General features: G+C 38.9%; 1 protein-coding gene across 1 annotated transcript; it reads left to right on the forward strand.

The window, feature by feature from the left end:
- Positions 1 to 40709: 40709 nt before the first annotated feature.
- On the forward strand, positions 40710 to 42951 carry LOC147465614 (uncharacterized). Its single transcript, XM_086511940.1, has 2 exons — positions 40710 to 41976; positions 42078 to 42951. Exons 1-2 carry the CDS (start codon positions 41565 to 41567, stop codon positions 42722 to 42724), a joined length of 1059 nt encoding a protein of 352 aa, XP_086368066.1. The 5' UTR covers positions 40710 to 41564; the 3' UTR covers positions 42725 to 42951.
- Positions 42952 to 68792: the final 25841 nt, after the last annotated feature.

A 68792-nucleotide genomic window follows, 5' to 3' on the forward strand; every position in this document is an offset into this window, starting at 1 on the left:
GAAATCTATGGGCAATATGGCAAAGTTAAAACACCATGTTAAAAGGTGTTGTTGTTTCAATCAATGTTTTGTACGTTACTTGGTATGCCCATAAAGTTGAATGCAGATTTTGGTTTCAATTGGCTCTTGATTCACTTATTATCTTTGTGGGCACCCTGCATAAGATTTTTTTGTGCTCTCAACTTGTCCATTAGCTTGAAGGTTGATAAGGTGATCATTTGCAATGAGCTACCATGAATTCATTGAGCAATAATTCTATCGCTTTATTTATGAAGTGAGACCCTCTGTTGCTAACTATCTTGATTGGTAGCCCATATCTTGTAAAGATATTCTCATACAAGAATTCCATTGTCATCTTTGCATCGTTCTTTTGTGTCAACATTGCTTCTACCCATTTTTCCAAATAGTATGTGGCCACTATGATGTACTAAGCATGTGTACGATATGGTGGCAGTAATATAGCCCCCCTACAAAATATATGCCCCATTTGGAAAATTCTCTTGCCTTCATCATAGGTCGTAGAGGCATTTTGTCTGTCCGCATAAATACTTTTGTTTATTGGCATTTGTCACATCTCTTCATGTAAGCTTCATCATGTAACATTTAATGGCCTAAAAACTTGTGTGTAGCGGAAATTAGCATGAACATAGTGGGCATTTCATTAGAATAGATTCCTAATGAGAATTACAAGAGTGCTTGGGTGGAGAGAGCAACAAAAAGCATAACACCTAGTTAGATAGCATGAAAAATACTTTCAAAAGAGAGAGAAATTAAGTTATTGACAACAGTTGAGGACCGGATTTACATGGAGCCGGTCCCCCCCCAAAAAAGGCTTTGTATTATGGTTTCTCCCATCAAGAGAGACATTGTACAATACAATTCTTTATGTTCCTTCAAGACTAGCTAGTGCAATGAAGATGAAAGCTTCATGCACTAAGCGAAACACTTATCAAACACAACATCAATTGTCTCTGGTCTCAGACCCAAGACCTCACACACCTTGGAAGATGGTGAGAGCTAGCGAGGTATGAGAGTAGATTGAGAGGAAGAAGGAGTAGTCTTACGAGAAAGATGTACATCTCCTCACATAATCACTCATATTACCATAGCTTAGCTTAGTAATTAGCATGGTAGAGGAGATGAGCATGCATTGAAGCTTGGCTCTTGGTTGGATTTGCATCACAAAGCCAAGAGTTGTTGGTGTAGGCCTCCCTTCTCACAAGCTTGGAGTAGGTGATAAGCTTTCCATTAAAGCTTGAGAAGGAGAGAGAGTCTTCTTTACTTCACACATATTGTGTGAGTGTGTGTGTCAATAATTCCTTGCAAAAATCAGCCCCCTCTCTCTCTTGGTCGACCCCTCTTGCTATTTGCTCAGCTGCTGTCTCATTGGACCTCCCCAGGGCTAGCCAATGACAATTAAGCACCATAAGTGATAGCCTTCTGACATGTGTCTCCCTTTCTCCTTTTGTGAGAGCTTTAGGTAATTTAATAATTCAACTAAACTCTCATTGGACCCCTTTGCCTCCTAGCCAATAGGAATCAGGCAAGCCATTGGGCTGCTGAATGCTCATTGGACCCCTTGGGAGACTGTCCAATAGTCTTCTAGAGAGCTTAATTCTCATTGGTTCTTTTATTATGTGTTTTTAAATTAATTAAACTAGATTTACTCTAGCCTAATCCTCATTGGTCCACCTCCAAGGCCATCCAATAGAATTTGGGTACACCTTGTGGGCATCTGGGCTAGGGAGCTGTCATGTGTCCCTCATTCCCTTTGTGTAAAGGGAGCTTGTGTGTGTGTGTGTGTGTGTGTGTGTGTGTGTGTGTGTGTGTGTGTGTGAGTTTCTCTCTCATCCCATACTCCCGAGGCTCGCCCCCTCCTATGTAGGGATTGATAAAGACTTTTGGGTCACACACAAAGCATCCAATTCCCCCCATGGTTGACCTTTGGACACAACCTTTGAATTTTGGAACCTTAGCATTTTGGAAGTCTTAATGGGCTGAACCTTAGGGTCTTTTTAGCCCATTGTTGCGCATGGCTCTTTTGCAGATGGCCCCCCCTTTGGATCCCTACCTATTTTCCCTCCTTTGGATCCCTACTGAGGCCAGTCTGCTAGCTTAACCAATATTCTAGCTTTTTCTCCCCTGGCACTTCCCCATATATTAAATGATCAGTTTAACATGAGAAAATCATTTAGGAGAATTAGATATTGATTATTATGACACATCATCCATGAGCAAGGTAGGCCACCAAATTCCTGCAATAACAAGAATTATTTTACAGTTTTGTTAGCAAAAAAAAGTGCTCCTAATTTTCCAAGCATGAGTGTTTTGGTTTTCTCAATGATGAATGGCTATGTTTCAATATGTAATGATTCAATGGTGAGAAAAGGTATAACATGTTTACTCCATCTTGGTACCATTTCAATGTTAAAAAGGTAAGAATCAGGCAAGTCATCATCAACCCCGGCGGGTGCTTCCCTAATGAGTCAGTCTCAACAAATGGTCAACCCTCTCATGTGTCGTTCCTTTTTTCACCACAATTGTGTAATCAAAATTAAGCAATATAATTAACCATCTAGAAATACACCTTACATTGCAAGATTTTTTCATCAAGTACAATAATGCTCGATGATCCACAAAGAATATAAATTTGTTTGTAAGAAGGTAGTATCTGAACTTCTTCACCTCATAAATCATTGCTAATTCTTCTCTTTCTATATTCGTGTAATTCTTCTCTCTCAAAGGGGTAAGGAGGACACTTGTCCAAACTACCCTTGTTGCTTGATATGCACTAAGTATGTGATTGGCTAGGCTTGTAGGAGTCCAATCAAATTCAATCATGAGCTACAAGGAGGGGTCGACCAAGGCAAGTTGGGGGTATACTCCCTCTTACACACACTCACATGCTCTCATTCTCACTTTGTGAAAGTGCAAGAACTTCATCTCCTTCTCCAAGGTTGAGAGGTTGAGAGCCTATGCCAACACTCTTGGCTATGGAATGCAAATCCAACCAAGAGCCATGCTTCAATGCTATGCTTTCCATCTTCTTCATCTCCATTACTGTGCTACTATGCTATACTAAGCTCTATGAGTAATGGTATGAGAGGATACTACTTATTTCTTGTAAGAACACTTCTTCTTCCTCTTCCCTACCGTCATTCCCTGCTGGCTCTCTCCACCTTTGAAGGTGTTTGAGGTCTTCGGACTGATAAGTTAATGCTTTCATTAGATTAAGCTACGGGGAGAGGACATCACAAATCTTATCCTGCTTGGAAAAGGTCCCACAAGCTTAAGAAGTTCAAAGAGGGAGGAAATATTATCTCTTTTCTCACCTATGATGGCACCTTTGGTTCTACTAACAAAGTATTTGCCTTCATCCATAAATTTGATGCGGCCTTTGGAGACGAGGGCTTCACTGAGCTACGTCGTGTAGCTATGCACTTTCAAAAATCTAATCGTCAATGGTGCGCTAGCCTTCATGGCAACGACAAAGCTCCAATGACATGGAAAACTCTACAAGTTTCCATCATGAGGAAATTTCTTGCAAGCGATGCCAAAGATAAAGTGCTCACCAAATGGCGGAGTTTGAAGTTACTTTCCAATGAGTCTATCCACAAATATATACACAAGTTTTGGGATTTATATCTCAAAGCTATAGTCTTTCAGAAGATAGACTTCGTTGAGGAAAGCAGCAATTTTGTGCGAGATTACCTGAAGAAATGGTCGAGTATGTCAACTCCCAATGGCCTGGTTCTATCACCGAAGTCATCCACCACACTATGGTTGCATCTTGTATCAATTTTCAACAAGCGGATAAAAGGAATGCCAAGCCCATGGAAAACAAAGATCAAAATGATGAAAAGGGGAAGAACAATGCTCACTGGTTCTTCCCAAGGCAATTCCAACAACAACAACAAGACCAAGGAGAAAGGAATTTACAAAGGTAAAATCAAACTCTCTCCTGAAGAGCTAGAGGCTTTTTGCAAAGATCACAAATGATTTAAGTGTGGGGAGCAAGGACATGGTATCATTCTTGCCCCAAAAGAAAGGCCCGCAATAAGACTCCTAGAGCTTCCATGATCTGAGCTCCAAAAGAGGATGCTCATTGCAAAGGATCGTCCCTTTCATATGCTTGGGGGAAGGTGAGGGAGCATGATGCCTTCATCCTATTTGATCTTGGTTCTAATTACAATTTCATATCAACGGAGTTGGTCACAAAGCTGGGAACACAAGCTTTTTAGATGGGAGATACTGTAATAGCCACTGGGGCTTTCAAGGGACAAAAAGCCTCCGTAACTCCCTTGATTGGGAAGTTGAGGCTTCATGTCCAAAGCTACATCGACAAAGAAAACTTTTTCATCTCTTGTCTCCAACATGAGGACATTATCCTAGGGGCACCATGGTTCACCCGCATGGCTGCCAACATGAAGTTCCCTGAAAGAAGAATCTACTTCACCTACAGGGAAAAGATCATGTATATAGATGCTAATGAGTCCGGTCGTACTATACCACTTGTAAATTCACCTGCTTTTGATAAGTCAATGAAAAGCTTGATTTCCTGGTACATGATTTTTGTCAAAGAGTCTTAAAATGATACTAATGTTTTAACAAAACAAAGTGGTAGGAATCAAGAGAAATAGACTTGTCTAATTTTCTAAATAGATTCCAAGATGTATTTATCGATGACATCCCTATGGAGTTACCTCCAAAACGAGGGGATGATGACCATAGGATAGAGCTTCTACCTGGGAGCTCACCGCCTAATAAACCTCCTTATAGAGTTTCTCAAGCTCAACAAGAGGAGATTATGAGGCAAGTGCATGAGCTGTAGACAAGGGGATGGTGAGGCCTAGATCCTCTCCCTTTTGTTCACTAGTCCTTTTTAGTGCAAAAGAAAGATTTCACATACCACATGTGTTTGGACTATCAAGCACTAAATCATATCACTATCAAAAATAGATTTCTTGTACTACGAGTAGAAGATTTGTCTGATAAGCTACAAGGTTTGACCTACTTTAGTAGGATTGACCTTAAAAGTGGCTATCATCAAATAAGGATAGTGAATGACGATATCGTAAAAACCATGTTCCACACAACGTTTGGTCTTTGTGAATATCTTGTCATGCCTTTTGGTTTGACAAATGCTCTAGCCACGTTCAACCGCCTAATGGAGAAAAACTTTAGACCCTACATTAAGTTTAATGGAGTGTTGACGACATTATCATCTACTTCAAATCTTTGGAGGAGAATAAGCAACATCTCCAGGTAGTTTTTCAAGCTATGAGGGAGAATAAATATTTCATTAACCAAAAGAAAAGTGAATTTTCCCTCCAAGGGATTCAATACTTAGGTCATATTATCTCTCAAGATGGTATCCGTATGGATCCGACCAAGCTTGAGGTAATAAAAGGATGGCCTAACCCAAGGAATCTACATGAGCTACGAAGCTTTATTGGTATGTGTGCATACTATAGATGCTTCATAGCTAAATTCTCCCAAATAGCAGGACCAGTACATGACTTGACAAGGAAAAATGTTAAGTACATATGGACTGCTAAAGAGAAAAGTGATTTTGAAAAGCTTACCTCTCAAACCGTGCATACAACACCGGATCTCTCAAAACCATTGAGGTCCAATGTGATGCTTGTGGAGATTGCCTTGGAGCAGTTTTGCTTCAAAAAGGGCATGCCATAGCATATGAGAGTCAAAGACTCAATTCCAACGGGCGAGTATTGGGCATCTACGAGAAGGAGCTACTAGCTATCCTACGTGCCCTCGACACATGAAAGCAATATCTTTTGGGGACTCCATTCATCCTACTCATGGATCACCAAAGTCTTAAGTACTTCATGACGCAAACCAAGCTCTTCGACAAACAAATGAGGTGGAAAAATTTTCTTTCGCAATTCAATTTTCATATTGCTCACCTTGCTGGCAAGCACAATCAAGTAGCCGATGCACTATCACGACCGCCAAGAGCCAATGTGGTGTCCATAGCAACTCACAATGATTTATCTTCTATGATAGATGAGTATGCTACTGACCCCAATTTTAAAGATGTAATTTTCAGCCCTTGCCTTTGGGAAGAAAGAAGAACCATTCACCTTGCAGGATGGTTATCTTCTCCATGGCAATAGGCTATGTGTTACTCACTCTCTTCATGAGAAAGTGATGTATGAATCCCACGCTCCTCTCTATGCAGGGTATTGAGGGATTCAACCTACCCTTCGTGGAGTAGAGATGTATTTCTACTGGCCTACCATGAAGACGAACATACAAGACTGTGTGTCAAAATGTGTGGTATGCCAAAAGAAAAAGTATGATAGGGGGAAGCAACCCGTATTTCTCCAGCCTTTGCCAATTCCTAATTTACCATGGGAGAGCATATCCATGGATTTTATCTTTGGATTGCCCAAGTCCAACCATCCATGGGAATACGAGAATTTGGTCAATAGTAGAAAGGTTTGGTAAACAAGCACATTTTATACCTGTCAAAAAGACTATTAAGGCACACCAAATGGAAACCCTCTTCATATCCCAAATTTTTAAACACCATGGCTTGACAACATCAATAGTGGATAGAGATCCTCAAATGACCAATAATTTTTGGAAGGGTCTCTTTGAGAATCTAGGTACTAGGCTTAATTTTTGTTCGGCCTATCACCCATAAATGGATGGCCAAAGTGAAATAGCCAACCTAACAATTCTAGATCTACTTAAGACCTATGTTACCAAAGTAGATCAACGTTCCCAATCGAAAAAGTACCTACCTCTTCTAGAGTATGCATACAATAACAATGTCCATACCACTACGGGGAAGGCACCTATTGAAATCATTGAAGTAAGACCTAAAAGTCCCTTGCTACTTAAGGTACATGGGAAGATATTCACTGCTAATGAGTATAGCCGAGACCTACAAGAATATTTCCAAAAAATTAAGGAGGATATATCCATCTCGCAACAAAGACAAAAGGCTACTGCTACAAGCACAAAAAGGCCTTAGGTTTCAAGGAAAATGATTGGGTCCTACTCCCAAGGCTCTATTGAGGCAGACTACGGGCAAAAATCCTACGGGCCACCAAAAGTATTATGCTAAACTAGCAAAAAGATACCATGGTCCTTTTCAAATCCTAAAACCAATTAATGAGATGGCTATCAACTCAAGTTACCCAACCATTTGCTCATTCACAATGCTTTTTATGTGAGCCTACTTAAGCCTTACAAAGGAGATCCACCACAAGAACCAATCATTGAGGACCCGTCCAAGATCGAAGATCAAGAAGAGGTGCTCAAATCAATTCTTTGACATGAAGACAAGGTACTAAGACATGGTAAGATTATCCGACGGTATCTTATTAAGTTCAAAAATTGTCCTTTTGAAGATGCTAGATGGATGTAAGGAACACAGCTTAAGGACAGTATGAACCTTAGTTCACTCTAACACCGTAGACACCGAGAGTTTAGTTGGTTGAGTTTCAAAGGGTAGAGCAGTAGCCTACATTATAGTTTGTACAGTTCTTCGCTTCGAGGAGCCATAGTTGCCTACATATAAGAATCAATCTGCCCACATTCTATCTCAAGTCAATTCTTACAATGCTACATTAGAGTAAGAAAATGTAAATACTTTTTCAATGAAAAATGCTTCTGTATTATAAGACCAGTTCTCTTTTTATTGTGCACAAATTTAAGTAGTATGCATGCTTAGAATCACATATGTGATGACGACGTCTCTCAAACACCAAAGAGAATTTGTCACTCTACTTTGGGAGTATGATATGGACTCAAGAGTAGACATGCTTGTGGAAGCTAAGTCTCCCAAGCCCCAAATGGATTAGTTGTCCATTTTAGACGTAGGGTGATCCTCTACCTGCTAAGAAACATAGACTAATGACTAAGGCTTTATCTCCTCTACCTCATAGTTGAGGACGACTATGATTTCAAGAGTCATAAAATCTAATATCTAACTAACCCAAATTATTTTCTCATATTAAGCGGATCATTTAATGTGGGAGAATAAACGAGAACAAGTGTTAGAATAGAGACATGTGATTTCAGATTTATCTCAATTCGGGACCAAAGGCAATGGGTCCAAATGGGAGATGGTCTAACAAAAAGAGCAATGCTAGTTAATGGAGCCTAAAAGAACTTAGGTTTAACATCATTAAATACCTCCAAAGGTTAGTGTTAAAAGTCCTTAGACCTAGGACCTTAGGCAAGCTAGGGCCTTGAGCTTGAGGTGGGAACCTGGCCCAAGCTTGAGGTGCTTGTCATGCTTGCTGACTAAGGTGCTTGTCGTGCTTACTAACTAAGGTGCTTGTCATGCTTATGGAACAAGGTTCTTGAGAAGCTTGAATTCAAACCAAGGCCTACAATGAGGGGGGCGAGCCCTACAAGTAGGGGATGTGAGAGACTACCACTTGCACCCTCTCAATGGACACCCCTTCAACAGGAGGCACATGTCAAGCTCCTCCTAATGTTTCCCTCATGGTGTGCTTGAATCCTACTGGCTAGGCTTTAAAGGGGTCCAATGAGCATTTAGTTTAATTAAATAATTACATAGGCATTATCAAGCCCTCTCTCTCAAAGGGGTAAGGAGGACACTTGTCCGAATGCTACCCTTGTTGCTTGATATGCACTAAGCATGTGATTGGCTAGGCTTGTAGGGGTCCAATCAAATTTAATCATGAGCTACAAGGAGGGGTCAACCAAGGCAAGTTGGGGGTGTGCTTGGGGGTATACTCCCTCTCACACACACTCACATGCTCTCATTTTCACTTGAAAGTGCAAGAACTTCATCTCCTTCTCCAAGCTTGAGAAGTTAAGAGCCTACACCAACACTCTTGGATATGGAATGCAAATCCAACCAAGAGCCATGCTTCAATGCTATGCTTGCCATCTTCTTCATCTCCATTACTATGCTACTATGTTATACTAAGCTCTATGAGTAATGGTATGAGAGGATGCTACTTCTTTCTCGTAAGAATACTTCTTCTTCCTCTTCCCTACCCTTGTTTCTTGGTAGCTCTCTCCACCTTTGAGGGTGTTTGAGGTCTTGGAACTAAGGGTGGGGACAAGTTAATGCTTTCATTAGATTAAGTTACGGACATAATTGTGGTGCATGAAGCTCTCTATCTTCATTGCACCATCAAGGTATCAAGAAACAAAAAGTTTGTATTGTACCAAGTCTCTCTTTATGGGAGAAGCTATAATACAAAAGCCTTTTGGAGTGGGACCGGCTCCACATAAATCCGGTCCTCAACTGTTGTCAAGTTCTTTAGTTCTCTCTCTTGCAAAGTATTGTTCATGCCAAGATGATTAAGTATAATGGTTATTTTGCTACCTCTAATCAAGTTCTCTTTGTATTTTTTCAAAGTATTCTCATAAAAATGCTCACTATAGTTCTCTAAATTCTGCTATTCTCAATGTTCATAGTCCAATTCCATTATACTTAGCTTCTTGTTTTTCTTAGAGACTACCACAATCGGTGAAACCCAATATGTGTCCTCAATCTCATAGACAAAATTTGCCTCTTTAAGTTTGTCGGTTTCATTATATGTATAGGGATTCCTGTGGGGTTTTTCAACACTCTTAAGGGGTATTGGGTGTTAATAGATGTTTGGATCTACACCCTTAAGATCTTTGTATGACCATGAAAACACATCTCTATGCTCTTTGAGTGTGGCTATCAAAAGTTGCTTCTCCTCCTCCATGAGGTTAGTGGCAATGTATGAGCCAGCTTAGTTCCTCTCATGGTTCATCTAGGTCTACGTGCTTGGCTTTTTTAGTACCATTGTAAGATGTCCCTGGTTCTCTAAGTTCTCACATTGGTTATTGAACTACGATTTTTTGATCTTGTATAGTGTATCTTTTGTAGTGAGAGGGTAAATTTTATCAATCTCTGTGTGAGCCCTCTTCACTCTCCATCTTAGTCATCCAAACTTCTTTCAACCTTTGTTTCAATCTCTAATATTCCCATTTTTGCTCAGTTTTTTTCATTTTAGATGACATCTCTGTTCTGTCTGTGGTTTTGGTTTGCTTTGTTTCTTAGGATTTGGCATCTTGGTTGAAGCAAATTTCGTAGTGTGATCTTGTCTTTGACACAATTTTTTGCTCCTACAAGCATCAAATATTGTGTTTTATTCCTCATAAGAGGCATAGGTTTTCCTCTCATTTTTCTTTTTCTTTCTCACTCGTTGGACATGGTACCTTTCTTGTCTTCTAGATTTCTAGTTAGGAACACTGTAGAAGATCAAATCTTTCTCTGTTGGTTTTGTTTTGTTTTCAGAACTACTCGATAGGTCATCCTCTGCATCTTTCACTAGAAGTTCATTATCATGTGAATCTTGGAATTCTTCCTCTATTTCATCGCTCAAGTTCCTAATGGAATTCTCATCAAATATACATTTGCATTCAACAATTTCCAATGTATTTAGGTCCTCGGTCTTAGACCTTGATTCTAAGAGTATAACACTCACCATTTAGAAGGGTGTTATAACATAGCCCTCTTTGTCTCACAAAATCTCGTTGGAGTTACCTCGTTCATGCATACGTCTAGAGTCGCCAGTATTTGATTCCAACCAAAAGGCTCAAACAATTCCTCAAGAAATGGTTCAAGAATATAATCTTTGTCTTCTAATAGTTTCTCTAGGATATAATCTTCTCTTGCCAGGCTCTCACACGCGAAAGCCCCACACATCTAAAGATGTGCTTTAGTCTATAAGCATTCAGGTATCTCTTGCTCATTGACCATTGTTGAGTCAAATTACTCTACAGAAGTTCGACTAACATCTCTATAACTATGGTTTTTTGCACTGATTCTCATCGTAATCTCTATGTGCCTCAAGTAGATGTGGTCATATCCCCAATCTTGTACCATTTTAAGTTGAAGCATAAATGGTCTTCCTAAAATGACATCAAAGTTGTTGCTCTTGCCAAAATCCACTATTGCAAAGGTATATTTGTACTCTATTCCACAAGAGGTTACTATAATCTGTTTCAACATACCCACTGATCTCTCAACATAACCATCCGCAAGTTGTAATTTCATTCTAGTTATCCTGAGAGTTGGTCTTTCCCATTTCTCCCATATCTCTTTGGTAGAAATGGCCACGCCAACACCGCTATTAAGTATAACAATTGTTTTACCCCTTTATGTTCCATTGGCAAGGTGGTATTCCCTTCACAGTAATCACCCACCTTCTTTATAGGTACAGGTTTCGTCTTTGGTTTATCTGTGTCAGTCTACCCATTTGTTCATCTAAGGGGATGTCTTGATGAGGAATTTTTAATCCCATCTTCTGCAAGTTTTGCTCACCTCTCCCGTAGATGTGGTCTAATATGTAACAACTCAGAGAGAGTTATTGTGTATTGTATAGGAGTTGACAAGAGTTTGTGTAGGCTTTTAGTGTCCATCATCTTTGGAATTGGCTTCCATTGTGAAGGCACTAGCCGCCTGACCTTTGATTTTGTTTTGTGTGTTCTCTTATAAGAGACGGCAAAGTTTTCAAAGTTTCAAGCTTACTCTCCCTTCATGCTTCTGTTCTTGCATCACCATATAGAGATTGTATATCTCCTGGGTAAAATTTGTGATCCGTGTTGATCTCTGTGATAGGTGCAAACTTAAATGTTGCACTATCTTCCTTTTTGTTTCTTATTGTTTTCCATAAGGCTTGTGGCCATGGCTCTTCCACTTTAGGAATTGGCATCATCACTTGCGACTTTGAGTCATCGGTGGTGTTAGCCACTACCCTATTTTCCAATGGTGTTTCCATCTCTGGTCTCATTTGTTCATTCATTTCACTTCCCTTGTGCTCAAATTTCCCATCCCTTTTGTGGATTAATACTTCTAGCTTAGGGATGTTTTGTTTCTTGGGCTCCATTAAAGCTTTAGCTGTCTCTATGAGCCTCTTGTACATTTCAAGTCTCTGTTTCTCAATTTCAGGATGCGGATATGTCAACCATCTCTGTTCCACTATTTGATTGATTCTCAGTCTAGCCTTGTAAGCTTGTAGTAGAGACTCTAGAGGCTCTATAAATTTATCCACCAGGACTGAATCTCTCGACGATGTTAGGGATGACACCACTCCTTCTATTTGATTCTTGTTCTCCTTTTCATATTTTAGTTTTTCTTTGTCTTGTTGCAATTTCGTTTCTACGACAGCTTTCTATTTTAGCATTTTTGCTTTATTTTGTCTCGTTTTGCATGATTTTCTTTGAGTCCTCACTGATAAGATCTCAAATTCCATCGAATAAGCATTTTGTGTTCGTCCTTGACATGTGTGTTTTTGGCAGCTTCTTGAGCTTGAGCTCTAGTTATCGCATTTACTGGAGTTGTAGGCTCAATTTTTGATCCACTCATGCACGGCATAAATCCCGATGATATTCATCATTGTTTTCCCTTTGTTATCAAGATTTTTGGGACAATAAAAAAGAACACGAGTGATTGCACATTCATCATAGAATCCAAAAAATAAAATAAAAATATTCACCCTTGTGTGGACACCTCCTTGTCCAATGATCACCTCCACATTCATAGAACTGACTTGTTTGTTGGGATGCGTATGGAGCACTCATTGGTTGTCCTAACCTAGGAGGATAACCTCTAGGTTCATAATTCTAATTCGCTATGAACATGAGCGTGTATCTGTCCATCGTATTATGATTTTTTGTTGGTTGTGTAACATATGATGGTTGTGCAACATCATCCATACCAATCCAAGAGGGTTGACCTTCATCAACATAAGCATTACTCTTGGGTTCTCTCTCGTAAGTCCCAATTGGCTCTTTGTAGTATGGAGTTGGTGGCAACATTCTTTGACTTGCAAGTGTTTCTACATGTTGTGTGTATCTTACAATTGCTAAGTTCTCTTGAGGTAAAGGAGGTTGTTGGCCCAACACTAGTTGTGGTTTTTCTTCCCCTTGGGCTATGCTATTTGTGCCTATTTGGTATCTCAATGGTGATGGCAATGGTTGCACCTTTGAAGGTATGTATGGCCTTTTCCTCACATAATTCTTGTTATATAAAGACACTTAGTTATCTCATGGTTGGTCTATTATTTCTCAATAGCACACCACTTCAAAATGTGTTGTGGATTTACTGCTACTGGTCTCAGCCGAGTGTTACACCATGGGGTGGGATGATTCCCTCCACAAGTGTCACATCTCCTCATTGTTTTTGTATAATCAAATTCTATCTATAGAATGGGTGCATACTCCTAGTCACTTCATCGACCAATTGATCAATGTTCGGCATGGTAAGAGTTTGAACACTCCACTTCGTGGTGGATTCACTTTTTGTAGAAGAGGCACTACTAGACACGTTGTCTGCATCTTTCGTCACCTCTCGGTAGGCCTTACAATTGTTGACTAGATATAAAGATTTTCTAGTGACTTGCTCAAATGGTGTGCATGCTTTCAAATGCAAGACCTTTTTGAGAGTTTCATTTCTCAAGTCCTCTATAAAGAGAACTAACCTCGTCTTGTGGTAACTCTCTCAAAGAACACCTCTCTATGTATACTATTTGAAGCGAAGTGAAACTTTCTTTACTTTCTCATTCTCTTTTTGCTTGAAAGCATAGAATTGGGACACATTATTATGCTTGATTCCCCTTTTAGGAAATTCCTCAATAATTTTTCACAAAAGTTGCTCTATGTTTGTTTATAGGTTAAAACCACGTCAAAGTTTGCTCCTTCCAATGTCAACCCAAAGGGCCTTCATACTTGGTGTGGAAATTTGCAATTTTCTCGGTTCTCAAAACTTGTTTGAAGAGTGAGACATGAGCATATGGATCTCCTGATCCATTGTACTTTTTGGACACACACTTAGCTGCATGAGATGGTCGCATTTGTGTGTTGCTCCTATTTTGTTTGCTAGGACATATCTAGCCTCATAACTCACACTAGGAACTCTAATTGGAGTTCTTTTTGTGGCTCTCCCCTCGAGAAGCACATCTCTCGCTCCTATCAAGGTATCTAGAACTCTTGTCATATAGATCATGTTAGGAGCTTCACTACCCCTATGGGTAGTCATTGGAACCCTTGAACCCAAAGATCTCATCGCTCTAAGCACTAAAAACTGATGTTGGCTCATTGAGTCAATAATTCTCAATCTCTTTGGACTCAATCTTCTAGTCTCTAGTCTGGTCTCCGATAGAGAAGGCCTAAAAGTGCTTGGAGTGAGATAATATTGATGGAGTGGATTCCAAAATATATATATCTCTCAAGTTCTCTATGGTCTCCAACTCTCTGCTTTGACAACTCTCCAATGTAGGGCTCATCACATTTGTAATAGTGCATTTGATCACCATTATCATGCTTGTACAACCCTAGGTGAGTCTTTTTTGTATCGAATCATTTTGCTTCATTCAAACTCCTTAGTTTGGCATTTGAGTTGTCCAACTTCAGTGGCTCATCTTCTGACTCTACGCCAACTTTGTCTTTTGTACCTATCATTCCCCATTTGTCCACAATATAGGGATTTTGCACAACTAGATACATAATTCCCTCGTCATCAAAGTATTGATCACCACTATATCAACAGGCACTAGGTCCTTGAACCCACTAGATCTTTCCTCCAATTTCCCATAGTAGCAATCCATACCATTCTTGTAGATTTTTACATCTTCATCGTTTTTGAATTGATATTTCAAGTGCAACAATTTCATTTTGGGTGTTGATTGGGATGGTCCCGCTCCCATGTTTGGTGCCTCCTTAAAGCTCACCTTATTGAATCCCTCAGCCATGTAGGTATATGATCTCTTTGATGATGTATCTTACAGACTTTCCTCAATGATCAGCTCTAAGGGAGCCAATGGTCCCTAATTCACACTCTCTTCAATGAAAATATTGCTCACTTGGTCTCCTTTGGTCGGGTTTATAATCAAGTAAAATCTACTTGATCTCAAATAAATCAAGAAACAATCACTCTTGAAAAACCATGGGCTGTTACCTCTTTGATAACTTCAAAATCTCCAACTCAAAATCACCTCTAGCTGCAATGTTGCAACCCTTGCAATTTACACAAATAACACTCAATGACTACGAGCTTACAACCACTCTATTAGTCAAAATTCATGAATTAATAAAAAAAAATCGTGCTTTTTGCACTTAATCTATCTTAACTTGCAAAATCCCTCATGATATCCAAATTCAATTTTGAAAAGACCTCTATACTTATGATGACTATATCTACCTGGGTATCACTTTGTTTTCAATTTGTGATAGGGAGACATGGATCATGATCCATGTACCTCAATGGAAGAATGTGATGAAACTTTACTCACAGCTTGGTACCGTGATATCAGCTATATGCTTTTATGTGATTTGGACTGGTTTAGCTCAGCTGAAATTCAAACCCTAGGTCTGCCTTTGCGATTTTTCACCTTGAACTATTTTTGCGCCTTTTGGTGTACTTCTTGGATTTTTTTTGCAAATTTGTTATGAAAATTATGTTTTTATAGGTCTTTGCTATAAAGTGGATAGGTCTCCAAAAAATCTCAGATGAGGAACATGGATTGCAATCCATGTTCCATCACTTTTGGACATGAAATTTGGTCATCTCGTAGACTGATGTTTGGAGCCTATTCTTGCGAAGGCCATGCTAAGGATTGCCGATTACACCATCTCCAAATGGATACATCAATACTCCTGACATCCCTCCTGCTTGAGACCAACACCAAGATAGGACTCCTCCTACTCTCTGATGCCAACTCAAGGGGGATGATAACATTCCATTTTCCCTACATGGATCCCTTAAACCCAAGAAATACTTCCTTATCAACTCAACTATTCAATTCAAAGTCATCAGACTAAGTTGAACTCAAACTTTCCAGGGTCAAGTGGTGATGGTTCTCTAATTCACCATTGGTTTAAGGTCATTGACACTTTTTCTCCAGATAGGACAAAGCACAACCATCAATGTGTTCCCTTGAGGGCTATTATCAACTACTTATATCCCATGTTCCCAACTTTGATCCCTCCTCTGTAAATCAAAATCCTTTCCCTGTTCTTAACTTAACATATGACACTGTTAGCAACGGCTAACACATGTTACATCGGTTATGCATCAAGCGAGAGATATGCTATGGTCATGCATAATATTTCCAACTCACTTTGTATATGTCTTCGGCTCATTGGGAGTTCCAAAGTTATATATGCTAGTTCGAGGGCTCAAACTTAAACCCATAGTAGAAGGGATTGTGGTGAAAGCCTTTTAAAGGAATCTTTTATGCAAGGAGGATTCATTCTTGAGTGTCCACTCTTAAGGATCCACTTTTGAGCTCTCTCTCTCTCTTGAATGTTCACTCTATGGATGGCCTAGCCTTGAGCTTAATGCCCATGCTTAAGAGGCTAGTGCTAATCCATTGTAATTAGAGAAGCTTTCTTAATCTAATCTCTACTTTCTCATAAGTCTCAATTCTTCTATTCCATTATGTCATGAAGTAGTTTCACATTTCTCATTATTTTAGATTTGAGTGTGTGTGATAAATTCTTTCTATTAACCACTCTTATCCTTCTATAAGCATTCAATTTGCGATATTTAGCATCACTAATTAGGTTGATTAAGTTGGTTCTTAATCTTGTAATTAGTGTGTGTGCCCTATTGTTTGCTTGTGTGTGGATAGGTTTTATGAAACTCTAGCACCATTCACCTTGTGTATATAGCTTTTGATGAAGGGCCTTGATTGGCATGTGGTGATTGGAAAGGCCAACACCAATGCAATCAGTGTGTGCGTATCATTAGTGTGCTTTGGGTTTCTAGTCTATGGTAAGTCAGACTTCGGTGGGCTTAATGTGTGTAGGTGATGCTTGATTAATGATGTGATTAGAGTTAGTGATTTAATGACTAACCTCTATTGCATTGGATAAGCATATTCATGAATCCTCTTATTCTATTCATCCGATGCTCGTGCTTCCATGTCCTAGCCAAGTTTCCGATCCACGAATTGATAATTTTGTGTAGGTTACGATTAGGCCATTGCTAGAACGCCTCCCAACATTTGGCACCGTTGTCGGGGATCGATAACTTAAGCTAGTGAGTATAGGATGTTTAGAATAGAGTAATTTCCCTAATAATTTCATTGGTTTTTGAGTGTGTGTAACTCAATTTTGGTTTGATTTGATGATGTTGTGCAAGAAATTGAAACTAATTATTGAGTTATGAATACCCCAAACCCCCAATTTCACTAATTTCATACTAACCCTTACTAATTTCGCTTCATTTCCATGCTTATTGTACTAATTCCATGCTAATTTTCACTAACTTTTGACTAAATTTGCTAACCTAACCGCTAACATTTGAAGTGTAATGTATGTTTTAATCCCTTTACAAGAGGTGGAATCATCACTCTAATCAAGTTAATTGTGCTAATTTATGCCTAATTTGATGATTTGAGTATTTGATTTTTGGCCTACAATGGTCAATTTTGGAGCCGATTTGATGGTGCACACACTTGTGTGTGCAATGATGCGTCTTCACGTGGAGCGAAGGAATAGCTTGAAGTGTGATTACGATGTAAGTGCACTCACTTGCTCATGTCAATTCTTGATTGATTAATGTGGTTCAATGTTGCTAAATATTTGCTAAAATTAGGTGTGTAGATCAATTGACCTACACTTTGTACCTAATTTGATTCACTTGGAATGAAATTAATGGTCAAATTTTGACTAATGAACTTTGTGTGTATCAAGATGATGCTTAATTCTCATCAAGAATTCATGTGTATACATAAAAATCATTGTGTGTGTAATGCACCAAAGAGGGAAAAAACTGTCAAAAATTTCAAGTGTGTGTGCACCTAATCTTGAGTGTGTGCATGCATAGAGATTGATAAAATTGATGATACATGAGTATGCAATCATGTAATTGATGTGTATGCTAAGCTAATTCAATCATTGGATAAGCCTAAATGCCAAAAAATTGGGCAAAATTTGAGTGTGTGTGCCCATTCAAGACCTCTTGAATTTCAATGATTGATGGTCAATTAGGGCGCCCCAAATGATTTTTGATTGTGAAATGTGCATGAAAAGTGTGTGCAATCATTAGGTATAAGCCTAAATTCATTGCCAATTGAGCCAAATCTGAACTTTTGTGCTTAATTTTTGAGTGTGTGCATTGCTTGACTTGGTCAAATGAGTGCTAAGTTTTTAGAAATTGAGCATGCATGCATTCACTTATGCTTGGTCAAGTGTGAAATTTGAGCATTGCAAGTGGAATTGATGTATTTTTTGCGTACAATTTTGGTCTAAATTTAGGTGTGTGTGTGTGTGTACTCAATGGCACTTGATATCCAAATTGGGGATGAATAATTGGGAGCAATTACCAATTATGATGATTGAAAGGCCTAAAAGATTGGTTTATGTATGATAAAGTGATTTATGATTATTCAATTGATACTCAATTTGAAAATGATTTGATAAGAATGACCAATGTCGTGTATGCCAATTTTATGGAAATGGGTAAAAATTTCATTGAATTATGCCTTTGCAAATGCTATAATCAATTGTGTGCAGCCGTACAAACCTAAATGACAATGCCAACTGGGTTTGGAAAATTGGAAATGAGAAATTGATTTTGCGATTATTGTTAAGCGGGTTCAAAATGGCCAATGATATGCAATGCAATAGATGTGTTTGCAATGTCCAATAGGTGGGTTTGACCAACCTTCTCCAAGGATTGTTATGGATACAAAGAAATGATTGCGTGCGTGTATGCACTATCGATTGCATTAAGAAAAATTGGATGCCAAGAAAGTGTACTAAGTGGATTTTTTATTACAATTGATGTCTAATTGAATCTCAATTAAATCAATTCCAAAACAAATATGGTAATTGACATTTTTTGAAATGAATGTGGCAATAATAAGCATGATCATCTGTTAAAAAAAAGGGGGGTTTAACTCGCCCAAGAAAGGACACCATCATTGCATTATTTGAGGCTCATTTCAACTCTTTTCTCTCGAATGGCCTTATATGCCCTTGTCCAAGAGAACATACTCTAAGCAAGAATTTTTTTAAAATTTTTTTTTTTGCAAACTCACACACACACACACACACACACACGTAACATCCTACTCCTACATGCCTGCAACATGTGCCCACTCGATACTTTTTGAATGAGGACAAACTGGCCCCTTCTGCTCTAGTAATTGCCTCTCTTCTCAGGCACTTGCCAGCCCATTTACGGTTGCCAATTATGGCGCATCCCCACACACACATACTTTTTCTGAAAATGCCAATCTGCCTCTCAGCACACACAACCCCATGATCCCATCAATGCGCGCATATGCTCCAGCTGCCTTTGCCAACTTGCTGCAGACCCGATGCCCACCATTTGATTTCCTACTGTCTGCCTTCAAGGCGCATCAAGCGCGTGGCCTCTCCTACAGCTTGCCGATCATGGCGCACCAAGTCACGGACACACACATGTTGCTGGCTACAAAATCGGAGATGCACATGCTCCATAATCATAGGCTTGTAGCCCCCCCTTCTTACCTATCCTATCGACCTGCCCTGTCATTGGTGCTCCTTGCAAGAACTCGACCCCCCACACACACACACGCACACATACAATGCCTTGCTAGCCTGTGTTAGCTGCGTGCTCTGCTCCATAACTCCCCTCTCTCTGGTAGCTTGTTGTAGCCCATTGAGCTGGCTTGTGATGCCTTCTCTTTATCCTCGCTTGGCCTGCATGCGTGCTCAATTCTCATCGCCTGTGCAATCAATGCTTGATTCAGTGCCATATGGTGCTCCTGAGCCGTGCTCTGTAGAGTCTGCGTGCAGTGTGCCATCAATCCCTTGCTACTTTGCTCGTCTGCCTTGCGCCTCTACAACACACACACACACACACACACACACACACACACTTTCCCTCATCATTCACCTCATGGTTTTTTCTTGCAGACACAGATTGTCGCAGACTCGCTGCCATCAACAAAAATAAATATATAATTAAAAAAACATTGGAGTCTCCTTTTAGAGGGCATTCCCACCTTTCTCTCCATCAAAAGAAAGGCCGAGAATCTACCATCAGCTTGCAAAGTTTAGATCTTTGAAAAGGAGCACTTGTTTTAACCTAAAGAGTTGTGTTTCATGAATTTTTTTGGTAGCACATTGTCGAATGCTTACTATGTGCTTGTTGAGTTTTAAATTGTAAAAGACAAGCTTGCAAAAATGAAAAAATTTCTTAACGATGGATAGTCTTTTCCCCTCACCTTCTTTAATAAAATATGCTCATGAAATGAGGAAAGATCAAATTTGTACATTTCATGGCTAAAATTTGTAACATTTTTTCATAAAATGTGCTAACAAGGTAAGATTTGTGATAGCCATGATTGTTTTAGTGTTTGGGTTATATCAAGAACTTTTAGCACTAAAAAATGAACATGAGTTTGAAGGTTACACAAGCCATCGAAGGGGATAAGTAATAAATAATTTGCAAATTTGGCTATCAAGAGCCATGCATTACGAGTTGCAAACATCTTGAGTGCGTTATTTTTTACTCTAGTTTGCTATGTATGAGTAACATATGAGCATCATTGTGTGATGATTGTGTGAGCATTTCATTGCCTAAACGAACTTCATTGTACATGTGTCTTTGGCTTATGCACTCTTCTAATGCTTGATTTGATTTACAGTTTCATTAACCTCAAAGACAAATTCTTTGTGATATACATATGGCTTTCACTTTTTAGAGCAACCATTGACGAGTGCATTGATCCTTGGTTAAGGCACTCTCAGCTTGCGCTCGGAATTGGTTGTGCAGTTTAAGTGCTTGCTTTAAATGCAAAACCTCTACATAGCACTAACTTTGAGATTCTTTGAAAGACCATGGGAGAGCAGTAAAACATCGAGCTTGTTTGGGTGACCATGAGGTAGCATGAAACTTTTGGGTTTGTAATTGATTGTGAATTCCTTGAGTGCTTGTATTGGATGTTCAAATGCTTAAAAGCACTAATGATTTGAATTGTTTTGAAGGGTTGTGGGCAACAAGAACTTTTATTGATCCAAGAAGGGGTCATCATTGCAATGTAATGCAAAATGTGGCTATTTAGAGCCATTCCAATTATTTGGATTGAAAGATGTATACATGCTAGCTCATAGCTTGGTCTAAAATGAAAATGTTTTCATTTGAGCTAGTGTTTAGCCAACTTTTTTGAAAGCTTTCAAGTACAAAATTGGCTATTGAGAGCCATTCATTTTCCATTCCATTAAAAGTTGAAGTCATCTCTAGCTCATAGATTGCTCTTAAATTGAAAATTTCATGTGAGCTAGTTGTTATAGCAAAATTTTTGGAAAGCTTTAAAAATGTAAACTTTGGCTTTCAAGAGCCACTTCATTTCATCAAAGTTGCATTATTTTCAGGCTCTTAAATTCCATACTTCAAGTGAGCTAGAAATTAAGCTACTTTGAATCATGCATGAAGATTGAAAAAATTACAAAATGTGCTTATGTAGAAGCATTTTATCTCTCATTTTTGTTGTGTATGCATACATTTGCTACAAAGAGCATCATGTGCATAACCAAAGGCATTTTTTTCCCTTGGGTTTTTCCCCTTTGGCAAATTTGGGTATGCAAGATCCTAGCTTTAGGTTTTCATTAATGTTTTTTGTGTGCTTTTGGATTTCAATAACGGCCTTTGGAGCTTGTGTTTACACTTAGCTTCAATCAGCTTGGATTGTAATAAAAAGATCAAGAGACTTCTCTACCAAATGGATGCTTGCTCAAGGATGCTCAAAAGAGCATAAATAGATGTAATCCTTCCATGATTTTTCTCTTTCATCTCTCCGTTCTCTATGCTTGGCTTAAGTAATTTTGCTTCTGAGCTATGGTTCTTTCATGTTCAAAAGCTAAGCATACTAAAGTTTCAACAATTTGCTTTGTGAATATTAACTCATCAAAAAATTAGGTTTTATGTGTGCTAATCATAGGTAATTGGCCTTGACCTTAGGTTAATGTAGGTTCATTGCTCATTATTCCTAGACTCTTAGTGATAGTCTTAATACTCCATTCATTTTTAACATGACCTACGGCTATGATTAGGCTTTAGTCCTTTAGTCCATTTGCCATTAGCATCTCATGTGGGAAGAAATAAAAAAGTGCTAAAAAATAAAACGATGAAGCAAACAAGTGTCAAGAAAAAATAGCAAAAATGCTACTAGACACTTGAAAAGAAAATTTCTATGTTATGTTGTTGTCTTTGTGAGACCTTGGCTCGCTTGATCAAGGCCCTAAACTGATGCCTTGGGCTGATAGGGGTTAGCCATCGCCTTGGTAGGCTAGTAGGCTTTTGGGACACCTTCTTGAGGGTTCAAGGAGCCGAGAGTCGCACCTAGACTTGCCTTGGGGTGGTAGCCTTGTGTTGTGATTTACTTTTTCCTATGAATGGAAAAAACAAAACTTCCATGAGCTTCAAAAAGTTGTGACAATGTACTAATATATTAAGAGCTTTTTTATAGCACATAGACATGATAGACTCGAATGATTTATCAAGAGTGTCACATAGTTTTTAGGCTAGTAGGGTTATGAACTTGCATTAGCTTAGGGTCATAACTGATTGCTTATGTTTCATGCATAAAACTGAAATTTCAAGTGGTTTAATTCTCATGATAGTTTGAGTGTTTTTTTTTTGCTTTATATTGTTTATTCTTTTACTATGATTCACCCATCTTTTAGAAGCAAAAAAATCACTTTGCATGATTGTTCATAGTACTTTATGTTTTGTATCCTTGTTGGCCTTTGATACTCATTACTTGTTCTTATGATTTGCAGCTAAACATTTCTTCCATGGACTTGCTTTCTACCATGTCACCGTGTTTTGCTTCACCGCACACGAGGACGTGCGTCAAATTAGGAAGGGCGGAATGTTAGCAGCGGTTAACACAGGTTACACCGGTTATGCATCAAGCGGGAGATATGATATGGTTGTGCATAATATTTCCAACTTGCTTTGTATATGTCTTGGGCTCATTGGGAGTTCCAAAGTTGTATATGCTAGCTAGAGGGCTCAACCTTAAACCCATAGTAAAAGGGATTGTGGCGAAAGCCTTTAAAAGGAAGCTTTTATGCAAGGAGGCTTCATTCTTGAGTATCCACTCATGAGGATCCACTTTTGAGAGCTCTCTCTCTCTCTCTCTCTCTCTCTCTCTCTCTCTCTCTCTCGTGTTCACTCTATGGTTGGCATATCCTTGAGCTTAATGCTCATACTTAAGAGGCTAGTGCTAATCCATTGTAATTAGAGAAGCTTTCTTAATCTAATCTTTACTTTCTCATTAGTCTCAATTCTTCTATTCCATTATGTTATGAAGTAGTTTCACCTTTCTTGTTAGTTTAGATTTGAGTGTGTGTGATGACTTCTTGCTATTAACCACTCCTATCCTTCTATAAGCATTCAATTTGTGATATTTAACATCACTAATTAGGTTGATTAAGTTGGTTTTGAATCTTGTAATTAGTATGTGTGCCCTATTGTTTGCTTGTGTGTGGATAGGTTTTATGAAACTCTAGCACCATTCACCTTGTGTGTATATCTTTTGATGAAGTGCCTTGATTGGCATGTGGTGATTGGAGAGGCCAACACCAATGCAATTAGTGTGTGCTTATCATTAGTGTTCTTTGGGTTTCTAGTCTATGGTAAGTCGAACTTCGGTGGACTTAATGCGTGTAGGTGATGCTTGATTAATGATGTGATTAGAGTTAGTGATTTAATGACTAACCTCTATTGCATTGGATAAGCATACTCATGAATACTCTTATTCTATTCATCCGATGCTCGTGCTTCATGCCCTATCCTGGTTGCCGATCCACGGATTGATAATTTTGCGTGGGTTGCGATTAGGTCGTTGCTACAATGCCTTCCAACTTTCCTGTTTTTAACTTAACATACGACACAAAATTTGGATCAATTTTTTGGCCAACAATATAACCCTCCGGAACCCACCCTCCCATCGAACTGTTTGGTAAATGCACATTCCGAAGGTATTACTATGATACTAGGAAAATAGTTTTCCTATCAAGTCAACTAAAGAATACATTTCAAGCAGCATGCAAACTATTGCATACCCTTGCGAGTGTGCATTTACCAGGTCGTCCAACCTTTTTCATTTTTAGAATATTTTACTTTCTTTTTCCTTTAATAGTATTAAAGTCATCTAATTATCTTTCTAGCAATCATATATACTACTCCAGGCATATCCCTATCCTTGTCCCAAGACTCGGGTATCCTGTCTCCTCCACCACGTGTGGAGACGACACCTTTAAATAATTTCTAATTTTTATTTTTCTTTATCTTATTGGGAAAGGCTTACAATATTAATCTACCTTAAGTCCTTTTTAGATAAATATTCCAAGAAGCACATCAAAGGTCTGTCGGCTGATGAGGACAATTGCGAGATAGCCCATTTAGGTTCCTAGCCTTTCCAAGGTTATTTTTTACCAAACAATTAGAATAATTCCTTGATTAAATCAGATGTTCCTCCCTTATTCGATCCCTTCTTGGATCCATTTTCCTTCCTCCTTTTCTCGTCAACATCAAGCCTACCCGAACTAGGCCAATTTCTAGAGGCAACCGCGAGTCCTCCGACCCAATTGGGACTCACTCCCATCCAATATTAATTTCCAGGCATCGAATGAACCCAACCTCAAAATATAGACCAACGGTTATCAATCCTAGCCAGAAAGGACCATCCCTGGCTGCATCCCACACATAAACACCTGCGTCAGTCTTTTTCCAAAAATTTAAGACAAATTTCAAACTTAAACGCATCCGCAAGTCCTCCAATCCAATCGGGACTCACTCCCATCCAATCCCAATTTCCAGGCATTAAATGAACCCGACTTCAAAATATAGACCAACGGTCCTAGCCAGAAAGGACCATCCGTGGTTGCATCCCACAGGTAAACACCTCCGTCATTCTTTTTCCAAAAATTTAAGAAAAATTTCAAACTTAAACCTTCTATGTTATGTTAGGGCTATCCACGTCAAATCTTCTCGGTAAAATCTTTAATCCTAGTTGAAAGTTAGATTAAGTTCATTGAGTTATAAGCCCTTAATTCCCATTTTCTTCAAATGTCTACTCAAACAAGACCTTAAGAAAAGAACGAGTCTTGTGGGAGTTGAGGTTTTGTCTCTACGTAAGTATCAAGATAACCTTGTCTTGGACAAATCCCATTTGTTATGTTTGCATCATTTGCCATCCATGGGGCCTCTTCATGGAAGAGATGGGAGTATTATGTTCAAGAAACATAGTCATCACTTTTGTGAAGCTATCCCCTTACTCCCCCCTTCGTAGACAAACTTGAAATGAACAATGCATATGTTCTCTACAATGACCTTTTCTTTTGTATGAACCATGAGTTGTAAACTCAAACTTTAGAATGTACTAACTTGTAATCCTAAAGAACATAATCTTAAAACTTCCTTTGATTTATTATGCAAGAGTTGATAATTGATTATGTAGGACTAGATGGTAGGGTAAAAGTAAAATGCAAAATTCCTAAAGGTGGACAGGTTAGTGTAGTGACAAATGCTCGTGAAATGGACTATGAATGATTAATAAAATCTTCTTTAAGATGGGATTTATGCATACCTCTGTTATCTTGAGGATTAATTGCGTAGCACTAGGAGAGGCCTAAGGAATTGGGGTTTTTCAAATGACGAGAGGGAATACCCTTACTTGGAAGGAAAATCCTCTTTGAAAGAAAACTCCTTTGATTGTGATAAAATTACCCTTCAAAACTCAACTTCATCTTGAGATGATTAAATATTAACTTAATTAAATCACTAAAAATGTTACACATGAATACTTTATAGAGAGGGAAAAAAGAGTCTATTTCTTCATTTAACTTGAATGCATAATTAGAGAAAATTTTGTGAGCCTTTCATGAGAGCATTCATTTCGGAGAAATTATAATGCCTCTTTTGAAAAATAAGTTTAGTTTCAAAAATTCCAATACTCAATTGCCTTTGATTTATGGCATTTATCTCTATTAAGTACGCAATTTATGGAAGAGAATAAGAGTAACTTAAAAGTCAATAAGAAAATTTTACAGTGGTTTAGGGATAAGTATAGATATTAGTCACCATTCATCATGCATATGGTTTAGATAAGTATGATCTCTAAGCACCTATGGATAAAGAGAGTGCTTTCTACTTTCTCTCTCTCTCTCTAGGCCGTATTAGCCTCGTACTCTAATGAACTTGAAATAACATTGTAGTTAGGGATTAGCGATGTTGTTAGTTAGCAAGAAAATTAATGCTTTGTTCTTGTAAGTAAGCTAAAAGCTTGGCCAACGTGGTAGCCAATGCTTTAAGCTGCATGCCAAAGGTTAATGCTCTCTCTTTCATAGAAAATACGAGTGAATTCTCAGCCTCTCTTAAAGGGAATTGCAAGCACAATCCAACCGTGTGAAGTAATGTAGAAAGAAGGGACCCTTCTTGCTTGAATGTAAGTGCCCAATGAACACTGCATATAGTTCTACTTTTTCACAAGCAAAACTACAATGATGGAAGAATGTTTCTGTCGAAGATGGGTATCAGCTCCACAAAGGAAGAGTATGTGTACCCAAGGACTCAGACAATTAGCACCAAATTCTTTTTGAGTGTCATGACACTCTTAATGCAGGTCCTCTTGATATTCGAAAGACATATGCATTAGTTAGAAGGTAATTTTACTAGCCAAGTTTACATAACGACATATGTAAGTGCTATAAGTTGCCAACATCTCAAGTGAGAAAAGATGAATGGCTCAAGAAAGGCACAGTCTTACAGCCATTAGAGATCCCAAATGGAAAATGGGAAATCACCTCTATGGATTGTATTGTTGGTCTACTGATGAAAGTTTGTGGCCATGCCTCTATTTGGGTAGTAGAAGTTTGCTTCAACAAGATATGTAGATCTATTCTTACAAAGACTATGGTCAAGGCTACATAATTAGCAAGGCTATTCAAGGAGAATGTGTATAAGTTATATGGCCTTCCGTCCAATATTGTTAGCGATAGAGATAGGAAATTTGATGGCCATTTTTGGAGAGCATTATTTTGAAAACTTGGGACTACTCTTAATTTTAGCACAACTTACCATTCCCAGACAGATGGAAAAATTGAGTGAGTAAATCAAGCATTAGAAGATAGGCTACGAGCCTATCTTAGTGAACAAGAGGTAAGTTGGGAAGAACATGTGCCAATTTTTGAATTTTCTTACAATAGTGCATGTATTAGAAGATAGCCTATCAAGTATTAGAAGATAGGCTACGAGCCTATCTTAGTGAACAAGAGATAAGTTGGGAAGACCATGTGCCAATTTTGAAATTTTCTTACAATAGTGCATGTTTCCTCAGGGTCCAATTATGCTCATGTATGGTCATCAATCTCGGCCTCTTGTGGCGATCAAAGTAGCTAATGAATGCATACATTTAGCAGAATATTTCTTGAAGGAACATTTTTAATATGGCAAGGATTGCTAAGACCAATGTTAAACATGATTAGGATCTTTATAAGAAGATTTTGAATCAGAAACACCGCCAAATCCCATACTTGCAAAAAATAAGTGTCTAGTGTATTTTGATCTAGAAAAGTTGCAAAACCTCGCTTAGATTCCAATCTTTTGTAAAATTGTAGCAAGTGCTTTAAAGTTTGGCCTAAAATTTGGAAGAATTTTAGTGGGTATTTCTCAAGGTTCTAGAGCATTCGGAAAGTTTGCAAATTGGGTCCACTCCTAAACTTTCCCCTAGGTATTGTGGCTCATTTTAGATCCTTAAGAAGCTTGATGAACGTGATTGCAAATTAGAGTTGCCAGCACGTTCAAGAGTTCATCCTGTCTTTCATGCCAACACACTACAAAATTTGTAATGAAATTTGGGAGGAATAGACTACCACTATCACTTAAACATCATCAATATAAGAGAAATTATAGCACATTCGAATTTCTGTTTGCCCCGCATATGGAAGGAGCATGGGAAGTAAGGAAGATATAGCCTATTGAGGTATGGAAGATAACCATCCTTTTACGTGAGTGGTTCTTTTTCTTCCATTTGTAAGGCTATTATCATATCCCTAAAGCCTGGGTTAGAAGCATATTTAACTATCATAAAACATAGCTCATTGTAAGTTGCTATTGATATCCTATCTACCCTTGGCCATTGGGAAAGTGCATCGGCTACATGATTGTGCTTGCCAGCAATGTGAGCAAAGTAGAATTTAAATTGCAAAAAGAAATTTTCCTACCTCATTTGACTGTCCGAGAGCTTGGTTTGCATCATGAATGGAGTCCGCTAGAAGTACTTCCATGTGTCTAGAGCATTTAAAACAGCTCATAGGTCCTTTTGTATATGACCAACATTCGCTCATTGGAGTTGAGTCTTTGAATCTCGTATGCTATGGTATTCCCTTCTTGAAGCAAAGTTTTGCTCAAAGGAAATCATCCAGGCATTACATTGGACCTCAAATAGCTTTGAGAGATCCCATAAGTTGAGAAATAAGTTTCTCTTTAAACTTTTTAGAAATATTTTTCTCTCTTTGCGGTCCATGTATACTCAATGTTCTTTTTTGTTAAGTCATGTATTGGACCTGCTATAAGCATGGATTTTTCTTATGAAGCATCTCTAGTATGCACTCAGACCCTTAGAGCTTTGCAACTCATTTAGATCCCTTGGATTAGGCCATCTTTTATTACCTCTACTTTTTGTGGATCCATAGAAATACCACCTTTAGAGATAATGTGACCTAATTATTGAATCTCTCTCGAAACTTACCAGTCCATGTTATTGCCTTTTTGAACTCCTCTTGTGGATCTTGTAAAGCTCAATAAGGAGGCTTATTGGGCAGTGAGCTTCATGGTAAAAGCTCCATTGTATGGCCATTGTCCCCTCATTGTGGAGATAGCTCACGGGGATATCATCAATAAAAACATTTTGGAATCCATTTAGGAATTTAGACAATTCTAATTCCTCTTGATTCCCGTTTTTTATATTATTATTTAATAATATTGTTATTGGTTGAAACATTAAATTCATTTACAGACTTTCTAACAGAAATCATGTATATGAAAATATAAATTTTCATTAACTTGTGAAAGCATGCATATTTACAAGGAATAGGATACTACCCGACTCATAAACATGTATGTACATATCTCCTAGAATAGGAAAAAAAGCCTTTTTCTATAAGCATCCTCTTTTGGACTTTCCAACATAGAAACTCAAGGTGGCTTGTTGCGTGCATTTCTTTGGGGACAATCACGATAGACATGCCCTTGTTGTCCACACTTGTAGCATTTGTTATCCTTACGATAACACTCTAGCTCTATTGCAGAGAGTTTATTCTTACCTTTATAAACTCCTTTCTCCTTAGCTTTGTTATCGGTGTTGCTAGAGTTGCCTTTGGAGGAAGTTTGAGCATTATTCCTCCCTCTAGGCTCATTTTGTTCCTTTACGTCCATGGATTTAGAGTTTCTCTTAACCCCTTGTTGGGAATCGATTTGAGAGGCGACCATAGTATGGTGTATGACCGCCGATATGGTATTAGGACTTTGTGAGTTAATATACTCTGCCTTCTCTTCAGAAATACCCGCACATAATTGTTGCTCTTGCTCCCCAAAGTCTATCTTTTGTAGCTAGTGGCTTTGAGAAATAAATCCCAAAACTTATCTACATACTTTTGGATAGACTCATAGGAAGAGAGTTTCAGGTTTTTCCATTCTGTGAGGACATTTTCTTGAGCATTGCTTGCCAGAAATTGTTTTATGATGGAGGCTCTTAAAGCCTTCCATGTCTTTGGAGCTTTTCTTTGGGCTTGTAGGCTATCCCACCATTGTCGAGCGGAACTTTGGTAATGCATAGATACTTGACGCAGTTTAGAGGACTCTGTGAAGCCCTCATCACCAAAGGCCGCATCAAGTTGTTGGATGAAGGCCAAGACCTTGTCCATAGCACCAAAGGTGCCAGCATAGGCAAGGAAAGTGGTGTTCTTCCCTCCCTCTTTGAACTTCTTTAGCTTCTTGGACCTTCTCCATACCGGATAGAACTTGCGATGGCCTTTCCTCTGGGGCTCTTTGAGACAAGAGCCGCTACCTTCATTGGAATATGAGGAAGTTGATGAAGATGGAGAAGAGGGTGACCTCTTTCTCTCCTTTTCCTTTATTTGGTACCTCTCTTCCCTTTTGTGATAACGAGGACGAGGACTTTGCAGTGATCTTTCCCCCTTGGGGGAAGTTGAAGATCGTTGAGGCTGCCGTCTTCTTGGAGCCATATCTTTGGAAGTATTGGAAGACTCACTTCCTTCTCCTCCTCTTGGTGAAGGCTCTAAAGTAGAGACTTTGTCTTTATTCTTGGATGGAGGTAAGCCCGCTAGTAAACATTTAAGCGCTTCGTATGGGTTCTCCTCTTCTCTTACCGTAGAGAGCCCTCTCTTGGAAATCTCATGAAGAGACTTCTCAGGTGCTCTCTCTTTTGGGGGACTTTGGAGAATCCCATAACTATGAAGTTGTTGGAAAACTTCGCCTTGTAGGAATGGGTTTGCCATAGCTTGTTGCAGCTTAGAAACAAGACATTTGATAAGCATGGGAGCATCATCATTAGCACTTTCATGTGCAAAATCAAAGCAATCAATGTTCATTCTACTCTCTTGATTATTGTCAGCCATGTTAACAAAATTTATGTTTATACTTAATGTATGCTTTGGCAATACAAAACCTTAGTTGCCACTCCTCTTAGCCTTTGAAAATCGGCTCTTAAGTATCTACACCCATGGCTCAAAGTGGTTAATTATAGAGAGTAGAGGAGTAGGTCTAACATAGCAGAGTTGCCAAGGGCTAGCTCCTTTCGGACTTCTTATGGCTCAATAATGGTAAAGCCGTAGGCAAGTCTAAAAAGACTCCATTATTAAGTCCAAAGCTCCCGAGGTGTGCACCATCCCCCACATAGTGGGCTTAACAAAACCGATATTAGATCCCAGTTCCACTTACCCTATTATAATTAACAACATCAACCATTTATAGGCTACTTAAGGACCCCTCTTCTTAAGCAAGAAAAGAGAAACCAAATGCTCTGATACCAATGTAATGGGAATGGCCTATGAACTTAGAGAATAGCGGAATTAAGAGAATTAGAGTGAGCAATTTGAGAGCATAGAGGGTGAACTTAATTTTTAGTAGCAACTCTATCATAACACTTAATTAACTAGGCATGAACAATACTTTTACAAGAGAGAGAGTGTAGAGAATATGACAACAGTTGAGGACCGGATTTATGTGGAGCCGGTCCCCCCTCCAAAAGGCATTTGTATTATAGATTCTCTCATTAAGAGAGACTTGGTACAATACAATCTTTGTGTTCCTTGAGACCTCCTTGGCAATATGAAGATGGAAGGTTCACACACCAAGCTTTTGCATAATTTCAACAATCAATCTTAGCTTGGAAACAATCAAGAACTTGTGAACATCATTAATCTTTGTGTTCCCTAAATCATTTGAGTGCATGAAGATGTATACTTTTTATGCATCAACTTGTGCTTAAAGCAATAATTAATCTACCTTGCAATACAATTATTCTACTTGCATTAAGTTATTAATCTACTTGCAATAAACCATTAGCCTTCTTGCAATAAGCATAACATGCACTTGTAGAATGCATTAACTATCCCAAGCCTCAATCCCAAGACCTCAAACACCTTCAAAGGTGGAGAGAGCTAGCAGGGAATGAGGGTAGGGAAGAGGAAGAAGAAACATTTCAGAGGAGAAAGAAGTAGTTCCTCACTTATCATACTCTTGTTGCTAGCATACATAATAGCATAGTAATGAAGAAGGAGGAGATGGAAAGCTTAAGCATTGAAGCATAGCTCTTGGTTGGATTTGCATTCCATAGCCAAGAGAGTTGGTGTAGGCTCTCAACTTCTCAAGGAGCTTGGAGAAGGAGATGGAGCTCTTGCACTTTGCATAGCACACAATGAGAGTGTTTGTGAGTGTGTGTGGGTGAGTATACCCCCTAAGCACCCCCCTAGCTTGCTTGGGTCGAACCCCCCTTGTAGCTCATGCTTGAAGCTCATTGGACCCCTCCAGGCCTAGCCAATCACAAGCAGGAGCCATTACAAGCAACATGGGTAGCCTTGGGACAAGTGTCCCCCTTTCCCCTTTGAGAGAGAGGACTTGATAAATGCAAAATCAATTAATTAAATATCCTAAATTATCATTGGACCCCTTGGGTGGCTAACCAATAGGCTTCAGGCACACCATGAGGGCAACATGGGGAGGAACTTGACAAGTGTCCTTGCTGCCTCTTCAAGCTGGGGCTTCCCTTGTGTGTGTGTGTGTGTGTGTGTGTGTGTGTGTGTGTGTGTGTGTGTGTGTGTGTGTGTGTGTGTGTGTGTGTGTGTGTGTGTGTGTGTGTGTGTGTGTGTTCTCTCTCATCCCCCCCCTTGTAGGCTCGCCCCCTCCTTGTAGGGATCTTTTTGACTTTGGATGAGCAAGCCCCTTAGTCATCAAGCATGACAAAGCACTTGAACTAGGGGGTGTTCCCACAAGCATCTCACGCAAGCATCTCAAGGCACCTCAAGCACCTTAATCATGTAGCAAGTCAAGCACCTCAAGCATGGAGCCAGTCAAGCACCTCAAGCATCTTAATCAAGCACCTCAAGCATGTCAAGCACCTCAAGCACGACAAGCACCTTAAGCAGGACAAGCACCTCGAGCTTAAGCCGGGTTCCCACCTCAAGCTCAGCCCTAGCTTGCCTAAGGTCAAAGGACTTTTACACACATTATTGGAGGTCTTCAATGAAGCTAACCCTAAGGTCTTATGCTCCATTGGTTAGCCTTGCTCTTTGATAGACCATCTCTCATTTGGGCCCCTTAACCATTGGCCCCGTGTTGAGATAGATCTATAAGCACATGTCTATATCTTAACCCTTGTTCCCGTGTATTCTCCCACATTAAGTGATCAGTTTAATATGAGAAAATCATTTGGGTTGGATAGATATTAATTTTTATGACATATTCTTAATGGCTTTTTTAATGTTTCAAAAACATATAGCTCATCAAAATTGGCATAACCATTCCCATTACATTTATATATCCAATTTAGGCATTATGAAGTACTTTCTCCCTCTAGCCTAGAAAGAGAAAATCATGTTTTTGTTGGAAATAGGGTTGCAGGGAAACACACATAGCTTGGAGAAGATGAAGAAGCTCAAGGCACACAATAGAGAGCGTATTGATTAGTGCACAATGGAAAGATAAGTTATTCTTGGAGTGATGGGTGTATATACAATGCAAGGGGGGGGGGGGGGACTCCTAGTGAGGGAAAAAATGCACCGACGGTCCTAAGTTTGTTCACACACATCACTACCACATGTATATGGTAACAAACCCCCCTTGGGAGTGATGCGGTGAACAAGAGCTGGCACCTAGTGTATAGGGAAGTATCATGCCCTAAGGACATGCTCAATCCACAAAGGGAAGTAAGCCCAAAGCTTTGCAAAAAGCTTTGAACTTCTCACGAGGCAATGCCTTTGTGAATAGATATACAAGGTTGTTCTATGTCGGCACATGAGCCAAGTTGATCTCTCTTGTTGAGAGTCTCTCTTTGACATAGTGATAATGCACCTCAATGTGCTCTGTGCAAGCATGAAAAATTGGGTTCTTCGTAACTGCCAATGCGCTCTAACTGTCAGTGTAGATGATATCTGTAGCGTTTTGTCCAGCAACTAAATCAGCCTTAAGACATATGACCAATACACACTCAATCGTAGCTATGAAGATTTCCATATACTCAACCTCACAATTGGAAGTGCCCACAATAGGTTGCTTCTTGATCAACCATGATATGCATGAATTGCCAAGCATGAAACAAAAACCACCTGTGGACACTCGCATGTCATAACAACCGGCCCAATTTGAGTCCAAAAAAGCATGTAAATTTGGCAGCAATGATCCCCCCCCTTGGGATAAAACAAGTCGAGGTATTAAGTTCCACTCAAGTAGCAAAAAACCCTCTTGACAACCTAAAAAGGCTTTTACTCTAGGCTACGCATAAATCTGATGACCTGTGAGACTACAAATTGAATATTAGGCCTGATATTGCATACATAAATAAGGCATCCATTGATGGTAAAGAGTGGCATTAGCAGGATCACCAACATCATGAAGACTTAAATTCAAACCTATTTCCATGGGAGTAGCGATAGGTTTGTAGTCCTCAAGTCCAAAATTACATAGCAATGTCTCTATGTAGCGTGTTTGACACAAGGCAATACCACCACCACTGCTTAAATTGTATGCCCAAATAATGATGCAAAAGCCCCACGTCTTTCATCTTGAAAGTAGAATTCAAATCAGCCTTAAATTCAGCAATATGTGTCTCATTCGGGCCAATAATCAATCATCTAGTGGAACAACGATGAGAAATACATCACCCTCATGCTTTACATACAAAGTGCTCTCTATTGGCCTGTTTACGAGAGCCTTGTTTAACCAAATGTGTCAACTTTCTCATGCCAAGCACGAGGAGAGTGCTTCAAACCATACAAATCTTTCTTACATTTGCACACTTTATCTCTTCTTGTCCTTTCTTGACAAAACCGCGAGGCTGCATTACATAAACTTTCTCAAATATATCACCATTCAAGAAAGCAATAACAATGTCTGATTGATGTACATCCCATCCAAAGTGAGTTGGCAATGCACATAGAAAATGAGCAGTAGAGTGGGAGTGAAAGTCTCTTTGTAATCTATGCCTTTCTGCTATGCATAAACTTTTGCAACAAGTTGTGCCTTGTAGCGATCAATCTCACCATCCAACTTATGTTTCAACTTGTAAACCCACTTTGTACCAATGGCCTTTTTTCCAAGAGGCATAAAGTCCACGTGTCATTTTCTATAAATGCATCATATTCTTATTGCATGGCAACCATCAACTTTTTTGAGTTATGTGCTTCATCAAAAGATAGAGGTTCCTCCACATCACATAAACTAAAAATAGCCAAAGCATAACAATTTGACACATAAGATGCATGATGAGAATTTGAACTAGTACGAATAGACCTAGGTGCATTCAATTTACAGTCATGCAAAGTATGCACCAGCCATTTTGGAATACTTCTAGGAGAGCTCTAGCGTCATGTACATATGCATCAGTAATAGGCCGATCCGTAGCATATTTCGAAACCCCCATAGGTTGTACATTTTCCTCATTGGAATTTAGTTTCCACCATTAAAAAAAGGTAACAAAGTGTCATAAATGTCATGTGAGCTTACATTAATGTCTCTGGTACATGATAACAAAGGTTGAACAAAATCTTCCACAAACACAACATCTCATGAAACCAAGATACAATTTTGTTGTGGATGGTATAATTTGTAACCTTTGCTTTCATGGCTATAACCAACAAAAATGCATTTAACAACCTTATCATCCAATTTTCTATGTTGCGTTTGTGGCACTAAAGCATAAGCTAAACAACCAAAAATGCGCACATGATCAATAAATGGATTTGTATCATGCCATGCTTCATAAGGAGTCATAGACTGCAAATATTTTGTAGGACACATGTTAAAAACATAAGTAGCACACATGATAGCCTCAAGCCAAAACAAATGTGGCAAAGGCTTACTGTTGACCATACATCATGCCAGCTTCATAAACAATCTATTTTTCATTTCAACAACACCATTTTGATGAGGTGTATACGGCATTGTACATTGGTGTTTTATCCCACGATTAGCCAGAAATGCATTAAACTCATGAGACATATTCCCCCCCCCCCCGATGTGAATGGAGGATACCCATAATACATTTAGAGATATTTTCATCCATACCCATAAATTGCTTGAAGCACATGAGTACTTCGGACTTAGCTTTAAGCGGATACACCCATGGATGCCTAGAGTAATCATCAATGAAAGTCATGAAGTACATGTAATTGGCTAATGATGGAGTTTTCATAGGCCCACAAACGTCACTATGCACAAGTTGCAACTTGCATGTACACCTTATTGAACCATCCTTTGGAAACTTTAAACGCTGCATTTCACTCAAAATACACCCTTCACAAACATGCTTCCAAGGTGATTCAAGAGGCGACAAAGAAGCAACCATATCAGATTTTTGCAAACGCAGCAAATTGGCAAAATTCAGATACCCAAAACATACATGCCAAAGTTTTGCATGTGACAACCTTTGAATTTACAACTGCAATTTGCAAAATTATGTCCACAATTGTCATGCAAAGTGAGCTTATACAACCCACAACACAAAATGCCAGATGCAACAATTTCATCGCCAAATTGTACATTTGTTATCCACAAATTTGACAACAAGACCAAGTCTAACAAGTACATAAAGTGCATCAAGTGTGAAAAAACTACCATTCGCAACAATCATCACAATCTTTCTAACTCCCTTGAACGGATAAGAGGCATTGTTGGCACAAGTGACCATATTCCCATGAGGAACAGACTTGAGAGAGGTAAACAAGTCATGATGTGGGGTAATGTGCTTTGTAGTACAGCTACCAAAGTACCACACATGTGAATCTACAACAACTAACATACATGCATCATGGAAAGAAGGATCATAAGTAAAATCTGCACTAAATTTCCACTCTGCATCTACATCAGCATCACAATCTCCTTTCGCAAAAATTCTACAATAGTTGCACTTGTAGTGGAACCTACCTTTTTTTTCTTGGCCTCTTTTGCCTTCAATTTAGGACACTACTTTATCTAGTGATCATTGGCCTTGCAATAATGGCAATGCATATTCTTTTTTCCTTTATCACTAGAATTCCCACTAACTCCCAGATGAGGTGCTGCCAACAGAAGCATTAGGAACAAGTGATTTTCCACTTGCTGAAGAACCATGAGAATTGGTTACATTGCTATCACCACCTTTTCTTTGAGCAGCAACAAAGGCGTATTCAAATGCACGTTGTTTAGCTCTATTATTTCTTAAAAATGACTCTTGTAATAGCAATGTGCATAATTCATCAAACTTGACAACATTAGTCTCCAAGTACTAGCAAAACTCTAGTAAGAATTTGGCAATGCATCAAGAACAGTATGCACAAGTGAATTGTTAGAAATGACTTCACTTGCAAAAATAAGTTTCTCATTAACATCCTTGATACCAGCAAGAAAAGTGTCCATGCCATCTTCCTCATGCATAATCTTCGACTGCAGCTCTTTACTAGCTGGAATTTTAGCCTCATTGTGACTTGCATAAAGACCAACCAAAATATCCCAAGTCTATTTTGCTAATTTAGTTGAGTGAATGTGAGAAGTAATAGTACGCTTCACAAATAATGCAATCAATGCATGAGAACCTACAACATCCTCAACAGAGCTTGTATCCACAGAAGGCAGCGGATGTACATTAATGCCCTACACAACATTCCAAATTCCCTTTGACGCAAGAACATGTTGCATCATGTAAGCCCACATTGGGTAATCATCCCCATTGAGTTTATCCTAAGCACTGAACATTTGTGTTGTTGTCAGCCATGGCGAGTGACCACCTAATGTGAAAACTGTCCGAAAAGAGAAAAAACAAAGTAGGGCCAACATGTGCTATGTAGCACAACCCAAACGAGACTATAAGGGACCTTTTCTGCAAGCAATTGCACTGACAAAAAATCTGCACAAAGGGATGAAATTGCTTGTGCAATACAACCTGTAGTGGAAATGGAGGCCAAAACGAGCCCGAATAAAAATTCTGAGCAGATCGAGCTCTTTGAAGATCTCCTGAAGTATTTGTCAATTTGCTAACACTCACCAAAGCTCACCAAATTGGATAAAATGAGCAGGCATGTGCTGGCGGTTATGCCCGAGAGGACACATACAAAGTTCCTTACCTTTGGATGGCAATTTATCCGCATATTTGAGGAGTCTTGATAGGTAGAAATGTACTCAAACTAGGGTAAAGGGGGCAATTACGGGATAGGCCCCTTTTCAAGACCTGTCCTCGCCCCAATGAAATGGATACTTGGTGCACCAGTGGACGTACGAGTCAGTATGGAAAAGTGGTTATCTCAGAAGGTCACAGAGAGTTGTGGTCCTTCGAATTGTGAGATCAAGCCTTCTCATTGAATTGTACTTATTTTGCCCCTGAGCATCTGCCTTCATGCTCTTTGTTTTGTTGAACTAATTATTAAAATTGTGTCGCGCAACTAACGGGATCTCCATCGGAAGACGACGTGCTTCTTTTGCATGATGCCGACCTCCTGAGCTCCCAAATGAGCTACTCTATGCCTCGAACAACAGAGAACAACCTCTGATTGAGCCTGCCCGATCTCAATATCTTTAATATGGAACATTTACCCTAATCAAACTCATGCTATAAGAGGAAGTCATAAGCTTACTTGAAAGACATAACTTTTGGACAAATAAACGACAACTTGTGTAAATGATTGGCTACAAGCAAATCATTTACCCTTTTCATAAACTACAAAACTTTCTTTGTGATTCTTTGATAACTTTGCATATGAAGTTGCTTGTTTACTCATTTACAAGCCTTATTGGATGAAAGGTACAAAGTTCATTTAATGAATGCATCTTAAAAGAACTTTGATGCACTATGGTGTGCTTTTACCTTTACAATAATATTTTTACCTTTACAATAATATCTAGGAGATCACACATATACTCTTTTGTAGCAAAGTTTATACACATTGTGCCCTTTATCAAAAAAGGCATGGCTTGAAGAAAAAATACAGATGCATATAGCTTGAAGAGAGCTTTGTTTTGAGTCCTGGGTTGTACGATTCTTACAACCAAAGCTTAAGTTATGGCCAGTTTCGTGAAGGGCTATCTTGCATGCACGACAACTTGCTTCTCTGATCCAAAGAGTCTTTGGCCTACAAAAACGCTCTTGCCTCCTCTTTTTAGAGCTTTTGGATTCTTTTGACATCATTCTCTCATCTTTTCTTAACTAAGATTACCATGCATGCCATAATTTACTAAAAACATGCAAAGTATTTAACCTTAAAAAGCGAGCACTTAGCCTTCATAAATTTTACATTTGAGAATGGATTCTCGTTCATGAAATCAACCTTTCAAGAAACTTCAAAAAGCACTCTTTGCTTTTTGGGAAGGACTTTTACCTTCTAAAGTACATTCTAAGCATACTTACCATAAAAAGCGTTCATAAATAAGAAAAAAGCATACCGTATAAAAGGCATAATTGGTGAAAAACCGATTAGGACATGCAGATAATGTCATTGATTTTCATATTCTAGTTGACGTAATTGAGCCATTGCTCAACCTCATGAGCTAGAAAAGATATTGGATCACCATAGTTTACAACCATGTAATCATGTCCGTCGGCAAGTCTTGGAAAGATAGACTTGACGAGGATGCCATTTGGAAAAACCTTAGTGTGCTTAAGAAGCAATTTCCCTTTTTTGTTGGCAAGCTATGGCAAGGCTATAAATCTAGGGATGCTCATCATCACCCACAAAGACCGATGCCCTTTCAATCTCTTTTTGCTTTCACGATTCAGTAGATCTTTAGCTACAACAAGATAACTTATCATCATCAAAGTAACACGCAAAGGCACTTACATATAGTGTTTGTATCTTTAGTCATATATGTACTTATTGAAAAGGGCACACACATCCCATTTTGTAATCGAACATTTAGTCTATAAATGGACATGGTTTTGCTCACAATTGTATTGTACAATTTGAAGGTAATCAAATACAAAAGTTATGTGTATCTCTATCTCATTTTCATTTGAAGTTCTATTGGTTTTCTTTGATGCATACTTGTTCAGGAAAAGCCTCTTGTTTCTCATGCAAGATTTGGCACCCCAATTTTTTACATAGCAATTGTCTTTATAATCATTGATATATTATGGCATTTGTAGAATCGATATATGCATCTTTATCATAATCAATATTAGCATTTGTATCACAATCGATATATAATGATTGTGATGCCAATGCTAATACCGACTATAATAGAGATAGTTTAATGCCGATGCTTATATCGAGATATTTGTCAATGCCATTGGGATAAAAATACAAGTTCAATGGCGTTGGTAAAAGCATCTGACGCCCATCTACTTAATCAAAAAGCCTTACTTTTCCACCACCGCTAAAATCCAATCTTGGTAGATATTTGAATGATGTAGTCTCTAACTTACCAGAGGATGTGCACTATGTGTTCTCTCTTGACTAAAAGAAATGCTACAAGCATATTCCCCATCATGGGGAGACCACCCTTCACCCACATCAATGCTTTACTCAACTATGCTTTGAGCACACCCATGGAAAATATGTCTCCTTTAGAGGTTTACTCAAATAAATGCATAGCTAGGATATGGTTTGACCAACACTATAAGAATCAATTTAACTTTTCTCAAAAGAACAGGTCTACATGGGCCATCAACAACATGTACGTCCAAAACAATGGGCTCTCTTTTAGGCAAGTGAATGGGATACCAATGGGATTGACTTGTTATGGTGCAATCTATACTTTCATTCCCTAGAGTACAACTATATCAAGGTGACTCTACCCATAGCAAGGCCTTAGGGTAGGCAGGAGCTCTCTCTCTCTCTCTCTCTCTCTCTCTCTCTCTCTCTCTCTCTCAAACACACACACACACACACATTCATCAAGGGGGATCGTGACTACTTTGTGATTTTGGTGAATTCTACAGTTCATGCTTACACAAGAGAGAGATCCAAACATACACGAACTATCATTGCTTGGCATGAGGGTTAGAGTCTCTCTCTCTCTCTCTCTCTCTCTCTCTCTCTCTCTCTCTCTCTCTCTCTCTCTCTCTCTCTCTCTCACACACACACACACACACACACACACACACACACACACACACACACAATCGGAGATAGTGGGTATGTCTCATTAAGACACCTCACAATATTGAAAGAATCTCATGAGAGTGCAACTGTACGGAATCCCAAAAGACACATAGAAGTGAAACATTGAGCTCATGATGAATGCATAACACAAGAAGTGATTTGCTTCATGATGCATCGGGAGATCCCACATTCAATGAGGCTTTCTTGCAACATCAATGTATCACATTGTGGAACAAATTTGGAGGTTCACCCTTTACACATGACACCACCCACATGGCCCTCAAGCACAAGAATGTTTCACTGAGAGAGGAGACTACACTCATTCATACATGCTTAAGCCTATCCCCTTACCCACAATGTGCACTATGAAAGCAATCCAATTGAGCTCCCACTCCCTTCCGTGTGAGACAAGGCATTGGTGCGCTAGGGAAGAGTTGCTCCAATTATGCACACTATGTCTTGCAAGTTCAAGAGCACGAATCAGCAAACTATGAGCTCTCAGTTGCCACCATTAGCAATTGTCATTTTTCCTCACATTGTGGGTGTTTCCTTTTCCAAACTCCAGTTGCTCTCAACTGGCAATTTTGAATTTCAAAGCGACATGATTGTAAGCTCAGACACACTTTTCCCCAACAATTCTAGAGGGGTGAGGCCATCGTGACGGCGGCGTGAGGGTTTAAGCATAGCTTGTTCATCATGATTGATTGCAACATGAGTGGGTGGTGGGTGTGTGCCCTAAGTTCTAACAAATCAAATTAAAAAGCATGCTTTGGCGGGTAAAATGTCATTTAAAGTCTGATTTGTGCACTCGGGGAGAGAGAGAGAGAGAGAGAGAGAGAGAGAATGAGAGCGTTCCTGCGTGTGTGTGTTCTATGGCTTCCTTCACAAGCTCAGTAGGCTCAAAGCGAGTGAGACCATGGGATTCCTGCCAAGACGTGGAGAAGCTGAAGGAGATGTTGGAGGAGAGAGAGACTCAAATCGAAAGCCTCAAAAAGCAGAGAGTCATCAACGAAGGTGACATTGTGAAGGAGCTTCAGCAGTCTCTGCAAGAGAAGGAAGGCCGCATCCAGGAGCTTCTTTGCCAGGCTGATAACTCGAATGCTGCCTCTGCATTCGGCAAACTCTTTGATGCCAATGCTTCCAAGTCGGCTCCCGAGACTGTCCTCCGTATGGATGGTAAGAAGACTGCCTCGCTTTGTCCTTTCCTTCTGTGTAGGAGTTTTTGAAGGAGAAGGTGACGTGAAGCTCTAAGTGTTTATGAAAACCTGTGTTTGCAGATGTTAGGAAGGGGAGACAATGTACGAGTATGGAAAAGAGCAAGCTTGTTGCCTCGGATTCTGAAGAAGAGGTCGATGGTAGTAAAGGGCTGGCTTCAGACTCCACAGATGATGAAGGTTTTACTCCGGGGAATACTGACGCTGCTGCTGATGATGACGATGATGATGATGATGACAATGAAGATGATGATGATGAGTACATAGCAGCAAGGTCGACAGCAGTTGCTAGTCGTGGTTCAAAGGCTAAGAAAGCACACCCTAATGGACATGTGCCTGATACTAAAAAATCATTCACTGGAAATGTGTTGAATCTGCGAGCCTCCATCCAAAAGCAAATTCTTAGCCAAATGGTATACAGGCCTGGTCTCAAATATGGCAAGAGCAAAGTAGCTGCTGAGGTCCCAAATCTCTCTGAGGAACAAATAAAAGCTATTCTTGGAGATGAACTCTTTGCAAAGGCGAGCTGTAGAGGAAAGCTTATCCAACTGAAAGCTAGTGATGATGACATTGACACTCTCTTTAAGTGTTCTTTCACCAAAGGCCTCCGTTATGGTGCTATCCTTGCACTGTGTGATGGCTTGAAGTTTGCCTTCACTAAAGCTACCGGTGTGCTCAAGGTTACTGGTGTCTATACAATGCAGAAATAGGATTATGTGTGCGCTTAAGCTCTTTTGTTCACCTGTTCACTTCCATGGTGATGATGAAAACCAGTGTCCCTAACTATTTCTTTTTGCTAGAATCGAGGGATTTGTAGGGATTACTACTAACTTGGGTTTCTGTAATTGCTATAACTGTACCATAATTATGATTGGCCCACAATGTCTAAGCAATGTTTTGTGCAAAATGGAATTCTTCTGTTTGAAGTAATGTCTTGCAAGATGCAAGCTTCTTTTCCATACAATTATCATATCAATGAGATAGTGCCAATGGGACCTTAGTCTAGTGGTTAAGGTGGTTGTATGGGTGTTTAAAGATCCAGGTTTGATTCTTGGCTCATGGGGTCTATGGTGGGATGACGGAGCTGAGCAAAGTAATTTCAGGAGAAAATAATCTCATTGAGGATTGGATCTTCATTCTGACCATTAAGAGACATGTGTAGTAACCACATCACCATGTCTTTGATTTTGATGTGCTAATGTGTGTAGGTGAGTAATCTTGGGTATAGTAATCTCGAGTGCAAGAGATTGCTTCAGTGGCAAAATCAACTTAGGCTTGAGTTCTACCAAACATCGAGCCAACTTATCCGAGCAAGCTTAAAACCGAGCAAAGTTATTAAAGTGAGTTTCTCACGTATATATATACTTTCGGGGGGTGCACTATGTAATCATGTTAATGTATAACGTGAATTCGAAAGGAGAGGTTTTAAAATAAAAAAAATTTAGGCATATATATACATATATATATATGTATATATGTATATGTATATATATATCTTTATATACATATATATATATATATGTATGTATATATATATACAGGGGGGAGAGAGAGAGAGAGAGAGAGAGAGAGAGAGAGGAGAGCAGGCTGTGGGGATGATGGGGAGCAAGCAGTGGGTCTCGACTCTCTCTCCTGTTGCTGCTAGCCATAGCAGCAGTTTCCCGTGCAGGCGGTAGGCCAGCCGCTGCTGCAAGCACGGATGGCTAGTGTGACATCGTGATGGTAGCCGGTCTAGGCACCCATTACATCAACTATGGTGCCCTTTTGTGGGACTGTGTCCCTTGTTCGCAAATGGGGCGTCCTACTACAGCTGTCGCGATTCCGGACTGGCAAACCCATACACCAGAGGTTGCAGCCGTATCACCCATTGCTACCGTCATGTTAGCTACACAGGACCAGGACGTCATCCCACTCTAAGAAAGTTCAAGTTTACCCATAGGCACAAAAGCCTCCACATTCGAGCAATCTAACCAGAAAAGAAGGAATAGAGAATCAAAATCTCCGAACCAACGGGCCATAAAGGCTAGAGCTATAGGAGCACCAATTTTTGTCTCTCCTCATGAAGAGGTAATCTAGACACTCAAATTGTACAATGCCAACAAAGGTGGTAGACCAGACTTGCAGGCTAGCAGCATCATTCAGATTAACGGCCTTACGGTAAATCGCAGCAAAAGAAATTTGTTGGCTCTGTTCCATGTGTAGAAGTTGGCTCTATTCCATGTGTAGAAGTTGGTGATCAGTTTTACTTTCGAATGGAAATATGATGTGTTAGTATGCATGGGCCTATTCAAGGGGGTACTGAGTATCTAATAATAAAAGAAAGCAAGTACAAAATTCTCATTGTGTCAAGCATTATCTCTTCATGAGAATATGATGCCATGGATACCGGGGAGGAGCTTGTTTATACGACTGCTCCATATAAGAAAATGGACTTCTTCTTGAGCGATCAGTAGAAGATGGTAAGCAGAAGCAATTGCCGCATAAGCACTCATGACGGTAAGTGCCGCAACCGTGGACATAACAAGCACGGAAGAGGCCACACCAACCCCATTAGGTGCTCCAACTATGGGTGATGTGTGCCCACTGTCAAGCAGTTTCTTGTAAGGAACATTGTTGAACAAGCTGCTATGAGAGATGTGCAGGATGCTTGCGTTTCTGATGTGTACGCAACTTCCAAGCTTTACGCCTAAATGCAGTACTGTGTTTCATGCGCCATTCACTCTCACATTGTCCATATGAGATCCCAGAGTTCCAAAGCCACCATAGAGGTTTGGATGCAAGCAAGATATGTAGAACCAGAATCAGCGTATCAATGTTCCTGTTGTTAGGAACTGAAGAGGTGTCTAATTAGTGCATAAGCCAGGAGAGGAAGAAGGCTCATGAATTTTGACTTCTATCATAGAGCTCTTAGAAGATGCATGCTACGAGCATTGCCACTGTGGTTGAAGCCATCAATTGGATGGACGTTGAGTGACTTTTGAGTCTTTTGGACGGGCTTTTATCTTATGTTTTGGAAATGCCTTTCTAAAGTTTTTTCCAAAAAATAGAGAGAGAGAGAGAGAGAGAGAGAGAGAGAGAGAGAGAGAGAGAGTCCGACTTGCTTCTAAGACTCTAAGAGTGCGTGGCAGAGAGAAGCCCTGCGAGTGAACAAGACACGACATTGAAAATTCACTAAACTTAGCTGAGAGTGAGTGACCAGTGCTCGAAAAAAACTTTTTTCCAAAAACTTGTCAAACCTACAAACAATTGAGGTAAAGTCACTAAATCTGAAGGTTTTAATACCAATTTACACTAATTTATTTTTCAAATTTTGGAGGTTTTCTCACCTTCAACTTTAAAATTTAGAGGTAAATCTTAAAATTTGTAGGTGGGGTTACACTAAACCTAGATTTTTGCTACAGTAAACCTAGATTTTTTCGAGCACTGTGAGTGACTTATACCAGAGGTGGCGGTGAGTCTGAGTGAGAGAGAGAGAGAGAGAGAGAGAGAGAGAGAGAGAGAGAGAGAGAGAGAGAGAGAGAGAGAGAGAGAGAGAGAGAGAGAGAGAGAGCGTAATTGGCTAGATTGGTTGAGAGCATGCACACCCCTTCCATGCAGAGCTCGTTGCCCAGTGGTGGAGTCAGGCCCACTTTTGTGGAACTCTAGAAGAAGGTGGAGGTAGAGATTGTTGAACAAGGGCATCGGTGCATCAAAGTCTTTCTTGACGCGCGACCAAAAAGGTTGCTTTTTGAGAAAAAAATCCTCGGCAGTGATCCCGCAATTGTGGAAGAAGAACCTTATTCTCTCTCTCTCTCTCTCTCTCTCTCTCTCTCTCTCTCTCTCTCACACACACACACACACACACACACACACACACAAACTCTTCATCTTTGTTCTCGTCGAAAGATGGGGCCGAGGTGATTGTGAAGGCACTGCATAAGAGGTGATTGCCAAGCTATTGCATGCAAGTGGTAATGATCGTTAATGTCGACATTACCTTATGATCTTCATCACCTCTCCCGCCCTTGGCCACAAAGTCCTCGTGTGGGGCCTCCTCTTTTGCAACTCACCATGAAAACTCTAAAAGAGTCCGTAGTCCATGAAAACTATTCTTTTCAAGTATGTGATGTGAAATATATTTTCCTTTTCCTCTTCGCATCTCAAGTGTCATGATTATACGCTGAAAGATCTTTTTTGCGAGCTATACAAAATGGAGTCACTCACCCAAAAAAATTCTCCCCAATTTCAATAAGGTACAATCTAGCACCAAAGATTGCAAATACACATTGTCCATATTGGCTCCAACCTACCAATACATCTACCAAATCTACTTCTTCTATAACTTCCCTACAAGCACTTGCAATAATATTATATATTGAGAAACCCTCCTCCCCCCTCCACAACATTGCACGCGCGCACGCACACGCACACACACTCTTTTACTTGTCCAAGCATCTACCATGGCTTGAATATTGATGAACACAAGCCGTGATTGAGAGGAGGAAGCATAACCTTGGATAATCAAGGATTTAATATAAAGGTTGATGATTAAATTCTCCATAAGGAATGCTCTAGACGTTTAAAGACAATGATAGATAGATTGTAATATCTAAGTTGATGCTAAATGTTTCTATTATGATTTAAGTTCTATGTATCTTGTGGGGTTTTTCTCCTCTTTATGATTGCTCGGAAAGGTTTGCTTGGAGTTTGAAAATCCTCATCCTGCAATCAACCATGGCTAGTCACATAACCATTTATGGACGACAATGTGGCCACAAGATTGTTCTTATGTTTGACGATAGCATCTATGCACTTTCTATCTCTTTTGTGATACAACATTATGAAATAACTAATGCATTCAATTTGCATCCATTAACTCTAATGGGAGAGCAGGTGAAGATAAAGCCTATTGAACTTGCTAGTGGTGAACAAATCTTCCTTCTCAATCTTCTAGAAGGTTCGCATTGCTATTGAAAGCACACAAGGCATTGGAATGAAGGACACACTAGTAATAGTCCAATGGTTCCTCTAGAGTAGTTGGTATACTACATGCAATGCCTTCACAAAGCAGCCTACACGTGGCACTCAAGCAAGCAAAGGACATCATTCAAGTTCAAGAGCTATCTATACATTATGATGGATATGTGGCATTTGAGTTACCAAATTTTGATCTATTTGTGCACGAACTTATGACAATTGCAACATGTGAATTTACGATGGAGAATAAGTTTGCACAAATAGAGTTTTAGAATATGCTCAACAAGATGGTTCAGGAGAAAGGATATGACTGTGTATCAATGTGTATGTGAACACATTAAAGAAAAAGTATGGCTCTTTTGTTTGAGACTATTTTAATGTATGTGAACACATTACAGGAAGAGTATAACTCTTTCGTTTTAATGTGTGTGAACACATTACAGGAAAAGTATAGCTCTTTTGTTTGAGACTATTTGAGATGTGTATGTGAACACATTACAGGAAGAGTATAGCTCTTTTGTTTGAGACTATTTGAGATGCAACATGGTTACTTTGCTACACTATACTCTATAGAGTAACTATTGAGATCTTGATCTAATCTTTTCGTTGCTTATTCTCGCTCGATTTCTTGTCCGCTCGGAAGTACTCGCTCGAGGATTGGGATTCCTCCTGGGCTTGGGTGGATAGGGGATTGATCCTATCTCTCCATGCTGGTGTGAATAATAGCTGAGCGTGTACTTCTAAAATCTTTCAAGGGTGTTTTGGACACTATGTGTGCTTGGAGTTTGCATTGATTGGAACATGTTTAAATGGGTTGAGCCGAGAAGCTCCATACAAATTAGGAATAAGATAGGGATGTGGTTTTTTTGAAAGCGCTCACTGGAGGTTTCCTTTGCTTTTCTTTGGACATGCAAGGATTTTTCACAAATCTGTACAACAGATGACTTGGGAGAGCTTTGATCAATATCTGTGGCAAATAGGATGCATCAAAAGGGCAGATTGCAGTTTGTGTTATGTATGCTCAATGTGTCTGTCATCAATAGGATGTCCTTGGGGAGTTTCCACCAAAAGCTTTGAAATGTGACATCAAAATGTGGTCAAATCACCAAGTGTAGCTTCTAGACTTAGCATAATGGGCTATTTTGGTTGAAAATGTGATAAGTGAATAGTCTTCTAATAACAAAGTAATTTTTCTTGTGTGTGATGATGTCTGTCTTTCTCCATGGAGCAGTATTGAGCATCAAAGACAAGACAACCTTTCTATCTAGTCACACTTTTAGCCATTTGCCTACCCAACCACAAACTACCAAAATTGTTTCCTAGATTGACTTAACACAATCTTCTCAACATCTTAAATAAGTATAAATCTTGTAGCCTATTAAAATTCTTCCAGCCTATTTGGGTTGTATTCATGTGTTGCAAGAGGAATTTTCTTTTGCAATTTCTTGAGAGATTTAAGAAATTCCAAGGCTTATTCATGAAATCCAAATACATAATTTCCTTGTAAATTTGAAGCTTTTCAAGTGTCGATTCTTACCAAAATCAATTGTAATTGAAGCCAAACTGATGTACCAAAGCTTTGATATCATTGTTGTCAAGGGAAAGCCTAAAACCTCTTCTAAGGATGAATTATATACAAGGTCTTCTCACCTTTCACCACCACTTTTTCAAACACATAAGTGGCTAGGTGTAGCACGTGTTGGAGATGGCTTGAAGGATCTATGAAAATGGCATGAACTAATGATTACTAGAGTTGTTATATTTCTCTTGTAAATAGTGTTATGATAATTCCTATTTTTACAAGAGACTTGGTACAATACAATTTGTGTTCTTTGTGACCTAGGTGTTGCAATGAAGATGGAAAGCTTCATGCATCACGAGCATGACATAGACTTTGTAAAAAGCATTAACCATCCCCAGCCTCAATCCCAAGGCCTCAAACACCTTCAAAGGTGGAGAGAGCTAGCGGGGTTTTCATTCCATAGCCAAGTGTGTTGGTGTAGGTTCTCAACTTCTCTACAAGCTTGAAGAAGGAGATGGAGCTCTTGCACTTTGTCCAAGTGAGAATGAGCTTGTGAGAGTGTGTGAGAGAGAGTATATCCCCCAAGCACACCCCTAGCTTCTCTTGGTCGACCTCTCCTTGTAGCCCAAGTTGAAATTCGATTGGGCCCCTACAAGCCTAGCTAATCACATGCTTTAGTCACATCAAGCAACCATGCCATCCTTCAAACAAGTGTCCCCCTTTCCCCTTTGAGAGAGAGGACTTGGAAAATACTTTAAACAATTAATTAAATAACTAAATTTTCATTGGACCCCTCTTTAGCCTAGCCAATCGTAGGCACCCCATGTGGCTAAGCATAGGGAGAGTTTGACACGTGTCCTTGTGCCCCTTCAGGAAGGGGTGTCCTTTGGGTGAGTGGGGGGTTGATCAAATCATTCCCCTAGCTTTGGGGCTCGCCCCCTCCTTTGTAGAGCACTTTTTGACTCAAGCTCCTCAAGCACCTTTACCCCCCCCCCCCCCCCCCCCCCCCCCCCCAAAGCATGGGAAGCTTCTCAAGCACCTTATTCATCAAGTGCAAGCTTAGCAAGAGTATGGGCTCTCTCTCACTCATGCCCCTAGCTTCAAGGGCTCGCCCCTCCTTGTAGGGATTGATTTGACTTTCCAAGCTCATGCGTAGCTTAAGCATGCACCTTAGTTATCAAGCATCACATGCATTTTAATCATCAAGCACCTCAAGCATAGGCCAAGCTTAACCTAATGTCTAAGGACTTTTACACTAACCTTTGAAGGTCTTTAATGAAGCTTCTTTAAGCTCCATTAGGTAGCCTTGCTCTTTGACATACCCTCTCTCATTTGGACCCCTCTAACCTTGGCCTCGTGTTGAGATAGATCCATAAGCACGTGTCTATATTCTAACCCTTGTTTCTGTTTATTTTTCCACATTAAATGATTAGTTTAATATGAGAAAATCATTTGGGTTGGTTAGATAATATATTTTATGACATATTACGTGGAGTTCACCATGTGGGGGTATTGCCTCACATGGGGCCACCAAGAGCACACAGGGATCCCTACATGTGGGCAAGGCATCAATGGGACTAGTCGGGCAGTGGGTGGTAGACGCGACTCAACTACAATCACAAGCGGTCCCAAACCAATCATCAACTACAATCACAAGCGGTCCCAAACCAATCATGCATTCTCAAGACACCGCATATAATATACAATTGAAGAACTTGGTTTTCCATAAAATGTTTCTATTCCTCTTCAATGAAAGTCAAGCCTTATTTCTCTAAAATGAATTGTGTTTCTCATCTTGGCTGATTTTTATAGTTTGTAACAATCCAAATAGATTTAAGATCACACATGTGTGTTGTATGCGCCATGGATATATGGGGATCCAAAGTTAGTTGGCGAGAAACCTTGTTTGGACATTGCACAAGTTTTCTTGTTACTCTTCAAGATACACTAAGTCTCATGTGTTGGGCCTATTTTGTAGAATTTGATGTCGAAATGGTCTAAGCTTAGAATGATGTGTGTACTAGCATATTGAAGACCAATTTCAAGTAATGCTTTCTGATTTGAATTTGTCAAGCTAGAGAAAACTCATAAGAAATATATAAACATTTGAAACTTGATAATCTTTTGGCATAATCAGCCCACTATTCAACAGTGACTTCATGTCTTGAATTCTTATGCTTTGGTTGGTTTCCCATCAAGATTTGCTCTCAAAAATGAAATTAAAGGCTCCTTTCTCAAATTTTTGACTATGTTTTGGTCCTATAATTGATAAAATCTCATAGTCCTTTGTTTCTTGTAAGTGCAAATCACAATGTGAATTTTAATACTTGTTTGCATGCCTCAAAGTACTCTTCCCCCAAGTTTCACACACTTTCAAGTCAAAGCAAGGAATGTTGATGTTTTTAACATTTTTTGTAGACTCTCTGTGGACACCTTTTTCCCCTCAATTTTGAGTTTTAAACGTAAGAATGTTTTGAAACCAAACACGCATTCCAAGATACCACATATATATGACATAAAATTGGTATTCCATACAATGTCACTGTTCCTCTTTAATGAGAATCAAAGATTATTTCTCTAAAATGCACTACATTTTCTCATATTGGCCAAATTTTGGAGTTGTAGTGATCCAAATGGTTTGATATCACATGTGTGTGTTATATGCACCATGGATACACAGGATTCAAAGTTAGTTGGCAAGAACACCTTATTTGGACACAACCAAGATCCAATCCTCAAGTAGGTAGTGCTAGAATATAGCCTTCGACTTCCAATCATGGTCTACAAGGATCAACAGCATTGTCAGGCATTCTATAGTGGAAATTTTTAGCTCATATGTTCAGATTTTGTATTTTTCCAAATTGTAATTGAGTATTAACAACATATGGTCACAAGTCCCTTCCTACCCCAGATTTGAGAAGCAAGTTTGTCGTTTTTGAACATTGGCTAAGGTATAAAAGCTAACTTTTGTAAAAACCTTTTTCAGATAATGAATCATTTGTTCTGTCTCTAAGCGTTGTGTACTCTCCCTCTTTCTTCCAATGCTCGTATCGCCCTCGTGGATTGTCCATTTTTTTGAAGTGACGTCTATTTTAACGCATTCACAGGTGAAAGCTCTATGTAATGATGCAAGTTTCTTATGATGGCTCTTTGAAATTGGTGTTGCTAATCAGCTTATAACTTACAAAATAAGCATGGAAACTGGATTTTACCTATAGGAGGGGTATTGGGGCATCAATGCTAAGCTTTTGAGTGCATTTGGGCCAATTTAGGTTAGGTCAAATTAGTCATGTAGATAATAAGCAATTTTTTTGGCAAGTGGCTGAAATGTAGATTTGAGACCCTAGGCACTTGTGTTTTACTAGACCTATGAACCATAAAGATTTTCTTGCCAATGTGACAACTATCTTTTGTTGTCTGACATACACTTGAGTGTTTCATTGAGTGGATAGGGATTGAGTGTATTTTCCAAGAGATTGACAACCTCTTATAGCCTCAATTTAGTAGTCGTGTTAGCTACATCCCACGGATTGATTGAAAACACACTTTTGGTAGAAAATGATCAAGAATCCTGCACTCATTTCATCTATGAGTAAGAAATTGATGTTTTGTAGATGAAGTTTATCTTATATGGTCACTTGTTGTTGCCCTTAATTGATTAGCTTGCATACTTATTATTTTTGCACAACACCACATGCCTTCAAAGCATAGATTATTGCAACTAGAGAAAACCTATCACTTCAAATTCCCTAAAAGTAACCAAAGTGCTTGCTCGCACTACCCTCATCGATGAGCATATGCTACAATCAATTCACTCAGAGACTTAAGATTTCCATGAATAGAGCACACTTGTGCATACATGACACCAAAGAAACATCAAGCAAGGTTTTTGTTTTCCTAAATCCCTTGACTAAAAATCTAGAGAAAGGAAGGATGGGAAGCATCAATGGGCAATGAGAATCTAGGCCACACAATGAATCAACAACCTAACCATGGTAGTAGCAACTACCAATAGGGTGATAATGTTTTTGGAATGTCATGGTCAGCTCTTAACTCTTTAGTAATCCTTACCTTGTATATCTATGTATACCCCCAGTGTAGGTTGTGAGTGAGCTTTGCAAGAGAGTTCAGGATCTAACTTTTCACATTTTTGTGTGTAAGCGATTTGTTCCTGCAAAAAAATAACTCTTAAAGCTCGCTTCCAAAGCTCGCTTCCAAAGCTCACTCCTAAATCTCACTCCATTAACTCACAAGGTGGTTCCATGGCCGTCAGATCGGAATACCACATATCATATGCCTATCACCACATACATGCCCACAAGAGCACAAACATGTTGCATAGTCACTCAACACAACATAGCTCCCATAGATATATACTCCATCAGATACTCCTAAATGTTCCAAGGTACAACACTTTCTTGACATTGCTATAAGCATGGGAGTAGGAACATGACTACATGGTAAGGAAGTAACTGATTTCAAACAATATACTCCCATAGATATATACATCAAATACTCCTAAAGGTTACAAGGTACAACACTTTCTTGACATTGCCATAAGCATGAGAGTAAGAGCATGACTACATGGAAATGAACTAATTGGTTTCAAACAATATACTAGCACCACAATGGCTCCCATAGCTCTATACTCCACAAAATATTTTGAGGGTACAATACTTTCTTGACATTGCTATAAGCAAGAAAATAAGAACTTGACTACATGGTAAAAAAATTTCCACTCCCAAAAACTTTACTATTACTTTATTAACATTGATATAAGCATTAGAGTAGCTACCATATATGTATATACTCCATCACATGTTCCTAAAGGTTACAATGTACAAAAATTTATTAACATTGCAATAAGCATAAAAGTAGGAGCATGACACATGGTAAATAAATGACTACTTTCAAAAACATTACAAGCACAACAATAGCTCCCATAGCTATGTAATCCATCAAATATTCCAAAAGGTTACAAGATACAACACTTTTTTTACAATTCTTTAGGCAAAAAAATAGCAGCATGACTAGTAGCATGGTAAAGAATCAATTGCTTTGAAATAATAAAAACTTTTTCATATGGTAAGTATTCCTCAATATTAATTACCAAATTTGTCAATGTTGGACTCATAAAATCATTTACAAGAAAATATAGGACAAGTATGCATCGGAATTGAAAAAACCCCATGATGAGAAAGATATGATGCTCTTTTTAGAGTTTCAACAACAATACAAGAAGGTGTTCTTTGATATAGATGGACCTAGTAGACAAAGGACAAAGCAATCCCTTGCAATTATAGATCTGGTGAGTGGTGGAGCCATGCATGTGAATTCTAATCCATGCTCTATATGTGTGCTTAGATTAGTCCCTAACAAGCTTGATTTTCCAAGACCTTGCATGCCATTGGATGGATAAGTCATCCCAAGTGGATTATCAAGGAGAGATTGTATATCCTAGCATATGCAAATATTTCTTGGCAAAAGAAAATGTTCATTCTACAATCCATGGCTGCAAATTATCCTATTAATGTTAAGAGTTTAGAGATTCCTCAAACAAATAATGTCTTAATCGTAGTTTCAAAATATGGAAAGCTTGGTTTCCTTGGTGATAAATGAGACTATCTTGGTTTGTTTTTATTTGCACATATCACGCTTTATTCCGAGATTGGCTTCACCTCAATGGAGAAACATCGAATGCAAGGCCCAAAGCCTCTACAACACTTCAAAATAGATACCCAAAAGCTTGGGCTGTGGGAGAAATGATGGGGGCCTTCATGGCTCGAGTTTCATGGATGAAGCAAAGAAGGCGCAGAGGAATGAAGCTTTCTAATACAAACTTGGGAAAATAAAGACATCAGGTAGAAGTGGTGCAAAGATTAAGAGGTGATCTTTGATGCATCAAATGGTGTTGGATGTTACATGTGCAACAAGATGGGAAGTAATCTACACCATAATTACTATTTATAAGACACCTATATGCAAAGATGCCAAAATTCTCACTATATGGAAAAAAAATTAGCACTCATCCTCATTTGGTGGTCTTTAAACCAAATGAAGACAAATGACAAATGGTTTGATGCAATTCAAGAAAGGAAATGGACTCTCCAAGAAGATGGGAAACCAATGAGAGTTAAAGTATTTCTATTATCTACAATAGTTTGAAAAACTTTGTTTGTTCATTAACTCAACCTTACTCTCATTGTAGGAGGAATGAAACGTAAACATTGCTACCTATGGTAAATAGTAAACCAATATTTCAAGATAGAAAATGTTGTTATTCAATATGGAGGAGATATTGGTGTATTAGCATTGCTTGGTAGTCACATGGATTGATATATGATGCTTATAGAATGCAATGAAGAGTATACAATCAAGCTTCTAAGATATTTCAAGCGTAGACCTTCAGGCTCAATACAAAGAATGCCATAGAGCAAGAATGGCAAAATGTGGATGAGGATTAGAAGTCACTAATGTAACTTTGTGATGTAGAAACTAAATGTTTTCAAACACATTATGTCTTTGAAGGCATTTGACTCTATATATGTCATTGTCTCTTTCTCTTACTTCTTAGTTATCATTTGAATGTGGCAATGTAATGTCACTATTACTTACTCTTTGTTTGTCCATAACAACATCATTAATGTTAATCACTAAATCATGTCTTAATTGTGCTATAAGAACTTTTACTAAGTTTGAATAATTATACTGCTTTTTGTGACTAAAAATATTCAGTTTGTATAATACACACATCAATCTAAGATAAACTTAGACCATTTCAATACCAAAATCTACAAAATTGATCCAACATATGAAAAATGCAGTGTATTTTGAATAGTGATGAGGAAACTTGCGATGGTGCCCAATAAAGTTCTCTCTCCAATTAACCTTGGACCCTGTATATCCATGAAACACACACACACACACACACACACACACATAAACTTGATCTGTTTGGACCACAACAACTCCAAAAACTCACCAAGATGAGAAAACATAGTTCATTTCAGACAATAAAGCCCTGTTTCTCATTAAAAAAGAATTAGAGACATTTTATGGAAAACCAACTTCATAAGCTATATATCTATGGTGTCTTAAGAACACATGTTTGGTTTCAAAACATTCAAATGCTAAAATACTCAAAATCGAGAAAAAAAAGTGTCCACTTGAGTTGGCTTAATAGGAAAGATTATAAGTTAATGAGTACCACTACTTGGAAAAGTAACAAAAATTAGTATCTTCATAGGTTTGTGATATCGAGGTGTAATAATTGTTCTATGAAGAGACTAGTGATGGATCACATCTTGTAACCCCATCCTCTTTGGTATCTTCAATGGGTTTGTGATATCAAGGAGAGATAATTGTTTTATGGAGAGATTAGTGATGGATCACATCTCATAACCCTGCTCTCTTTGGTAACATAGTAGTGAAATGGTAATGTGAAGAGAACACTTTCAAGAACTCCAAGGTAACTGCCCGTAATACTCCAAGTCGGTGCCAAATCCACAATATAAATGAGTAACTATGGATTTTACATTAAAAAATGAGGTGAAATTACAATGTTTGGGCTTGAAAAAAAGTAACTTCGTTAGCTTGGTGCCAACATTCCCCCTCCTAGACTAGCTCATCCAATATACGGCTATCTTATGGTGAGGTAGTGCTTGGGATTTCTTGCTTTATGCTACTTTTGTAGAGCTTTAAGTGCTTCATAATAATTTATCTGTAGCTTCTTGTCGCCTTTGGTGAGGAATTGGAGATCACTTGGGCTCTTTAATTCCATAGAAAAACAACCAATAAATCTCTCACTGACATTTTCTATCATAGGGCCAAAATTTGGTTCTAAAAGTGAAGAATCTTACATAAAATGCCTCTTCAAAAGTTTGCATGTAATAAGAGTGCAAGAACATCACTTGGGCATAGAGGCCATATATGACTTCATTGGGAGGTTGATCTGATAGATCATAGCATAACCCTTGGTTTCCTTCAAGGAATGATACCTAGGGCACATCTATCTATTCTGCCGGATGGAAGGTCTGGATGTAATTTAGGACCGTTTTGGCTATATTTATGATTATAATACATGCCATGTCTGAAATTATTTTAAACACTCCTATGGCATCTGTCAGTGCCTTGAGCATGTGGTTTTCAGTGGGCTTACCTATTGGTGGAGATAGCTTGGGGTAGTTGAGCCACATTTGATGTTTCATGAGAGCTATTTGGTGGCTACCCTAGCTTCTAACTCTCAGCATTGGGCAAACTTTAGGGTCTTTCTTGATTTCTGGATGGGGTTGTGTATAAAGAATGAGATACCTTGGGTGCCTCCACAACCAGATCTTTCTCCATATTGTGTGTGGTTCTGCTCCATCTACAACTTGATCCTTGAGTAGCCACTCTTTGGCTTTAAGTACTTCATACTTGATTAGAGGGTATGGTAGAGACTGCTGGTTCCAGGTGTCTTTGATTTGCTTGAAGGTGAGTTGAGACACATTTTCTAAGTGAAAAATTCAATCTTCCCACACCACGGCATCTTTTTATATCTCTTCCATCTCTTGTTTTGATGTTGATCTTTAATGCTCTTTCCACTTCCACTTTGAGTCTATCAATTGGACCTATCTCTTTCTCATGTTCAAGGGGTGCTATTTTTTGAAGGGAAGTGGTTCTCTCCATCTCTTCCATGCATTGCAAAAATTGCAAGGCCTCAATCTCTTTGGTGGCCTACTGTGTGATGTCTTCCTCTGTAATAGTCTTCATGCCTTTGATTTGTGCTTGGGCCACTTGCAATTCGTACTGGAGCTTTACAATTTGTTTTTGATATTCTTCTTCATTATATATGAAGCTTAGGGATAGCTCCATTCATTGAATCTGCTCTAACTTAAGCTCGGTCTCAAAATATTTGCTTCTCTTTTCTAGTGCTTGACAAGCTAAATTAGACCCTTGTAGAGCAAAAACTATCGTAGCTTGTCTAGAAGTTCATTTTGATCTTTAAGCATGAACTCTACTTGAGCTAATTGGATGTTTGCTACATCCACTACATTTTCAGCCGATTAGATTGTGTGCTTGTATCCAATACAATGGTGTTAAGGCCTTTTATCTTCTTTTCCTATTCTTCTCTTAGTTATGATAGTTTTTCCATGATTACTATCATGTCTGTCATTTCATCCAATTGTTTGCGGTAGGTCTCTTGAAAACTTTGGATTTATGTTTGGGACTTTTCATGCATCCCTCTATATTCTTCCAATAAAGCATCGGCTACCTTCAAAAATTTAGTCAAATGCTGGTGAGAGATTTTGATCTCATGAATCTTGCTTTGATGTGCATACACTTCACCCTTCATCTTCTCTATGATGTGGTGGGGAAACTATGAATATTCCTCTATGTCTTTCATTTGAACCCCCTAGGAGATGTTGGCCTTCTCTTGCTCTACCTTGTTTTCTTCTTTTGTCTCCTCCTTTGATTCTTCTTTTGTCTCTTTTGGAGTTGTGTTGGTTGTGTGATCTACCATATCCTCTTTCATCTGTTCTTCAGAGTGTTCTTCAATATGGGTGTCCTTCGACATTTCTTTTTCAACAGTTTGAAGTTCTAAAGATTCTACCTCAAGAAATTTTCATCTCAAGGTTCTTCTTGTATTGGGAAGAGGGTTCTTGGCACTATAGGCTCAGGCATAGTAGATGTGGTTCCATTAGCCTCCTTGTTGTCTTGTGCTATGTGTTCTTTAGCTTTAGTCACCTATGCTTTTCTCTCTTCTTGTCCATATAAGCACTCTAAGTCTAGTGGGGGGTCATCTCAGTAAGGTCCCTCCCTAAACCCTAGAGCCATTAAAAAAAAATTCCGCCTAGAAAATAATTTAGAAAAAGTAAGACCGACAAAGAAGTTATACGGATAACAAGACTTTACTCCAGAATGAAAAGACAAGGATATTTCGGATAAGAAATTACGTCATCCCTATATTTTTCCTTTAAGATTAAGATTATTTTTATACTTCTTCGTGAAAATCCGCGTGGGAACTGCTCTAGATCGGGAACTGGGAGAAAAAGGGACTAACTTGATTGAAAGATAAAGTTAGGAGATAAGAACTAAGAAGAAAATTGGGGTCCAATAGGAATTAAGAAGAGAATTGGGGTCCAATAGCATTTGAGAAGAGAAATAGGGTCCAATAGCATTTGAAAGAGAATTTGGGGTCCAATAGGAATTGAAAAGAGAATTGGGGTCCAATAGGAATTGAGAAGAGAATTCCACCCACCATTTCCTATATAAGCACCCCCTCTCCTTTGTAATTTTACACACATATTGCTAAGTTACTTGCATACTTGTCATGCTCAAGATTATGCTTAAGTAAATCAAGGTTTCCATTAAACCTTGCTCTTGCTCTCTCCCTCTCTTAAAGGCCAAACCCCCAACTCTCTTCCTCTCTTGAAGGCCAAACCCTTGAGGGTTTTGTGAAGAAACTCCTCTCTCCTTCCTCTTCACCATAAATCCCTTTCCTTCTTCCTTGAACCACACATCTCTTCAAGAAGGACTTCAATCCCACTTCCCTCTTGTTTAGAGGAGGTAATCTTCATTTCTAGCAGGTTTAATTAATCTATGTGTTTTAATACTAAGAAGGTTATGTTTTAAGTTTAAGCTTTAATGGTAACCGTGGAGTTAGGGTTAAGTATTAATGGTAGTTATGTATCATTAAGTTAAGCTTCAAAGGTAAATTTGCACTCATAAGCTAAGCTTTAATGGCAACTTCACACTTAGGTATAAGGTTTAGTGACTATCTTGCATTTTTAGATTTAAGCTTTAATGGAAACCTCGCAAATAGGGTTAAGTGCTAAGAGTATCTATGCATCATTGAGTTAAGCTTAAAAGGTAGATTTGCACTCATAAGCTAAGCTTTAATGGTAACTTTGCACGTAGATGTAAGCTTTAGTGACTACCTTGCATTTTTAGGTTTAAGCTTTAATGGAAACCTTGCAATTAGGGTCAAGTGATAAGAGTATCTATGCATCATAAATTTAAGCTTCAAAGGTAGATTTGCTCTCATAAGCTAAGTTTTAATGGTAACTTTGCACTTAGATGTAAGCTTTAGTGACTACCTTGTATTTTAGGTTTAAGCTTTAATGAAAACCTCGTAATTAGGGTTAAGTGCTAAGAGTATCTATGCATCATTAAGCTAAGCTTCCAAGGTAGATTTGATTCTTAAGCTAAGTTTTAATGGTAATTTGCACTTAGGTGTAAGCTTTAGTGACTACCTTGTATTTTAGGTTTAAGCTTTAATGGAAACCTCGCAATTAGGGTTAAGTGCTAAGAGTATCTATGCATCATTAAGCTAAGCTTTAATGGTAACTTTGCACTTAGGTGTAAGCTTTAGTGACTACCTTGTATTTTAGGTTTAAGCTTTAATGAAAACCTCGCAATTATGGTTAAGTGCTAAGAGTATCTATGCATCATTAAGTTAAGTCTCAAAGGTAGATTTGCACTCTTAAGCTAAGCATTAATGGTAACTTTGCACTTAGGTGTAAGCTTTAGTGACTACCTTATATTTTAGGTTTAAACTTTAATGGAAAACTCAAAAACTCATAAATTATAGGATGACCTTCTAGCGTCTTAAATGGAAAGCTAGGTACCATAAGAAAAGAGTAGTTGTCTTAGCTCGATAGAAGTAGTTCAATTTTTGGTATTGAAGAGTATTTCTAAAGTTTTCAATTTCAAATTTGTTTGCAAATACGGGATGGGAGAGATAGGGGATAACTTCGCAGAATTGTGCTCTGTGTTGTTTGAACCAAAAACTCCACAAGCTTCCATGGAGATGCCCCATGGATGACAAAGGATTGCAAAAACCTGGGAATCGTACAAAACGGGGATTGAACTTAAAAAGTTGGCATTTTCGAAGAGACATTAACCATCAAATGCCTATGGCAAAAACTCGCTTGTATTTTCTAAATAAACTTGGCTGGTAGATAATTAATGAAAGTAGGAATTAAGGTTGATAACTCAATGAACCTCAAAATTTTCAACTAGGAGTTAAAAAGGAATCTCAAGAGGTGATAGGGATAGCCCATTGCAAAACATAGATTTAACTAGGAGTTTTGAAGGTTGTCTGGAAATGACCGAAAACCAAGATGGATCTTCTTGGGGTCAATTTGATTGAAAGGCCGGCCCATTGAGAGGATTCTCTTGGGGAACTTGACGGAGATTTGCCCTTTTTGTCTAGGGTAGTGTAACCGGAAATTTGTTACACCTAGGTCATTCATGCACGAGGGATAAGGGTTGAATGGGTTTGTTTTGTTTTTGCCCGACCGGGTGAAGTACCCACGGTATCTTATTGGAAATCGGCCATAATCCGGGTATGGCCTGATGCCAATAGTTGGATGAGAAGGTCATACTCAGGGATTATTATGTAAATTTAATTAAGAAAATTTGTTCGACTTGGTTGCTTAAAAACGAACTAGAAAGGCTAGGAATATAGGGGCTATCATGTGCATCTGTCACCAGATGGTGCTATACCTCTCGAAATAAAATGCTTAGGAAGGAATGATTGAATTACTTGATGAGCCTTTCCCAAACACTTAATTTTGGAAAATATTGTGAAGGTGTTGCCATTTTGATGGCTTGTAACCCATTATCTTGGCCTGAATGGGGAGGCAAGATGAATTGGTTGAAACTAAATGTGTTGCATGATTAGTTAGGAAACTAGTTACAAGCTAATTATAGCAGATAAAGGAAAGAAAATGAATTAAAAGTTTCTAAATAAAGATCTGGTCGGAACAACCAGATGAATTTCCCTGAACGAGGGTATGCAACAGATTGCATGCTGCTTATTGTTTGATGATGTCTGATAGACTACTGTCTTCCTGATTTTGTAGTAGTTAAGTACTACCTCGGGAAGGGATTTTCATGAAATGGTTCAGTGGGTGGGCGGATCCGGAGGGTCAGATGGCCGGATGTTGATTTAAATTTTTTATGTTAAACGCTAGGACTACGTGGGATAAATATGGGTAATCGAGGACGAGCGAGACCAGGTAGGATTGCAAGATCCCCTTCTTAGGGGAAAGTGATAACTGTCGTGCCTGCTTGTCAGGAAAAAGGGGTTATTGTCATGAACCAAGGGAGAACAAGAAAGCAAGAGAAGATCCTCAAGTTAAAGATCAAGAGAATCAAGACTAAGAACCACGATTTTGGGTGAGAAAAGCTGTCAAAGACAGATTGATTATGAGAAGCGGATAGAATCATTGAATGAAGGGATGTACCCCCTTGGGTTGGCATTCGAGATAGGTTGGAGTCATGTCTGAGTGTCGGTCCCAAGTGGGAGGGATACCTGCAGATAGATCTACGTCATTCCCTGAAACGGTCTGGAGGACTGAGGGAGGTAAGTAGGGTCGAGTCTGGGTATGGCCCTCACTAGTGGTATCACAACCTAATTTTGAATCTTGGACCTTGGAATTTAGAATTTTGGATTTAAGATTAATGCATGACAGAAAAACAATTCAATCTAGCACCCAAATTTCAATAATATATTACAAAATGAAGTCTTGATGTTCCAATAAAGTATTCAAAAAATTTTCAAGATGGCTTGGGATCTGACAGAATAAATTCAGCCAATTATGTACGAGAGGATGGAAACTGCGATGCTAGAGTGAAGGCTCGCTATGCTGGAACAGTTTAGGAAGCTCATAAATGAGAGATTTATGAAGGTTGGAATTTATCAAGATTGGAAGATTACATGGAATGGCAAGGATGGCATTTTTGTTTACATCAATACTATGAAAAACTGAGTGAGTACTTATCCACTGAATTGAAGAAGTCTTGATGAGCCCAAGAATTGTAGATTTTCCAAGTTTTCTATTGTTAGGACTTCATGAGAATTCAAGATTACTGTAAATCGTACCAAGATAATCTTGAGATAGAAGGATTTTTTTTAATCAAGTGAAGAATTGGATTGCCAAATTGCAAGTCATAAGAAAGAATATTAAGAGTGCAAGTGATGACCAAGTTTTTTTTTCTTTAAAGTCCGACCAAAATAAATCCCTTAAAGATGGGAAAGTGCAAGAGATAAGCTCACAAATTCTGCGGATCATTCAAAGACTTGAGAAGAATAAGAAAGCAAACTTATGAGTTAGCCAAGAACTTTAAAGTTTGAATCTTTACTCAAGACTATCATAGACAGAAGACCCTTTGCTGAAAGCACTAAATAGAGATGTTTTTAAGAATTTATTTAAAGAGGAGAGACTGACATTTGAAGAAAAGGAAATACTGACAATACTCAATTTTTTTCAAAAAAGGATTATTTCTTCAATTAAAGCCAAAAAGGATTACAAGGGAGGTAGGAAGTAATTACAAGAGAGGCAAGAAGAGAGACTCTTCTTTCAACAAGTAGGGTGGAAGCTCATGTAACTTTTGGTTCATAGTCTTCTCCTTCAAAGTTGTTAATGGTGATGATTGCATTGAGTGTGTAGGCATCACACATGATTTGAAAAATTAGGTACATTTTAGAGCCAATAACTTTTGCAATCCTTGTTTGAGCTTGGAAATGCCAAATTCAAGATAGATGCTAAAAGATTACTACTGAAATCCTTAGAAACACAATGCAACATTCCAAAATCAACTCTAAACAAAAAAATTACAGGGATCCAATATTGCCTAGTTTCTTGCATGCCTGTTTGATGAAGATAAATTTGGTGGTGAGCATTTGACATAGGTGTGGTGTTGACATGATTTTCCCAACTTGGAAGCTCGTAGGTCAGCCTTCCATTCTTCTTTGTTGTAAGAAAATGGTACTTTCAAACGTTTACCTTTAAGCGTAAGTTCCAAGACTTTGGTGTCTTTGTTGATGTGTTGTTTGGGATGTTGATAAATGTGTGCGGGCATGAAAATCCATGCACAACAAGGTTGAGGTTGATCATGTACAAATTTGGAGTAAATTTCTTATGACACGCTTGCGAAAGTACTCCAAGGGTTTTGTGGTTACTTTCTTGTAAGTTGAGTAGCTCATTGCATTGATTCTGGCATGTGTATTTGCTAAAGCCTTGACTCTAACTCCATCTTTCAATGTTAGTGCGATTCTCATGTAAAAAGCATCCAATCACTTATCATTTGTTTTCAACCTTATCTTCCCCTAGGGCTTGAGTAAAGTGGAGAGATTGAACTTGTGGCATGTTCACTAGCATGAGTTCTGGGGTTGGTTGCATTGCCCTTTTTCTTTTTGATACTCAAAGTTGAGGTATCAAGCAAGATTTTAGAGCGAGCTTTAGAGAGAGATTTTTTTGGATATCAAACCAAATGGTAAACAATTCAAAAAAAACTCTTGAAAAAGCTTGCCCCATATTATTGACTTGGAAAAACTCTCTTTGAAAGCTCACTCAAAATAATAATTTTGTAAATCTCTCTAGAGGTGCTCTTGTCATAAACTTGACTCTTCCCCTTTTATGTTAAAAATCATTTTTTTTCTAAATGTTTATCCAGCTATGCGCATCTGTTATACCACTTCTGTAAAATCTATCAACTATTTGTACCAGTCTAGGAGGTTAAGTTCTCTCTCTCTCTCTCTCTCTCTCTCTCTCTCTCTCTCTCTCTCTCTCTCTCTCTCTCTCTCTCTCTCTCTCTCTCTCTCTCTCTCTCTCTCTCTCTCTCTCCGTCCAAATTTCTCCCTCCCTCTCTTTCTTACAATATAAAAAAAACCTATTTGAAGACTAGAAAGCCAAATAATTGCAAGCGTAGACAATTTAACAAAAATATATTTCCATTACATCATAATCAAAACTTGTCCGTTTGCATTGGGTTACAAAAAGTTTCCATTTTACATGTTGTTGGGGCTCATGCTAACATTAAGGCATGGGCTGGTGGTTCTAATTCTACGATGCTTGGCTTCTGTCCCACTAACGATGTCTCCCCTATGTCCTCCATGTGCCTCTTCCCATTCTCGTCCATCTCTCTGAGGCAAAAGGCTCTTTCTCTAGCACAACACAAAAATCAATTGTACACACCTGCATAGAAACATTTTCTTGTGTTTGCCAAAGCCTTGTTCACCTCGGCCATTGCTCCTTTCTTCATTAAGCCAAGCTCGTAAGCAAAGGTCTTACCCCTATGTTGTTGTTTTGCATCCTCAAAGAATGAGCTAAGATCAAAGCCAGGTATTGCTTTCAAATGAAGGCTCCTGACAGAGTTGTAGACATTTTCAATCTCTTGTTCAATCGATGACCATAAAATCTCGATGTACTACCACTCTTGAAAGACAATGGATTCTCCTGTTCCAATTACACATCTTACAGCTCATACAATCTTGTACTCTAAACAAATACTTGAAGACTATGCGAGTCAATTCATTTACCATTTGAGGGATGTACAAACTCTTCACATCTACAAGATTATTTGAATCCATCGCCCAAAGAAAGTATGTCTTCTTTCTTGTAGGAAGATGTGCACAAGCCAATCATACAATTGCTCTTCTTGAATCCACTTTGGTCGGTTGTTTCACCCAATTGTTTGCAATGTCCTCTATAGATTCATATAAGTATTTAAACTCCATGGTAGTATGCACACTCTATAAACCTATCATTCATAACTAACCTCCACTAGTCATCTCCCAATGATGGGTCAACAATGGTCAATGCGTGTTTCATCATTCTTTTAGAGGGTCCATCTATTTCAAAGAATTCTTTTTTGTACTAGGCTTGGCACTCTTAAGGGGAGCATTGATTCTTTTTCAGCCATAATCTATTCAAATAGTGCCCACATTTCTAGGTTTAAGCACTTGATGAGAGAAGCCACATCTACAAAGATTGGAGTTGGTGCAGAATCTCAATTTTGCTAAGGCTAAAGAACACTTGTGGATATAAGTTTTTTCATGGCATGCTATTTCTAGGACAATCCACATATCCAAATAAAAGATGTCACGTATTCAAAATGTCAATCAGCGAACCCGGGTCCGCCGGTGTCAAGCTAGTCAATAAAATGTGACAAGATGAGAATGGAGACTTGCAACAGAGCTGGGTTTGCTTTGATCATGTACGGTGGGTTGTGGGATGGACAACAATGGTAGCACATGTTTACAATCCTATGTAAGTCTGTCCTAAGCAAGCTACAAATCTTTTCTTGTTCATTTGAGGCATTGAACAACCCTTCATCAAGAGATGCAAACCATTCTTGTATGTGAGATGAAAGAAGAAGACATGGAGGCAAAATTCATATATTTTTGGATTATGATGAATGCGGTGTTGCTGGATAACGGGCACCGTCTAGTTTATTTTAGAGGATCCATGGCCAATGAGGTTGTAGAAAATTGAAAAGCAATTCACACGGTCTTTAATGAAGGTCCTAACAGTGTTATGGAGGGAAGAAACTGCTCATGCTTGTTTCAATGGAGGAAAGCTTACAAATTCATACCACTCAATATGTACAGAAGAATTTCCAAGATGAGCACAAGTGTATGTGTGAATTATGGTGTCGCGCAAGCAGTGAGGATGAAGCGACAAGCTTGTACAAAAATATACGAGCTTGGTCGTCATTTGGGAAACTGTATCACAAATGGATCGTTGGCCAAGTTGGTGGCATGTACAGTACTCTTGCTGGAGAAAACACTTTATTGGGGTAAACATTACCTAACCATTTTTTGGGTAGAGTTTATTATAGGTAGCATGTATTGTCACTAAAAATGATTGTGTTGCAGTGTGTATTACAATATCTAGGAAGCCGAAATAGGCTAGGTATGTCAACTACCAGGAAGAAAATGCTTCACATCAACCCGAGTTTTTGACACAAAATATTTCGCATAATTGTGGAGGTATCCAATTAGGTGGTACTGTAGCCAATCAAGAAGGTGATGAGCAAGAGGTTGGAGTGGTGGTTGAGGAGATCAATATCCATAAGACAATATGGGAAATTCGTTATATACCAAAGGGCATTAGAGTTCAATGCCAAGCGTGGTTAGGGTCTAGAGCGAAAAAATGAAAAAAGAACTTAAAAAATATCGGTACAGGTGTTGCTGCAACATCCTTTCGGGGTGTCAAAACTTAGGAAAGTGGGACAAATATTGCTCATGGTAAAGGTTCAAAGGCACAATTCATGTGGTTTTGCAAGGATAGTGCAATGCTCGGCTAGAGTACCCAACATATGACCAATGGAAAAGGGAACAAACTTGACTACTTTTGAGTTGTAGAATTTGGGGTCTAGAGGGTTCACAATAAAGAAGAGTGTAGTTAAGGAAACACACAATGCGCGTTATTGGCCAGGAGTTTTAGTTCAAGCCTCCAAGAGACTTGACTTAGCAATATAACCATGGAAGCTCAATTGTGCAACACATTGTTGTTAAGACAAACATGCACGAGAAATTTGTGGTAGAAACAACCACTTCAAAGGTCCAAGGCAAGAGGTATGAATTTCATATCACAAATAGCCCGATGTGTATATGTGAAGATTTTGCAAAGCAAGTAGCATAGAGCAAATTGTACATAGATTGCAAGAATATTTACTTCATATTGCTTTGCTTCTTTGGATTAGATGTGAAAGACCACTCTACAAAATATTATAAATACCCAACCAAACCCCCGAGAACTTCAAGCATCAACAATCACTTCAGAGAAAAGGGAAAAGGCAAGATCAACATGGCTTCTTGTGACAACTCCGATGACTCCAACAAAAACAACCACAACATAAAAAAAGGTCACCTTGAGGTTGTGTTCACCACCAACATATTATGAACACACTCAGTTTGTGTATTTTCATACCCTCTTTTGTGTTTTAGTGGAGGATTTGTGTGATCTCACCTTGTCTTGGGAGATTCTTGTGCTCCACACCCTACTTATTCAAGGAGAGGATTTATGTGCCTACACCCTCTATGTCTAGGGGAGGCAATTGTGGACCTCATCCTTGTGTGTTTTGAGGGGAGGATGTTTTGTGTGAGTGATACACTACAAAACCCAGTAGGGGAGGATTGTTAGGGTTGTGGATTTGTCACACCACACAACAATAAGAAAACCCCCTAGTCTAGAAGTGATGTGGAACATGTGTGTGCCTTTATGAAGGAAAGAGGTGTGTTTCAGCAAGAAGCCTGCATGTATGAGAAGCATGTGTAGAAGGCAAGGTCCATGTGACAATCTTGTATAAGTGTAGCTCTTTGTATTCTCTTTTGGTGTGCAATAATCAAGTTAATTTTGCATCTATTATTGTGTATTGGTGTTCCTTATTAAAATATCCACTAATCTCCCACTAATCATGCCATTAACATGAATGGCACACTACTACATCCTCCATGATCACTTGTCCTCACATCATTAAATATGGGTGTGACCTTGTAGGGGAAGGTAACTCCTATCGTAATGGTAATGTCCTCTATTTTGACCATGGTCTATGGAGAATCATTTTTAAATTACTTGCCTTTTTCCTTGAAAATTCACTGAAAAAGTCCACCTTGACATTTTTTGAATGGGTTTTCCTTGAAGGCCAGGAAGCTATCAAATCCCTCCTCATCCACATCATGTGTAGAGAATGCCCTAAAGTATATGTAGGAAATATTGCTCTGTAATAGCAAGGCCCACCTAATTCACTTGGGGGGGAACTATATGCATTTTTACAAAAGGATACGCTACCTACTAAAGAATCCAATCTCAGATTCCAATTGTGGCAAACAAGGATACTTTGAGCAAGAAAGAGGCTGCAATAAGACTAAAGAACCTCCACCCCCTCATCTTGGACCCCCATTACTTCCCCATCAAAATTGTATGCCAGCTATTCCACTGTAAATAGGCCTCATGCTAGCTCATACCGCATTCACCCTTTGTTCCTCATGCTACAATTTTTCCCATGCAGGCATTTTCTCACACCTAGTTGTGATAAGAGTACTAATAACCTTTTGTATTTATTATGATATGTAGGAAACTATATTGAAGGATGAAGCTGAAGAAAACATGCTCTATGCAGATTCCCCCCATGTAAGGTTGATTTACTTCTTTTTTGGAACATTTTTGTATAAGCAAGATGTCCCCACTTCTCCAACTTTTGGTAAGACATGTTTTGAATGGGAAACAGAGCAACTTTGTAAGGCATTATGATTTTTTGGGCCTTCGGTCCATTCACACACATTCATCACATGTGAAATTTGAGTTGTCACAAAATGGTTGGCTGATTTTTATCCATGTAGAAGAAAACTTACTCCTCCCCCAATCGCAAGTGCAGACATATTGAGCCAAAAGGCAAGAATACAGGCAGTTGACTTGAACTTTCCATTTGTGTGAGGTTTCCTTACAGTGTAAGAAATTAGGTTAGATTGTTTTGTTGTTTGTATTAGGTTTACGTCAAGTTACATCATGTGTCCACTTGCGTGT

The sequence above is a fragment of the Adiantum capillus-veneris genome, chromosome 1 (assembly GCF_014529385.1).
Source record: "Adiantum capillus-veneris isolate H3 chromosome 1, ASM1452938v2, whole genome shotgun sequence".
Classification (NCBI taxonomy): domain Eukaryota; kingdom Viridiplantae; phylum Streptophyta; class Polypodiopsida; order Polypodiales; family Pteridaceae; genus Adiantum; species Adiantum capillus-veneris.

Excerpts from the sequence above, each read along its gene's own strand:
- LOC147465614 (XM_086511940.1), top strand. The coding sequence starts at position 41,565 with ATGCTTTGGCGGGTAAAATGTCATTTAAAGTCTGATTTGTGCACTCGG. Across the intron at positions 41,977-42,077 it reads GACTGTCCTCCGTATGGATG|ATGTTAGGAAGGGGAGACAA; the intron begins GTAAGAAGACTG and ends CTGTGTTTGCAG.